This window comes from Triticum aestivum, chromosome 1A (genome assembly GCF_018294505.1).
Source record: "Triticum aestivum cultivar Chinese Spring chromosome 1A, IWGSC CS RefSeq v2.1, whole genome shotgun sequence".
Classification (NCBI taxonomy): Eukaryota; Viridiplantae; Streptophyta; class Magnoliopsida; order Poales; family Poaceae; genus Triticum; species Triticum aestivum.
Window position 1 is genome coordinate 9,938,034 of NC_057794.1, and position 52,440 is coordinate 9,990,473.

General features: G+C 45.8%; 2 protein-coding genes across 7 annotated transcripts; both read right to left on the bottom strand.

Moving 5' to 3' along the window:
- Positions 1-13,824: 13,824 nt before the first annotated feature.
- LOC123182326 (putative disease resistance RPP13-like protein 3) lies at positions 13,825-24,178 on the bottom strand. The gene is made up of 3 exons (XM_044595183.1): positions 23,956-24,178; positions 15,715-15,829; positions 13,825-15,244 (listed from the first exon to the last, which is right to left on the bottom strand). The coding sequence occupies exons 1-3, from the start codon at positions 24,176-24,178 to the stop codon at positions 14,662-14,664; spliced, it is 921 nt and encodes a 306-aa protein (XP_044451118.1). The 3' UTR covers positions 13,825-14,661.
- Positions 24,179-25,866: 1,688 nt separating this feature from the next.
- On the bottom strand, positions 25,867-33,325 carry LOC123185447 (disease resistance protein RPM1). 6 transcript variants are annotated; one of them, XR_006493401.1, is made up of 6 exons: positions 32,834-33,247; positions 29,612-32,705; positions 28,975-29,283; positions 26,977-28,265; positions 26,420-26,864; positions 25,868-26,352 (listed from the first exon to the last, which is right to left on the bottom strand). XR_006493401.1 is itself a non-coding variant. In XM_044597332.1 (3 exons), exon 2 carries the CDS (start codon positions 32,425-32,427, stop codon positions 29,629-29,631), a length of 2,799 nt encoding a protein of 932 aa, XP_044453267.1. In that variant the 5' UTR covers positions 32,428-32,705; positions 33,158-33,325; the 3' UTR covers positions 28,695-29,283; positions 29,612-29,628. The 6 variants fall into 6 exon arrangements, 2 of the variants coding, with proteins under 2 accessions (XP_044453267.1, XP_044453258.1); XR_006493402.1 differs by having other exon boundaries at positions 26,420-26,533; positions 26,702-28,265; XR_006493399.1 differs by having other exon boundaries at positions 25,867-26,352; positions 26,420-28,265.
- Between the last annotated feature and the right edge of the window lie 19,115 nt (positions 33,326-52,440).

Genomic DNA, 52,440 nt, shown 5'->3' on the forward strand with positions numbered 1-52,440 from the left:
CATCTTTTTTTTTCTGAGAAAAGAAGAAGGCAGAGCATTCCTGTGAGACGTTGTTCACTAGAGCTTAAGTTTTCTTTTCATGTTGCACTGGGAGAAGCTCTTTTTCTTCTTTCTGTTCTGTTATCACACGATAGGGAACCCGGTCAAAACATGCCCAAGGCCTGGGTGTCATTTCTCAAGTACATGAGTCTTCCTTCTATTAGATCATTGCAAAGACAGTGCAGCAGCAGGCCATAGACGAGCAGACCAAGGAGCAGCACAAGAGAGGGCAAGAAAAAAGTTGTGCATTGAGCAACATAAGCAAATAGATATCTAGGGCCCTAACCAAGTCGGTGCGACCACCAGTCGATATACGACAGCTTATCAGATTAATTGGCATGTGTCCACTTTCTGCATCTTCACTCATTCAGTATGTGACTAAGGCCCCGTTCGGAAGTTCTCCGCAAGCCAGCTTCCTAAAATCACTCTGAGAAGCTAGCCGAACGGATCTGCTTCAAGAAGCAGGCTCCCCGGAGACCAGGAATACGCTGTGTGATTTTTTCGGAATCGAGGAGCAGGGCCATCCCAGCTTCGCGAAACAGAGTAGAAGTTGATCAAATTTACATGGGAATGCCCTTCCGAAGTGAGGCTCGCGTACCGTTTCGATCGCTACAACCGGCCCTCGACACATCGAAGCAAGGAGTTGGTCGAAATTACTCCCTCCGTTCCTAAATATTTGTCTTTCTAGACATGCCACTGCCCTTCCGAAGTGAATCTCAGGTACCGTTTCAATTGCTCGAAAGTGCTTCCCCAGCCGAACTGGGCCAATATGACCTGGCCCAAAGCCTAGCCGAACAGGCCTTAGCCTGATTTCCTGGGCTACCAGTCCATGCGTACGTGAGGAGCGAATCATGTTCAACCGAACGAATCGCTGCTCCACCGAGAAGCTGGAAGCCAGCGAGAAGCTGGGAAGCCAGCTATTTTGAGAAGCTAGCAGAGATCCGAACGGGGCCTAAGTGTTCACAATTTTGGTAATATTTGCCGTGTTCTGCAATCGCGCACCATGCTAATTCGACCATCTTGAGAGCACTTGGAGAACAAACTGATTTTACAAGTGAACACTTGAAAAAAAAATGATGAGCATTTTTAATATAGACAATAAAAATTAAGTAATATGACCACTTTTAGAAATGAACGAGAACTGTTTAGCATTTTTTGCTAAAAATCTCCAATCTGTATCTGCACACTTGTTCACGCAGATTAAACAATGGTTTCCACAACCAATGAAATTTTGCATAATATATTTAAAATGTGAATCAATTTAGAAAAAATTACTGACATTAAAAAAATGTTCTTACCATGCAACAATAAGTGGTCACAATTTTAAAAAGTGTTCCTTACAGTTTTGAACAAAAAAGTGTTCATCAAATGTTGAGAACATAAAACACAGATTTATAAAAGCATCATGATATTTTAAATATATTATCCATTTAACAATAAGTTTTCACAATGTAAAAATTAGTCATGACAATTTTAAAAAGTGTTCATGAAATGTAAAGAACATTTCGCACGGTTTTGAAAAAAATGTCCAGGAAGCATTGGATAGCGCGATGCAGAGGGAGGAACTGAAGGGGGTGTTCTTTCTTACGTCTTTCTGAAACTGGACCTTGAGCCATTCAGGGAGCTTATTCTGAGCTTAAATGGAGACATCTAAATCAGTAAATTAAATGGAGACCTTGGCTGCTAATCCATTTAGCAGGGTTTGTCACCATTATTTGAAGCGCACTTGATTATTCTGAAAAGATTTCCTGACCTGATCGTTATCAAAATCATTAATTTAAGGATCAATAAAAATACAAGTTGATGGGTGATTATCATAATTGAACGCCGAACAACGGCGAACCACGTCGAATATGGGCCTATTGTCGCACATATGGGCCCTTTATTCGCCGACATGGGCCAGAAAAGTGGGCAAATATCGGCGCCTGGGGGCGGCGACTAGGCGCGAAACCGCCCCCAGCGCTGATTGCATCACCGGCTCGCCCCCATAGGCCGATTTTTATGCGTCCTGGGGGGGCGAATGGCTGGAGATGCTCTTAGCTTCAGTGGACAAACTCATAATAAATTTGCATCAGCCATTACTAGCTACCAATTGCTAATTTAATTCTACTAACCTAAAATATATGCACAAACGACAAAACAGCAAATGCTAACCTTGGAGCAGAGAGGATCACCTAATCCGTTTCGATAGTCCTTTCCGCGTCAGTCGAACTGCATCATTCCTTATGTGGCTAATCTTCATTATATCTTCACTGCATTCATCTGAATCTCTCTTCAGCCAGAGCTTCTCTATCAGCTCTTCTGATGTGTCTTCCAGATATAATTTCTCAAGGGCTGCAAGGTGTTCGATACCATCAGGAAGAAACTTTAGCTTGGGACAGTATGTGAACACTAGCTCAGCGAGGTGTTGCATCGCGCCCTCCTCTATTCTCACTTGGTTGCGCTCTGTCGCGCTCCATATGTGTAGACATAGAACCCGAAGTTTTGGAAACGAGCCTACGCAAAAATCCAACCTCTTCCCTTCAAAAGCCTTCGCTAGCTCAAGAGAGCATAGACCAAGTAACATGCATAGACAGGAAAAGGTTCCCTCATCAATATTGCAGGACGCCAGGGCCAAGCGAGTAAGGCTATTAAGGTGTGACCAAGAAGAGAAAAGTTGAGGCAATATTATTGTCGGTGTCAAAACCGGCGGATCTCGGATTGGAGGTCTCGAACTGTGCATCTAAGGAGGATGGTAACAGGAGACAGGGGACACGATGTTTTACTCAGGTTCGTGCCTTCTTGATGGAGGTAAAACCCTACGTCCTGCTTGATTTATTGTTGATGATATGGGTAGTACAAGAGTTGATCTACCACGAGATCGGAGAGGCTAAACCCTAGAAGCTAGCCTATGGTATGATTGTATGTTGTCCTACGGACTAAAACCCTCCGGTTTATATAGACACCGGAGGGGGCTAGGGTTACACAAGGTCGGTTACAAAGGAGGAGATATACATATCCGTATTGCCTAGCTTGCCTTCCACGCCAAGTAGAGTCCTATCCGGACACGGGACGAAGTCTTCAATCTTGTATCTTCATAGTTCAACAGTCCGGCCAAAGGATATAGTCTGGCTGTCCGGAGACCCCCTAATCCAAGACTCCCTCAGTAGCCCCTGAATCAGACTTTACTGACAATGAGCCCGACGCGCAGTGTTGTCTTCGGCATTGCAAGGCGGGTTCCTCCTCCGGATACACCACAGAAGAGTTCGAATAAAAGGATAGTGTCCGACCCTGCAAAATAAGTTCCACATACCACCGTAGAGAGAATAATATTTCCACAAATCTAATCTGCTGAAACGTTTTGGCAACATGACATCATGCCATGGCACGGTGATTATTCAAACCGTTTTTTCTTTAACTAGCCCCGCACATAACGCGAGGCAGTTTCTTGACACGTCTTGTCAAAGCAGAGATCGTGTCCCCCTTATTACGGGATTCTCATCAATACGGTCGTGGGTAACCCAACCGCGCCTAGGACTCCTAGATTTTAGGCATGTCCCAAACGGCCAGGAGGAGGACACTTGATATTCACCCTCTTTATAAAGGGTCAAGGCTTTTACTTTTTTCCTCCCGTGCTCAATCGAATCCTTCCCCCACCTCGAGTTCTAACACCCAAAGCCCAGGTCAGGTGCTTCGGACCTTCAATAATGTTCGGATCCAGCCTCCAGGGCCGGTGGATGCCCTCCTCCGTCACGGAAGAGGATATCAAGAAATTGAGGGAGGCAAGATACTTGACCGCCGAAGTCTCGCATCGGCTGCCTGCCCGAGGGCAGGTCGTCCCTACCCCTGAACCCAATGAAGACGTCGTGTTTATCTCCCACTTCCTCTGGGGACTAGGCCTCACTATGGATCCCTTCGTAAGGGGTTTGATGTTCTATTACGGGCTTGATTTCCACGATCTAGCCCCGGATTCCTTTCTCCACATCTCGGCATTTATTATCGTATGTGAGGCCTTCCTCTGCATTACCCCTCACTTCGGCATGTGGCTCAAGACCCTTGAAGTGAAGCCGAAGACGGTTGAGGGGCAGCATGCAGCGTGCGGAGGGGCATTAATAAGCAAGATCGCTGGAGCTCCATGGCCAAAGGGTTCTTTTCCAGAGGTGTCAGGATTATGGCAACGGGAGTGGTTCTACGTCACCGCTCCCAGAAGTGCCAAGTGGGTAGCTTCCCCCGCCTTTCGCTCGGGCCCTCCACCACAAGTGATGTCATGGATCAGCAGGGGGCTGAGCTGGGGTCCAGCCAAGGATGTGCCCATACTACAGAGCCGCATCCGAGATCTCTTCGAGGGAGATTTTAGTTTGGTTATGGTAGTGCAAGTCATGCTGATTCGTCGAGTCCAGCCTTGCAAATGCCGGCCCCTCCGCTTGTGGGAATTCAACCCAGAAGGACCGCGCGCTATTCAGAATTTCCTTGGCCTGACGCACGAGGAGATGTACAAGTCGTTCTTCGGACCCCAAATTAAATAGAGTATCCGGACACCTCCAAGGGCGTGGGCCTGAGCAGCAACTGCACCACGGCCCAAGTATGTAATCCTCCAGCCGAACACACTGTCTTTCATTTATCATGACGTCATTCTGAAGAATCGCTTTTTGACCAGGACCGGATAGCAAAGGCGAAGATGATCCGGTGTTCGCCCCCCCTTCCGAAGGCTTGGACAATCCGGTGCTGGAAAAGATGCTCGAGCCAGCACCTTTCCCGGTGCCCTCAAAGGAAGATGAAGGGGGGAATAAAGAGGGCAAAAGCGGGCCCCCACCGCTACCTATTCCAACCGAGGGAACGAGCGCCTCCGTGAGGGAGGATAACCAAGGGAAGGAATCTGACATTCCCTCGCCACGGGGGAGGAAGAGGACTACCTTTGATGATCCGGAAACCAAGGTTTCCAAACGAGAGAAGAAAACTCCACCAGAGGGTCCCGCCTCGGAGGGTGCTCTTGCCGCACAAAGTCCGTGCGGGGATCGGCCCTCTAACGAGCTATAAGTAATCAAAAAGTACTTAATAGTGAAGATATGCTACCTTACTTCTGAGGAAGATAACTGAAGCATCTATCTTGCAGTTCAGATCTGAGCCCTTCTCAGCAGAGCTTAGTTCGGATCTTCTTCTGAAGATGATGGAGAGCGAAACGCCTCCCCCGGACTCCCTGGCTCAAGAAGCGGGCGACCTTGAAGTGTCATCATGGAGAGTTTCTCTGGATCCGGCAAGGCCAGAAAGTAATCCCATGGTCACCCGAAGCCCTCAGTATCCGGTTCTTGAAGAGAGCAATCAAAAGAGTCCGGCACCATCTGGTATGCGGTCGGATGTACTGAAGGGTCTGCTAGAGCGAGCGACTTTCTCAGAAGAGCACCGTACATTAATGTGTACGGTGATTGAAAGGATTTTGTCCGCCGAAAATGGGTTGCATGAAGCCTTTATGAGTCTACTGACGGGCTTTGAGGTACGTGAAATGATATACATTTGTGATGGTACCGTGCATTCTTAGGTGTGCCCTGTGTAGATAGTATCCTCTGTGACTCTGGTTGTCGTCAAAAATAGTGGAGAACAGAGGATCGTAGTCCTAGGTAATAACCAGATCGCCTTTATGTGCAGGTGTCTGAAGCTCCGGTGGCTAGCCGGACTGATGGGGTTGCCGAACTAAAGCGGCGACTGGATGCGGCGGATGCCGATATCGAGCTTGTTAACAAGTGGCTTGACGAGGCACAGGGTAGGTGATGTTTATAGTGAATGTCACATAGTAAGAGCAGCGTGATGTAGTATCTTTAATATGTTGTGACTGCGGATGGAGCTGCCACCGTGGAGGCCCTGCGGGCGGAGCTTGCCCGAGCCCAGGAGCAAGCAAGGAGTGGTAATGCGGCCGTTTTGAAGGCGGCCGAAGAGTTGAGAGCCGAGAAGGCTGCACATAGCGAGAGCAAAGAGAAAATGGCCAAAATGGTTGTGAAGTTAAAAGACACTGCCGACCGCTGCCCGTTTCTTGAAGAAGAAAGCCGGGCGAAAGCTACGGACCTCGAAAAGGCCACAATGGCGACCAAAGACACCCGCTCTGCAATGAGAGCAAAGAAGGAGGAACTGCGTGAAGCCGGGGATATTGTGGCTGGGAAGCCCTTTATGCTGCGGAGGAAGTTCGGCGATCCGCGGTATGCCCCTCTGGATCGGCTGTGGAGTTCGGCTGACGCATATCTGGACTTAGCGGCGAGCGCTGTCGATGCGGCCGAATACTTCCGAGATTAGACAGATCGTGAAGTGGACAAGCTGTTTTGGTCGCAATTTAATGTTCCAGAGCGTCCGCTTCCATTGACTGATCAGCTTGCCGAATGGGCCGAACTCAGTAGATTGTCTGGACCCGCCATGAGGTCTGTCGTGGATCATCTGTGACTGGAAAGGCCAAAGCCGAACAGCTATTTTTAGCTTGGTGCAGCAGTTCCTTGGTGCGGTGCCACGCATTAATGCGATGAAGAGCTCGGCGTGCATAGAAGGCTCGCGGATGGCCCTTGCCCGTGTCAAAACATACTGGGCGGAGATGGATGCCACCACTGTCGCGGCGCAGGGTTCGGCCATAGGCCGAGTGGCTGCGAGCACTATTTTGAAGAAGTTCTTGAGGGCGCTCGTTCGATAGAGGCCCAGTGCTCGAAGAATGTTATGTTCGAGTGAGATGTATTCCCATTGTACAAACAACATTTCATTGAATTTATCAAGGCTGTATTTATACTTTTGCCCGAAAGTATTGTGATGCCTCCTGTGCGGCCGTTTATGTATACATGTATATAACCTGAAAGATTGCAGTCGTTGGCTTCAGCCCCCACGCATATAGTGCGGAGGTGTTCGCAGAAGACGCGTATTCACACGTAATCCAACGTCTTGGTCCTATTAAGGAGGTGATAGCGTAGTGAACTAGGCAACCAGACTATGATGCTTTAACTCTTTCACTTAGCCATAGGAGTTTGACAGTGGGGCTACTATATAGCCCCTGGTGGCTCCGCACTCATCCGGATTCGGGGTGCGTACATGCCTGGCCGGGAAACGGCCCTTCGTTAAAACGGAGGAATCCTGAAGATTCCAATAAGTCATCAAGTGGTTGACCAGTCTCACGCTATATCATAACAGTCAGTTTTCGGCTTTCTCTACTAAGGTGCTCGTCCGGATGAACCAGGGCACAATCGCAGTAGTTCTCCTGGTGCCGCCTTAGCCGATAGAGCGGAAGATAAGGCAGCAAAACACAGGAGCCGGGCAAACCCAACATTTGACCAAAGACATGATTCGGAGCTGATGAATATAAGGCCAAACTCGCGACGCCGAACACTCCCTAAGGTATTCGGTCTTTATGGTGTAAACCGGGTCTAAACAGTACCCTTTGTAATAAGCCCCTGGTGTCCAGGTACGTGCATTATTCTGGCGTGGCCACATGCCAAGACGTCTGCATCCTTCTCGGTTGTACTGAGAATCCGAGAGATGTAAATCAACAAGAGACAGAAAAAAAGGTTTACGCAGGGTCTTAATCTACAAAGAATCCTTGGAATGGGTCCCTGCTGCACGTCTGCGCATGTGTCTCCATTGTGCCGTATCCTGGACGGGTGTAGCATGATGGTCATCTGAAAAAGAGAGGAACTTAATTGAAAAGTTGCCGTGCAAAAGTTAAGTTATACTAAATAAACAACATATAGTTGAAAATGAGTAAAGGTGAGCCTTATTGCCACTTTTGCGCGCGCGTTGAGCCTCTTGTCTTGTAATAGGGGTATAGCCATCAAACCTGTATTAATTACATATAGTTGAGTCAGACTCGTCTAGCCGTGTCCGTGGTCTTAACGACCTGTCAAATGCTTGAGTTGGTGAGGCCGTTTAGTGTGCGGCGGCCAAGGCGGCCGCACCGTCTTCGGCGCGCAAGGAGCGCTCAATATTTCCATTTACAGTAATGATGCCGCGTGGACCGGGCATCTTGAGCTTGAGGGAAGTGTAATGCGGTATTGCGTTAAAGCGAGCGAAAGCTTCGCGTCCGAGTAGTGCTTGATAGCCACTTTGGAACGGAGCAATGTGGAAAGTTAAATTTTCGCTGCGGAAGTTATCGGGGAAGCCGAATATAACCTCTAGTAGCAGGGAGCCCCTGCAGTGAGCCTCCGGGCCTGGCGTTACTCCTTTAAAGGTAGCATTACTGCGGCAAATTTTTGTTGGGTCTATCCCCATTTTGCGGACTGTGTCCTGATATATCAAATTTAAACTGCTGCCGCCATCCATCAGGACTTGGGTGAAGTGGTCTCCGTCAATTATTGGATCTAATACCAAGGCAGCCCATCCTGCACGCCGGATACTTGCCGAGTAATCCCGATGGTCTAAGGTGATCGGTTGGGACGACCAGTGGCAGAGCTCTGCGGTGATAGGCCCTGGGGCATGTTCCTCTAAAGGTGCAGCTTCGTTTCACCCTTTTATCATGTGTAACACGTTGACTCTTTTGACTTCTGGTGGGAATTTCTTCTGTTCCCCTGTGCTTTGCTTGCGAGGCTCGTCCTCGTCTTCACTTGGTGTATCCTACCCCTTGTGTTCGGCGTTGAGCTTGCTGGACTGTTTGAAGACCCAACATTCTTTATGGGTATGATTTGAAGGTTTATCCGGGGTGCTATGGATCTGACATATTTGGTCCAGAATTTTGTTTAGGCTGGACAATTCGTCTATGTTGCCTTTGGAGGGCAGCTTCTGCTGCCCTGGCCGAGAGCTTCTAAATCTGGTGTTTATAGCCGTGCTCTTTGGGTTGTCTTCTTTATTCCGGCGCTTATTCTTGCTGCATCGTGATTTCCTGTTTCCATCCCTGACTTCGGATGTACTTGGGTCGCTGGTGCTGCATCGGGCTAACCAGCTGTCCTCGCCTGCGCAAAAACGGGTCATGAGGCTTGTTAATGCTGCCATTGTTCTCGGCTTTTCTTGACCGAGGTGTCTGGCAAGCCATTCGTCTCGAACGCTATGCTTGAAGGCTGCTAAGGCTTCGGCGTCCGGACAGTCAACTATTTGGTTCTTTTTAGTGAGGAACATGTTCCAAAGTTTTCGGGCTGACTCACCGGGCTGTTGAGTTATATGACTTAAATCGTCTGCATCCGGTGGTCGGACATATGTCCCTTGAAAATTTGCCCGAAAGGCGTCTTCGAGCTCTTCCCAGCTTCTGATGGAATTTTCGGGGATGCTTTTAAGCCAGTGCCGAGCTGGCCCTTTGAGCTTGAGGGGTAAGTACTTGATGGCGTGGAGATCGTCTCCTCGAGCCATATGGATGTGGAGGATGTAGTCCTCAATCCAGACCCCAGGGTCTGTTGTTCCGCCGTACGCCTCTATGTTTACGGGTTTGAATCCCTCTGGAAATTCATGGTCCAGTACCTCGTCGGTTAAACATAGAGGGTGTGCGGCACCCCTGTATTTGGGCGTACCGTGGTGTTCAGATGTTTGTTGTGTTGCATTGTATGTTGGAGCGTGCCTGCGTGGTCCATAGATGGATCTGGTTGCGCCGTCCTTTTGATGCGAGCCCTTACGCGGATCGCGTACTGGTTTATGTACGACGTCGTTTGCCGCTTTATGTTGGCTATGAGGTCGTCTATCCGACCGGATGGCCGTTTCAGTTTTTAATTGTGGAGGATCTGAGGCCTCCTCATCAAATTCAGGTAGCAACTTTCGCTTCGGATAGCTCTTGGTGTGGCGATTACTATCGTACTTCGCTGCAGTGTTGAGTACTTCACTCCATTTGATTTTGAGTGTGTCTTGTGCAGCCTTGAGCCTTTGCTTCTATTTTTTCAGACTCCTCGCCCTGGAAACAAGCCTTTGGTGGGCATTATGTTGCTCCTGGCGCCTGTCCGGTGTGATGTCGTCCGGACTGTTATCTTCGACGGAGTCAGGTTGTTCGGTTTGATTCCCCGTGTTGCCCTGGGCGGGCGATGGTGCACCCTGCTCTATTGCTGGGTCTAGATGATTGTTATTTTTGCCGAGGCGGGATTTGGAGCGGCGTTTACGCCGCCGCGTTGACTGCTTTTCGAGGGAACAACCCTTTGTTGCGTCCTTCCGTTCCTCGCCGTTGTTTTCTTTGGGTGTGTCCACCATGTATACGTCGTGTGACGAAGTGGGTGTCCAGTGCCCTGTGGGCAGTGGTTCCTCTTCGTCTCCCGCATCATCGTCCATACCGTCGATGTCTTCGGAGTCGAAGTTGAGCATGTCGGTTAAGTCATCGACAGTGGCTACTAAGTGGGTGATGGGTGGGCAACGAATTTCTTTGTCATCCGCATCCCAATCCTGTCGGACGTAGTTCGGCCAGGACTCTCCTGACAAGGAGAGAGACCTTAATGAGTTCAGTATGCCGCCAAAGGGCGAGTGTTGAAAAATATCCACGGAGGTAAACTCCATGATCGGCGCCCAATCAGATTCGACAGGAACGGGCGCAGGCGGTTCGGAGTCCGTGGCCGGAAAAGGATCTGGCAGTTTAGCAACACAGCTTTCGTGAAGGGTAAGGTCGATATTCGGCTTGATCGCCGCAGAAGATACGGCCTCCGTGGCGGGGTCTATCCACCCGTCCATGGATGGTGCAACTGGCTCCGAATTGAGGGTTAGAGCGGCGACCGGTGCAATTTCTCGAACACTGTCCGATGGTAGAGCTAAATCGTACTCATCGTGACCGCATGGTGCACAAGGCAGGGGCTTGAATCCGTTGAAGATCAAGTCTCCGCGGATATCGGCCGTGTAGTTTAAGCTTCCAAACCTGACCTGGTGGCCAGGGGAGTAACTTTCGATCTGCTCCAGATGGCCAAGAGAGTTGGCCCGCAGTGCGAAGCCGCCGAACACAAGGATCTGTCCAGGGTGAAAGTCTCGCCCTGGACTACATCGCTATCGATGATCGTAGGAGCCATCAAGCCTAACGGCGATGACACAGAGGAACTCTCAATGAAAGCACCAATGTCGGTGTCAAAACCGGCGGATCTCGGGTAGGGGGTCCCGAACTGTGCGTCTAAGGCAGATGGTAACAGGAGGCAGGGGACACGATGTTTTACCCAGGTTCGGGCCCTCTTGATGGAGGTAAAACCTTACATCCTGCTTGATTTATTCTTGATGATATGGGTAGTACAAGAGTTGATCTACCACGAGATCGGAGAGGCTAAACCCTATAAGCTAGCCTATGGTATGATTGTATGTTATCCTACGGACTAAAACCCTCCGGTTTATATAGACACCGAAGGGGGCTAGGGTTACACAAGGTCGGTTACAAAGGAGGAAATATACATATCCGTATTGCCTAGCTTGCCTTCCACGCCAAGTAGAGTCCTATCCGGACATGGGACGAAGTCTTCAATCTTGTATCTTCATAGTCCAACAGTCCGTCCAAAGGATATAGTCCGGCTGTCCGGAGACCCTCTAATCCAGGACTCCCTCATATGTTTTTTGTAGCTGCCCTGCGAAACCAAGCCAAGAAAGGGTTGGAGGTAAATATAGTCCTTCCAGCTGCAGCACCTCCTTCTCAGTTGCAGCATGGATTTCTAGATGAACAAGATGGCTCATTCCATTGACAGCATTGCTCAAGTCTACTGAGTGTTTACTCCAAACGTTGCACACATCAAATGTTCTTAGCTCTATCAAAGCTCCAACATCATGCAGAAACTCTGGAGTCGCGACAATGGACTGAAGAGCCCGCAATCCTGCCAAGCGTTGTATACCAAGGGGCGTCTTGACCCCACGTATACTTCCAAGTTCTGATCTGCTGGTAGGAAATGCGTACAGGTATCTCAATTTTTTAAGTTCTACAACACGGTTTGGCAAATACGTCAGCTTAGAATGTGCAGCATCCAAGACTTCCAAATTTCGTAACCTCCCCACTATTTCTTGCAGGATTTCAAGATCGGTATATCTAAGGCCCAGATAACGCAGATTAAACAAGTCAAATACCTCATTAAGCAGAATTTTGACACGAGTACCTTGCAGATCCAACATTGACAACAGATTTGAAGACATTAGGATAGGTTTCAACAAATCAATATCGATATACCTCTCAAATACATGGAGAGCACGGAGCTGTGTTGCACCAGATCTGCTCAGTTTTTCAAGATTTCTCCCCTGGACCAATATTTGACGTGCACCCTCTATAGAGAATGTCCCAGTAGAAGAGCCATCATAAACCTTACCAAAGCATTCCTCCTTGGCTTTGTTGAGGGCAAGAAGGCGTATGACATCATGCATCCGACAGTGTTTCAGCCATCCAGAATAATTCCTTTTTTCTACCTGTAGTAGGCTTCGGTTCACAAGCTCAGCCAAGTATCCTTCTGCCACTTCCTCCAATGTTCTGTTTCCTTCCTTTTCCCTAATAAATCCCGCGGCAATCCACTACCTCATTGTCTTCCTCTGTAATACATAATATTCTGGGGATAGTGCACAATGTAAGAAACAATGCTTCAAATCATAGGGAAGGTCCTCCAAACTAACCTTCAGAATCATATGAGCATCAGGGATCACATCTTTCATCAACTGTGAACCCATATACACACTCAGGAGTTGGGGCTTTGCAGGAGAGTAGGCGTCCAATGCATGCAATAGCAATAGGCAAGCCTTGACACTTTGTTAGGAACTTACAAGCAGTTAAAATCATATAACTTCGATTGTAGTTGCAAACTTACAATATGTAATTATGGCTGATGTAACTCATGTAACTGAACATTAGTCTCCGATTTGGCTAGCGTACCATCTTAATATACTGCATTTTAGTGTTATTAGTATTATCTCAAATATATGGTAGATAATCTACCTACAATATTGATACTTTACCTCTCCAACTCCTAAATAAGTTTTGTTGATTATGTTGTCAATCTTGTGTGCCTTCTTCTCACTCCAATTCTGGATTAGTGGCCTTAATCTTAACCTTGATACATTCGAGATTTTGGATTTCAATTGGTACACCATGAACTTCTCATAGTACCACGTCTGTTTGACAACAAAAGCGGTTTAACAACTTTTCCATAATGTATGGATCGTAACTGATCCACCAATTATAAATTTGTTGATGCTAGACATAATATGTTAAAGCGTGAGCTGTCCAAGATTTGTGGCCTTTATTGTTTAAACGTTTCTAACAATCCCAAGGTATTTGTTATCGACATATTGCTATGTTAGGTACTTGCCTATTGTATGGAAGACAAATGGTCTGACAAAAATTAAGAGTGGTGTCATCCTTCATCTTGTCTAGCAATCCTTTCAAATTTATTTTTGTGTCATTGAGATCTTTCAGTTCCTTCCACAACTCCATAGTATAACTCAAATTTGAAGGGACGTGCTACCTCCCCATGCTGGGCAGGCATGTTATATGCTCTACATCTTGTACTCCTTTCATCTATATAGAGCCTAATGCGTTTTTCAAGACCACCTTTTACTATTGATAAGATTAATAGTACATGAGATGCATAATATGAAAATTATATCATTGGAAGCTCCTTTCCCATACGAATTTGACGGTATGCTTTGTGTAACTTGCATGTCATATATTATTGCTCTAAAATTTGGTCAGAGTTAGTCTCGAAAAACGCATTAGGCCCTATATAGATGGAAGGAGGGAGTAGAGTGATCCTACAGGGTCTCCCACTAATGATAAAGGCACCATGCTCTAGATCATATGAATAAGTGATGGCCTGACACAGTAGATGTCTCATTTTCATGTTAGGTGTCTTGAGAAGTTCACCCAGTCCTATCAAGATGATGTACATCTGTTGTTGCATATTTAATTCGTTTATGAACTTCTCATATTGCAGTAAAGAAGCAACCTGAGTTCCCTGAATGTGCAAATATTGTTATTATATTCGGTTGGGTATATGTTTAACCACTGATAGAAACAACTACACTAATCTATACCAATATAGAAACATCCAAAGAGGCATCCCGATCCATTGGTTTAGATCATCCTAATTGTGAGCACCTGAACATGTGTATCGCTCAATAAAAAAGGCAATAGTAATCCAATAAAATTAATGCACTGATTTACTTCTCATCATTATTATCAAGGAAAAATGATTATGATATACGATAATTTTTTTACCAGAAACCTTTAGGGAAACTCCATACGCATGTCATATTCATTTATAAAAGATCAGGGTAGTCTGTTACAATTGCAAATAAGAGAGTTGCACAATGTAAGAAACAATGCTTCAAATCATATGGAAGGTCCTCCAAACTAACCTTCAGAATCATATGAGCATCAGGGATCACATCTTTTATCAACTGTGAATCCAAACCCATATACACACTCTCCCATTCGGCAAGAGTTGGGGCTTTGTAGGAGAGTAGGCGTCCAATGCATGCAATAGCAATAGGCAAGCCTTGACACTTTCTTATGAAGTTCCAAGCCAATTCTTGCAATTCCAACGGGCACTCATTGACATTATCATTCCAAATGGCCCCTTTGCAAAACAACACCCAGGAGTGATGTGGTTGTAACCGTTCCAAGTGAATTGCAGACTCCCTAGTTGCCAACAGTGACACATCATGGTTCCTTGATGTGATAACAAATCGTCCGGTACAGTTAGATGTTGGGAAGACATTTCTTATCTCCCACCAAACACGTGCAGCCCAAACATCATCTAGGACCAAGATGTACTTTTAACCTTGAAGGTAGTTGTGGATGGACTCTGCTAGGCCTCTCATCTCAATTTTAGCAACGTCGACTGCAATGCCGAACTCGGCCACAATCTTCTTCAGCAGGTCCTCAATACGGTAACTCTCCGACACGGTTACCCAGGCCGTGGCATCAAAATCCAATTTCACGACACTGTACACATGAGCAACCAGAGTGGTTTTACCAACGCCAGGCATCCCCCACACTGTGATGATTTTGCTGCTGCACTGCTCCAGACCATCACCACCGCTGGTCAGCCACCGTATCAATATCTCCTTGTTTTCATTGATCCCCACAAGGTCCTCATCCCTGGTGAAGTGCAGAGCTTGACCTTTACTCATCAATCTGGCAGCAGAAGCAGGTCTGCTGATGATGGTGTAATCCTTCTTCCTCCGCTTGGCATCCTGAAGCTTGGTTTCGATTTCTTGGAGCATGGCCGTGAGGCAGTGCCAGGTCTTGATATCATTGAGCCTCTTCTTCATCTGGACAGCAAACCCTCCGTGCTTGCAGTCCTCCAGCTTGTAGGTGAACTCATCGACGACGTCCTCGACCTGGAAGGCAAGGCCCCTGTTAAATTGTGATCCAAATTCTAGTACCGTATTGGACTAGACATAGTACATACGGTGTGGGCCTTTTGCATTGATACCGACGCGTACGAGTACAACTCGTTTACTTGTCCTACAAGGACTCCTATGTGTTGCCCCTCATATATACCTCATGTAGTCGCACCTCAGACGGCCTGTCGTCTCGTGCTTGTAATACTCCTCCTCATAGTGATTGCGCCTTCATGCGTCCTTTGTTTTCTCCCGCAAGGGTTTCCACATAAAAATCAGTGTCTCTCGTGTCTTGTTTATTCTCGTTATTATCTAAAAAGTGGTATCAGAGCTAAGGTTTCAGATACGAGATTTGAGACGAGAGAATTAGGGTTACGGCGTCCTGTGTGCCGCCGCCGACGCGACCCGGCGAACCGAATCCAAATCGATAAAGGAAGCCGAGTTCGACTAGATTTCCACAAGTTGCCGCTGCTGCGTATATACGCTTGGAGCCCCGAGTACGCAGCATCCACATCAGCTGGCCATTCCATCAAGTTCCGCTGCTCCACGTACAGCGTCGCCGAGTAGTAGCTGCTGCTGTTTCGTTCAAGTCCCGAGGCTGCTGATGTTGCTTCGCATCACGTCAAGCATTGATCGGCTCGTACTACTTCAACTAGTACTAGTAATTGATTCGCACGTCATCAACCGAAGCAAAAGCTAGTAGTACTACTGCTCGCCGGCCAGAAGCAAAGCAGTAGTTTAATTCACATCTGATCCACTACGTGATTTGACTACTAGTACTATTCGTCACGTCAAGCTACAGATCAAGCTTTTGGTCTTCGATTACCCGAGCTACCGGGTGCTACTGTTCCTAGTTTTTGCTCCGCGTAATTTAAATTCTGTCAAGAATTTTTCTATCGACTTGTACTACTTTGTGCACACAGATTTATCTACTCATGGCATCCATGAAGTACGATTTTCCGCTGCTGGATCATGACACAAGGTTTACCCTATGGCAAGTCAACATGCGGGTGTTATTGGAACATGCCGACTATGATGTAGCACTGGATAGTTCTGGGAAGAACCAAATTGAGGACTGGACTGCTGAGGAGAAAAGAATTGATTGTAAGGCTTTGTCACAAATTCAACTCCATTTGCATAATAATATTTTGCAGGAAGTTTTGAGGGAGAAAACTGCCGCCGCTCTATGGTTAAAGCTGGAAGGTATTTGCATGACTAAAGATCTCACCAGCAAGATGCATCTGAAGCAAAAATTATTCCTGCACAGGTTACCCGAGGAAGGTAATGTTTTGAATCATATTTCAGAATTTAAAGAGATCATATCTGATCTAGCTGCAATGGAGGTTAAGTATGAAGAGGAAGATACTGTTCTAATGTTACTTTGTTCACTGCCAAGTTCTTATATCAATTTTCGAGACACCATATTATACAGTTGTGATACTCTCACACTTAATGAAGTTTATGAAGCTTTGAACTCTAACGAGAAGATGAAATTAATGGTGCCTCATGATGGTTCGAGTTCATCCCAAGCCGAGGGATTATCTGTTCGTGGCAGGACAAAGGAAAAGAACTCCAATAATGGAAACAGAGGCAAAAGTAAGAACGGCTACAGGGGCCGGTCGCAATCCAGAGACAAGAAGTATTGCAGGTATTGTAAGAGAGACAGGGATGACATCTCAGAGTGTTTTAAGTTGCAGAACAAGGAAAAGAGAAAAGGTAACAAACAAGGTGAAAATTCTGCTAACTTTGCTCATGATGATAGTTCCGATCATGCTCTTGTCGTTATTGCTGGATGTGCTGAGACCAATGATGAGTGGGTACTTGATACTGCATGCACTTTTCATATGTGTCCACATAGAGATTGGTTTATTACTTTTGATTCCACTACTTCTGCTGGTTCCGTTTTGGGTTTTGATAATTCACCATGCAAGATTGAAGGCATAGGTTCTATTCGAATCAAGATGTTTGATGGCATGATCAGAACTTTGACAGATGTTCGGTATATTCCGAAGATGAAGAGAAATCTTATTTCTATGAGTGCCCTTGATGCAAAGGGATACAAGTATTCAGGTGGAGATAGTGTTTTGAAAGTCACCAAAGGTTCCCTTATTGTGATGAAAGGTGATTTGAGTTCGACCAATGGTCTTTATTACCTTCGAGGTTCGACCGTTTCAGGTAACGCTACTCCAGTTGTTTCAAAGAATTCTGATTGTGATGCTGCTAACCTTTGGCATATGCGTCTTGGACATATGAGTGAACTTGGTTTAGCAGAGTTAAATAAGAGAGGTCTTCTTGTTGGATATGAACCTGGTAAATTGAAATTTTGTGAGCATTGTATCTTCGGCAAACACAAGAGGGTGAAGTTCAACACTTCGACTCATACAACTAAAGGTATTCTTGATTATGTGCATTCTGAGTTATGGGGACCATCTCGCAAGAAGTCACTACACTACTAGGAAAAGGGCTATAGATGATATGGACACTAATGGCGCACCAGACATGTGGTGCGCCACTGCTATATAGCAATGGCGCACCAGATATGGGTGCGCCATTAGTGGCCATATTACTAATGGCGCACTTAGTGTGTGGTGCGCCATTAGTAGTTTTGTCCTGGCCCCACACCCCTCCCCAGACTTACCAATGGCGCACCAGGGGGAAAGTGCGCCATTACTAGTTTTAACTAGTAATGGCGCACCAGTAAGAGATGCGCCATTGCTATCTATACGTATGGCACACCCCCTACCGGTGCGCCATTGCTATCACCCCTTATCCCCTCCCTCTAGTCACGTTCTCTCCCCTCCCCTTCCTCCTGACACAGCCACCCGCCTCTCCTCCGGCTCTGACCCAACGCCGCCGTCGATCTCCTCTTCCGCATCACCTCTCCGGCGGCCTCCTCTCCCCATCCACGCCGTGCCGGCGACCTCCCTATCCTCTCCTCTGTCTGCCTGGTCGGGCCGAGACCCTAGCCCGATGCCATGGCGACCATGGCAGCAGGAGGAGCCCGGTCATGGCGGCCTCCTCTCCCTGCAGCGCTGCCGCACCTCACCTTCTCTTCTCTTCTCTCCTCTTCTCTCCCAGTAGAGGAGAGGAGGGGAGGGAAGGGAAGGCCTTCTCCGGCGAGCTTCCAGGGAGGTGAGGAGCGCCCAGATCCAGATCCACGGCGCATCGTCCCGTCATCGACCTGAGCCGCGACCATCCATCCAGGGCCGACAAAAGCCAGGACGGAGATGCCAGAAACCCTAGCCTAGCCTAGCCATGGAGGTACGACGCCTCAACCTCCGGGCGACAGACGACGGCTGCAGGCCATCTCCGGTGACGGATCTCCGACCCCGACCATGGTGCGTGTGGCTGCAGGCCATCTTCTTCATCTCCCCTCCCGTCCCCTCATTGGTTCCTTTTATGTGCAGGGCAGGCTGCTCCGGATGACCTGCTGCTGCTGCTGCAGGGGCACAATGCATGGCTGCTCCCTCCTCCTCTGCCTACTGCAAGTGGACATGGTGAGCACATCTTATCTAGCTTGCCAATTTGATTGATTGCAATTCTTCTTTCTGGTGGTGTTGATTGACATTGTGCAGTTCAGTTCAGTTTCAATCTGAATGCACCTCTCGGTCTCTTCCTCCTCTCTTGTGCTTTTGCATCTCCATGCCCAGATTCGGGCTTAATTAATTCCATTGCCTGCTGTTTATGGACGGATTGTTAGGTTAGATTGCTCACTATATCCATCTCATCATGTCTCCTGAATGAATAAATGAATGAATGAATGAGCACTTTAATTGATGCTTGCTGGTTGGATGGATGGATGGATGGATGTCGTACATGCCATCCTTTTGGGTTAATTTGTCCGTCAAATTGATCCATTGGCCCGCTTGGTTCAATTTATCTGATGCCACAAGTGGCGTCATTTTTATTCTGTATGGACTGCCATTATAATGTACGTACATGTTCACTGAACATTCAGTCTTTACTTGTGTGTAAGACCGGACTTTCTTCCGTTGTCAACGCAACTCGACGCATGACCAGTGCCTTGGTCGCGTGCTCCGGTGTGGTGCAGCCGAGCTGGGCCAACGACCATGCCGTGTACGAGGGCAAACTCCCCTCCTACAAGACGGCTCCTAACTCGGGTAAGCAGCAGCACCCCCATGGTCGTTTTAGTTTTCAGAGAGCCCTTTTTTGTGTGTCAGCTGATGATGCCTTCATTCTCTTGTCCATTGAGGATCCTCAACAGGCAAGAACAAGTTCCACCGCCGGTCTGAAACTCGTCCCAACTGGGCAAGGGATTCTCTCACTACCTTCTGATTAAGTGAGTAGTCAACATCTTCAGGGCCCTTTACTCTGCTTTCTTTCTACTTCAAGCAAGGAGATGATTTATATGCATCTAAACAAGTAGTTGTCGCTGCACTGCTATAACAATCAATGTACATGCATAGCTCTAAGCTCTAGCCTAGTGCGCTACACTGCCTCTGTCTGGCCTGATGAGGTCTTGGTCTAGTATGATGCGTGTGTGGACAGTGTTGGTCACTTACTAGCTATGGTTCTTTTACTGCTGGACAGTGTTATTTCAATTTGTACCCCATCTAAGCCGCTCACTGTTTTCGTTACCTAATTGCTACTGGATGCAGAAAAATGTGTAAGCTTTATATGCCAAAAGGTTATGCATTTACTCATGAAGCATGTCTTGCAAATGGAAGATTTTGGTGTCCATGATTAGTGACGATCCTCAAGTAGGATGAATCTTTAGTTTTGATGTGTCTCAGATTTACTTTTGTTAAGTTGTGATGATATAGTGCTTAATCTGAGCATGTTCCACATAATGCAATGGACTGTTCCAAGGGCTGGGCGCTGCTGCAAGGCCCATCTTTATCTTTGCTCTTGCGCATGATGGATGGTCAAGGACTAGTTAAGTAGGTCATTTTGCGACCAAATGAATGGTCTTCCAGTTTGGTATCTCTAAATGATGATTACATATTAGCACGTTCTTCAGTTTGGGATATACATTTATGTGTAATAGTGAATTATGTCTTGGAAGGCATGTTACTTATTTCCTGTTGATTCATTGGACATCGCATGACAATCTCTAAGAAGGTTGTCCATTTACTGATCAATCATTTCTTGCACGATTTTGTTGTCGATGATTAGTGTTGAACCTCATATGTCCTCTGCAATTCATTTCCATTATAATCTTACTCATACAATATTCACACCATGTAATTCTGGAAAAGACAGTATTGACATGTTATAAAAAATGACAATATTGACATGTTATAAATAGTTTGTTTGTATTTCTGTTTATTTTGTTACATTTTGCAGGGATAAAGTGAAGAAAAAGAAGAAAAGATTACTAGAAGATTAGTTTTAGGATTTTCTTTTATTTCCTTGCAATTTTCCTTTTATTGGATACTTGTAAAGACATTGTAATATTCTTACAATAATAAAAAATATGATTCTATTTCATTTTTTGTTTTTAAATTATTTTCCTTATAGGTTGTTTTCTGTAAAATTGGATTTTTTTTTGTTTTCCAAATACATTACTAGTGGAGCATTTAAGCCCTTATTAGTGGCGCACCTTCCTTTATTACTAGTGGCGCACCTATAAGGTTATTGGTGGCGCACCTAGAGGGAATATCAGTGGAGCACCGAATGGTATACTAATGGCGCACTGCTAGGTGCGCCATTAGTATACCAGATACTAATGGCGCACCAGTGGTGCGCCATTAGTAAAAATTACTAATGGCGTGCTAGTAATGGCGCATCACTGATGCGCCATTAATGGCCATATTAGGTGCGCCATTAGTAGGGGTTTTTCTAGTAGTGCTAGGTGGTGCTAGTTACATGCTGACTATTATTGATGATTATTCGAGAAAAGTTTGGCCTTATTTCTTGAAGCATAAATATGAAGCATTCTTAACATTTAAGGAGTGGAAGATTATGATTGAGAGACAAACTGAAAAGAAGGTAAATATACTTCGCACTGATAATGGTATGGAATTCTATTCTAAGAAATTTAAGAATTATTGCAAGTCTGAAGGCATTGTCAGACATTACACCGTTCCTTATACTCCTCAACAAAACGGTGTTGCTGAGCGTATGAAGAGGACCATTATTTTCAGAGCCCGTTGCATGTTGTCCAATTCAGGTTTGCATATGCATTTTTGGGCTGAGGCCGCTTCCACTGCTTGTTATCTCATTAACCGTTCACCATCTATTGCTCTTAATAAGAAAACTCCAATTGAGGTATGGTCTAGTTCACCTGCTGATTATTCACAGTTGAGAGTTTTTGGTTGCACTGCTTATGCTCATGTTGATAATGGAAAATTGGAGCCTAGGGCTGTTAAGTGCATCTTTCTTGGTTATAAGTCTGGTGTTAAAGGTTTTAAATTATGGAATCCTGAAACCCAGAAGGTTGTTATTAGCAGAAATGTTATCTTTAATGAATCGGCTATGTTACATGATGTTTCATCTACTAATGTTCCTGTTGAGAGTGAACAACAGCCTCCTATTCAGCAGCCTACTGTTCAGGTGGAGCATGTTATTGATTCAGGTGATACATCTCGTAATGAAATTGTTGATGCACATGAACCCGTCGTTAATGATGATAATGTCACTCCCACTCCAAATCAGCCTATTGTTCCACCCAGTTGGAATCTTGCACGTGACAGAGTTAGGCGGGGTACTATAAAACCTGACAGGTTAATTGAAGAGTGCAATATTGTTTCTTTTGCTTTATCTGTTGCAGAAGAAATTGAAGGTAATGCTGAGCCTTCTTCATATTCTGAGGCTATTATTTATAGTGATAGTAATAAGTGGATGACCGCTATGCATGATGAGATGGAATCACTTGAAAAGAATGGCACTTGGGATTTAGTAAAATTGCCTAGAGAGAAGAAACCTATTCGTTGCAAGTGGGTTTTCAAGAGGAAAGAAGGTGTTTCTCCTAATGATGAGACAAGATATAAAGCAAGGTTAGTTGCTAAAGGTTACAGTCAGATTCCAGGTATTGACTATAACGAAGTCTTTTATCCTGTTGTGAAGCATAGCTCTATTCGCACTTTACTCAGTATTGTTGCCATGCATGATCTTGAGCTTGAACAATTGGATGTTAAAATTGCATTTTTATATGGAGAATTCGAAGAGGATATTTATATGGAACAACCTGAAGGTTTTGTTATTTCTGGAAAAGAAAAGCTTGTCTATAAGTTAAAGAAATCTCTTTATGGATTGAAGCAATCCCCGAGATATTGGTACAAGAGATTTGACACATTTATGCTCTCTCAAGGTTTCAAAAGGTCTAATTATGATAGTTGTGTTTATTTGAAAACTGTCAAAGGTTCAACTATTTATTTGCTCCTTTATGTTGATGATATGCTAATTGCTGCAAAGAGTATGTCAGATATTGATGAACTAAAGAAGCAATTGAGTAATGAATTTGAGATGAAGGATTTGGGTGCAACAAAGAAAATACTTGGCGTGGAAATATCCAGAGATAGACCATCTGGAAAAGTGTATCTCAGTCAGAAGGGTTATATTGATAAAGTTCTTCGTCGTTTTAATATGCATAATGCCAAGCCGGTGAGTACTCCGTTAGCTGCACACTTCAAATTATCATCAGTTTTATGTCCTAAGTCAGATGCAGATATTGAGTACATGTCTAGAGTTCCTTATTTGAGTGCAGTTGGTTCACTTATGTATGTCATGGTTTGTTCTCGTCCGGATTTATCATATGCATTGAGTGTTGTCAGTAGATACATGACTAATCCTAAAAAAGAGCATTGGAGAGCAGTTCAGTGGATTTTCGGATACCTGCGTGGTACTTCTAATGCTTATTTACAATTTGGGAAAAGTAGAGATGGACTTGTTGGTTTTGTTGATTCTGATTTTGCTGGTGATTTGAATAAGAAAAGATCACTCATAGGTTATGTTTTCACCATTGGTGGTTGTGCTCTGAGTTGGAGAGCAACTTTGCAGTCTATTGTGGCTTGTTTCACTACTGATGCCGAGTATATGGCTATTTCTAAGGCATGCAAAGAAGTTATTTGGTTGAGAGGTTTGTACACTGAGCTTTGTGGAGACTCATCTTGCCCTACTGTATTTAGTGACAGTCAAAGTGTTATATATCTTACAAAGAATCCAATGTATCATGAGAGGACAAAGCACATTGATATCAGATTTCATTATATTCGAGATGTTGTTGTTGAAGGCGATTTGAAGGTATGCAAGATAAGTACTCATGATAATCCAGCTGATATGATGACAAAGCCAGTTCCGACCAATAAGTTTGAGCTTTGCTCAGGCTTAGTTGGTATTTCTCACTAGTCCTATGGACTTTGACGCACAAGGTGTTTAAGCTGATTTGAATGGAGTTATTCACTTTCTTCGACTACTGGAGGGAATTTGGCTCAAGGTGGAGATTGTTAAATTGTGATCCAAATTCTAGTACCGTATTGGACTAGACGTAGTACATACGGTGTGGGCCTTTTGCGTTGGTATCGACGCGTACGAGTACAACTCGTTTACTTGTCCTACAATGACTCCTATGTGTTGCCCCTCATATATACCCCATGTAGTCGCACCTCAGACGGCATGTCGTCTCGGGCTTGTAATACTCCTCCTCATAGTGATTGCGCCTTCGTGCGTCCGTGGTTTTCTCCCGCAAGAGTTTCCACGTAAAAATCTATGTCTCTCGTGTCTCGTTTATTCTCGTTATTATCTAACAGCCCCTGATCTTGCCGATGAAGATGGCGGTGGTCTTGTCAGTATCCTTGAACCGCTCCGCCTCCTGTAGGTAGGCCTGCATGCTCTCCAGCTCTGCCTTGGACTCGCGGATCTTGCCGAAGAGGCTCCTGAGGGCGGTGGCTTCCTTGCCAAGCAGCGACCCGCCGAAGATCGCCGCCTCTTTGGCCAGCGCGGCCCCGAGTGTGACTACCAGCTGCCCGACAACAGCCTCTGCCATAGTTGTTGAGGCTTCGAGCTCAGATGTAGAGGATTTTTGCTACTGTATCGAAGAAGAGGACGAATGATTTGGTAAGGTTGGCTACAAAATGGGTGATCTAATATATTCTAAAGCAAATTCTGCCGAGAACTTTAGACGCAAGTGGAAGTAATATTGGACGATAACTTTGATGTTCTTAGCTAAAATTATATCTTTTGCTTAACCAGAAGCAGGCCCGACGCCCGCGTCGTCCTCCCCCTGGGGCGACTCGGGCGGCTAGAAACCTAGCCGCCGCCGCCGCAAATTTCCTCCTCCCCTTCCTCCGCCGCCGCCGGAAGACGCCGCCGGGCTAAGCCCAGGGGCCGACGGCGGTGGCGGGGGATCTCCTCTCTCGCGCGTCTCTGGGGTGGGGAGGACCCCAAGGCGTGTGGTGGCGCGACCGATCTGAGATCTGCAGCGCGGCGGATGGCGGCAGGCGGCGGGAGGCCGGCCCGTCCTCGGACGGCGACGGCTTGGCGCGGCGGAGGCCAGGGCTGCTGCGCTGCGGATGGCCCTTTGGGCGGCGGCGGCGGCTGCGTCAACGGCGGCCGGCTTGGCTGCGCGGCGTGCATGCTGCCTTCAGATCGGACAACGGCGGCGTGGAGAGCCTGGTGGTCTCGTCGGCGGCACCTCCGATCAGATCTGTTCTGACCAGTGCAGCCGGCGGCGGTGGTCATCTCTTTCGTCAGAGGTGGTCAGCCTGAGGCTGGGTGTTCGGATCTCGGGATCTGTCATCTGGCACCAGCTGCGAGTTGGGGTGACGTAGTTGCCGGTGAAAACCGAGCCGACGGCGGGCGATGGCGGCGTTCCACGTCGTTACCTTGATGAAGGCATCGTCATGTGACTACCGTCGACCCACTCGTATTGCTCCGGGGGAAACCCTAGGATCTGGTGTTCCAGACCGGACGATGGCGGCACCGCGGTGTCGTTTTTCTCTTGGGAGCGTCGTTTTGTGGAGCAGTGCTGGAAGTCCGAGGCAGGAGGTGGAGCGGCTTCGTCTTGCACGGAGCTTCGGTGGAGATGTCAAGTCATGCCTGACCGACAGGTGCTACGCTTGGTCATGCCTGGTCGGCAGGTGCTACGCACGACAAATCCTCCAAGGGCTTCAAGTTGTGTCGGCTGGTGGTACGTGGCAGCATGGTGCTGAGGTGTACCAGTGACGACCGCGACGTGTACGGCTGTTTGCGCGCAGGGAGGAGGTGCTGTTGGGCGCCGTGGTGGCGTCGACGATAGCTAGACCGAGCAAGGTTGATGCATCAGTACAGTTCTGAAGATGGAGCAGTGGCAGTTGGCGGCGGCGGCCTCTGAGAGCACGTCGGACCAGTATGTGCCCCAGACCCGGCAAGTGGCTAGCTTGGGGGATCAGGTCTTAGATGTTAGGCTTGGCTGCGATGTCTATTTGGTATTAGGCCCAGGCTATTTGTGCCCCTTCATCAACTGGATAGGTGTAGCGACAGTTTGTTGCTTAGACGGCGGCTTTAGTCTTACTGTTGTATGACTTTGTAAGGTATTGTGAAAATGATTAATAAAGTGGCTGTATGCATCGTCCAGATGCAGAGGCCGGGGGTCATCCTCCTTTTAAAAAAAAAGCTAAAATTATATTATTGGACATAATAAATGGAAGAAACAAAAAGAGGGGAAGTGTACAATATATACGGACGACATAATACTTATTTTCTTCAGAACATCCAAATGGACATATTGTTGGACGAGAATTCCAATGTTGTCAAATTATAGGATGACTCACACAAGACCCGTTTCTTGTCCCCGCTTCCAAATTTTGTAGTTGCTGACTTGCTGTCTACCTCAAACTTTTGGAATGCATCTTGGTAAATCCAAGATTCATATTATGTAGGAGTATATGACAGTCATACTAGCAAGAGGGGCACAGGTAAAATTATCTTGGTTTGAACTCCAAAAAAGATCCTAAACCAAAGTCATCAAAAAACACTTCCAAACTCTTCTGTTTTCCAAATCCCTCCCAAGATATACAGCACCAATCGACACATCTAGTACTAACTGTTAACTCCTGGAAGCACACGGCCACAGCCGTATCAAAGAACCTAGCAAGGATTCAGTAGGAACAGTTGAGAAACGAAACGAATCGCCGAACCTCGGGAGGATTTGGAGATGCTTTCCTTTCATCCTCGCTGCCCCTGGAAAAGATCCGAACTGTTAGATAGAGGTGGTTTTAACTTAGAGACATCTGCATATAATCTCAACCTCCTATCCTCATCTTCCTCCCCCACAAGTTTCTCTCTCTCTCTCTCGGCATCGACAAGGGTGGAGCTCTTCATCCTCATCCTCTTCAAGCAGGACAGAACCACCATGGCCGGGCTGCAGAGCAGGCAAATCACATTAGTAGTAGGATTACTTGGTCCAATACCTTAAGAAGATTTATTTCATTTTCTACATGACTTCCAGAGAAGGTAAATAGTTTGTGCTGTGTGCCTCTGTGCCTAATCAAAGAACGCAGCGCCCATGTTCCCATGATCACCCACTTACGGCGTGTAGTGGTGCAGTTAGAAACAGTAGTGGTGCTCGGCACCTGAGGTTCTCTCCTGAATAAATACGGCTCAGCAAGATCAATGCAAATGTGTGTTGTGTCCCACTCTTCTTCAGGAATGTTGATGTTAAAAATTCTCATCACGCAGAAAAACAACTGCACCTGCATAATAGCAACCCCCGCCCAAATCAAGAGGGAAGTGTACGTTCCACCAGCATCCATACGAACCGCAACCATCCATGGGCGCCAAATGGCGACTCGTTCATTAAATTACCTGGTATCTGATGCGCCTGCGTTGCAGCTCCGAGGCGAGTCTCTGAAAAGTGCAGAAAAAATGGCACTTCTAGCAGCACCATTTACAATTGGGCGGCAACTGGCAAGGCAGCCAATAAGATCAGCAACAGGTACTAGGTCCAAATGGCAGCTCGTCCATCAAGTTAGTCATGTATACGTCCTTGCGCCGTGGAGAAAATTTATTCCGAGCTTAAATGGCGATAAGGACAGACGTTTCTTAATGAGCACATAAGAGTGAACTATGTTTGTGAACTATGTTTATCTGCATAAATTTGTGAACTATGTTTGTACCGCATAAATTTTCATCTGCGGAGTACCTGTCACCTCATCTGGTAGCCCAAAATTATATTTGTGAACTATGTTTTAAACAAGGAAATTATCTGTGATGTAACTAATACTATATCAATCTATGGAACATTGAATTCCAGAATTTTGCAAATAGCGTTACAAACCTGATGGGGATGAGCACCTTATGGAGATGGCTCAAGGCGTAGGGATCTAAGGAGAAAGATGAGATCAGGATGAGAATCTTTAGACGAGAGAAAAATTAAGTGATTTTTCTGAAGTTTCCCATATTTCAATACTAAAGGATTAATGATGCTAATAGGGCTGGTACTTTTGATTGTAAATTTCTAGGTTGGCCAGTAAAATGAACATGTCACTATGTCAGTCTCATATGCCAAAATAATAATACCAATCTTTTTTAAAAAATTCGGCAGCAACACTACAATCTTGCAAACAAAAATTGACTATCCTCTTTCATATGTGGGGGTGGGGCCATCACTATATGAGCCGCCACAGGGAGGGGGGACGAGGAGCTGGAGAGGCTTAAAAGAAAAGAAAAAATACTAATCCATTAGAGACGAATAAAAACTGACAGCAGTAATTCATCACATACTTCACTACACTGTGATCCTTCTGATGTTAATACATAGGAGTCCAGCAGTGAAGTAACTAAACTTTATAGACCAGCGAACTTCAGTCAGAGAGAGAAGAAAGTAACTAAACTAATTTATTTTCTAATAAAACTGTTTAGTAGGTAATGGTGCCGACTACAGAGTTGGTACTTAGATGACAATTCCTTTTCTAATAAAACTGAAACAATGTCAAGATGTGCACCTTTGGTTCAAAGGCAATGTTGGATGACTGGGACTGAACCTTTTTCTCCACAAATGCATTTGAGAAACCGGGCAGGGAAGGTGGCCTCACCGTGGGGAGCTGGTAGAGTTGAAGATGTTTAAGTGGTATCTTCTTGATAAATCGATGTCACTGCATATCAATATCAAGGCCAAGGCTTCAATGACACTGTATTTTGCTTCAGGATGACACTGCACTCATGCCAATAAGAGATTAAAATGCAACGCCTCATCAACTGATTACAGTCCTAACCCAATCGACAGTTCTGAACTACTGTAATGCATCACTTGATTGGTCTTGAATCAATCGATCGTGACGAAGGAAGTGAGAAAGCAGCACACATTATCGCTTCTTCATGAGCGGCAGAAACTGAAAACGCAACGCCCCTACTGAACTTCATTCAGTGGCACATCATGGTGAATGAAGGTAATGAGCATACTGTCAAGGGGTGGCCAATACAGCACTCTGAAAACATACTGACACTCAAACAACCGAGTGAACTTCACTCGTGGTGCCTGCCACCACAGCAGAAATATTTATTTAGGATAGACAACACTCAGAGAACAACAACACTAATTGCTTACCATTAACTCAATTCAGGTACAACCTCAGAAGACCCGAGAATACTCAAATATTCAGACTCTTGAGCCAGTAAATAAAACTGAATCCTCAAATTCAACTCACTCAAGGTACGGGGATGTGATCCACCACAACACTCACAAGGTTGAATATGGTCTTTACAATTTACAGCAATATCGTTTCCACATTGAGTTGCATGCAGCACAAAGTCCACCAAACAAAAGGAAGGAAGTGTAGTTAGGCAACAGAAACCACCACTAACCGTTGAGTGGAATACTCATCTCACGCAGCCTAATGTAGAAGAACATCACACCGACAACGTTGCAGAGCAAGAACGGATGGTCATTGTTCTTCCTTGCAGCTAAGAAACCTTTGCGTCCATCTGTCATGTGGCGTCATTGATATGGAGTAATACTTGTAATAAGGAATGGCCCAGGATTTCATTGAGCAACAAGCGCAACACCTCGTGGCCTGCCCAGCTTGAATTCTTCTCACCCCATCAGAGCCTTAATACGCAAAATGTGCACCAATATGGGAGGAGCAAAATGTGCTTGATATTGCAGCATAGAATCTGATAATTGTCATAAATTGTGTCAGTCAGTCCGTCAGAGTGGATGGGTCTTTTTAAACGGAAGAGCATGCACAGGTATGTAAGCATACATCCATTTTCTTTGTCAGACTTTAAACGAAAGAGATATTACACATGATCAGTCCTTCCAGTTACAGGCTATGTAGTTGAAAAAGATACACATGAACATGGAGAAGGGAATCACAATAAGTAGCATTAGGAGGCAAATTGAGTAACCAATTCACATCAGTCATTACTAGCCACCAATTGCTAATTTCATTCTGCCAACATATAATATATATGCATGAAAAATGAAACAGCGAACCCTGACCTTGGGAATTGTGACAATCACCTAATTCTTTCCTCAAATCCTTTATGGCTCAGTGCAACTGTAACATTCCTTATGTGGCTAATCTTCATTACATCTTCACCGTATTCATCTGAATCTCTCATCTGCCCGAGCTTCTTTATCAGCTCTTCTGACGTGTCTTTCAGAATTAATTTCTCAAGGGCTGCAAGGTGTTCAATGCCATCTGGAAGAAACTTTAGCTCAGGACAGTCTGTGAACCATACCTCAGCAAGGATTTTTAGCGCACTCTCTTCTATTCTAACTTGGTTGAGTTGTGCTGCGCCCCATATATGTAGAAATCGAAGTTTTGGAAATGACCCTGCGCAAAATTCCAACCTCGTCCCTTCAAAAGCCTTCATTACCTCAAGAAAGTGTAGACCACGTAACATACGCAGACAGGAAAAGGTTTGCTCATCAATATTGGAGAATGCCAGGTGCAATCGAGTAAGGCTATCAAGGTGTGACCAAGAAGAGAAAAGCTGAGGTATCGATGTTTTTTCTAGCTGCCCTGCTAAACCAAGCGAAGAAAGGGTTGGAGGTAAATATAGACCTTCAAACTGCAGCAGCTCATTCTCAGTTGCAGCAACAATTTCGAGATGAACAAGATGGCTCATTTTGGTGATAGTGTTACTCAAGCAAGCAGAGTTTTCACTTCTCACGTTGCAGACACCGAATGTTCTTAGCTCTGTCAGAGCTGCAACTTCAAGCAGAAACTCTGGAGTGGCTTGGACAGACTGAAGAGCCTGCAGTCCTGCCAACTGTTGTATGCCATTAGGCACCTTGACTCCACCTAGATTTCCAATTTCAAATTCCTCAGATGCAACCACAGACCACGCATACAGGTATCTCAGCTTCTTAAGTTTTACAACACTGTTTGGCAAATACGTCAACTTAGATTTGGAAGCATCCAAGACTTCCAGGTTTTGCAACCTCCCTACTGCTTCAGGCAGGCTTTCCATCCCAGTATCTCTAAGACCCAAATAACGCAGATTAAACAAGTTGAATACCTCACTGGGCAGCATTTTGATACAGGTACCTTGAAGATCCAACATCGTCAGCAGTTTCGAAGATGTTAGGATAGTCTTCAGCAAATCGACCTCGATATACCTCTCAAATACATAGAGTGCACGGAGATGTGTTGTGCCAGATCGGCTCAGTTGTTCAAGATTTCCCCCATGGACCGATACGCGACGTGCACCCTCTACAGAGAATGCTCTAGTAGCAGAGCCATTATAAATTTTACCGAAGCATTCCTCCTTGGCTTTGTTGAGGGCAAGAAGGCGTATGACATCATGCATCCTGCAGTATTTCAGTCGTCCGGCATAATTCCTTTCTACTACCTGTAAAAGGCTTCGGTTCACAAGCTCAGCCAAGTATCCCTCCGCCACTTCCTCCAATGTTTTGCTCTCATCTTTTTCCCTGATAAACCCCGCAGCGATCCAGAGCCTCATTGTCTTCCTCCTCTTTAATACATAATCTTCTGGAGACAATGCACAGTGTAGGAAACAATTCTTCAAATCATATGGAAGGTCCTCCAAGCTGAACTTTAGGATCATATGAGCATCGGGGATCACATCTTTCGCCAATTGTGAATCCAAACCACTGTACACATCCTCCCATTCAGCAGAAGTTGGGGGTTTCAAGGAGAGTAGGCGGCCAATGCAAGCAATAGCAATAGGCAAGCCTTGACACTTTGTTATGAACTTACGAGCCAATTCCTGCAGCTCCACCGGGCACTCTTTGTCATCAGTATTCCAAAAGGCTCCATTACAAAATAACAGCCAGGAGTGATGTTCTTGTAGCGGTTCCAAGTGAATTGCAGACTCCCTAGTTGCCAACAGTGACACCTCATGCTTTCTTGATGTGATAACAAATCGGCTGGTAAAGTTAGACGTTGGGAAGACATTCCTTATCTCCAACCACACGCGTGCAGCCCAAACATCATCCAAGACCATAATGAACTTTTTACCTTGAAGGTAATCATGGATGGACTCTGCTAGGTCTCTCATCTCAATGTCGGCGACGTCGACTGTGATGCCGAACTGGGCGGCAATCTTCTTCAGCAGATCCTCAATATGGTAACTCTCCGACACAGTTACCCACGCCGCCGCGTCGAAATCCACTTTTACAGTGTTGTACACATGAGCAACCAGAGTGGTTTTACCAACACCAGGCATCCCCCACACCGTGGTGACTTTGCAGTTGTTCTGCTCCAGACCATGACCACTACCACCGCTGACGGTCAGCCACCGTATCAACTTCTCTTTGTTCTCCTCGATTCCCACAAGGTCCTCATCCCTGGTGAAGTGCAGAGCTTGACCTCGGCTTGTCGATCTGGCAGCAAAAGCAGATCCGCCGGTTCCTGCAACGACTGCGTAATCCTGCTTCCTCCTCTTGGCATCTTTTAGCTTGACATCGATTTCTTGGAGCTTGGCTGCTAGGCGGCGCCAGGTCTTGATATGCTTGAGCCTCTTCTTCATCTTGCCCGCAAACCCTCCATGCCTGCAGTCCTCCAGCTTGTAGGTGAACTCGTCAATGACATCCTCGATCTGGAAGGCTAGGCCCCTGACCTCGCCGACGAAGATGGCTGTGGTCTTGTCAGTGTCCTTGAACCGCTCCGCCTCCTGCAGGTAGGCCTGCATGCTCTCCAGCTCCGCCTTGGAGTCGCGGATCTTGCCGAAGAGGCCCCTGATGGCGGCGGCTTCCTTGCTGAGCAGTGCCCCGCCAAAGATAGCTGTCTCTTTCGCCAGCGCCGCACCGAGGGAGACCACCAGCTGCCCAACAACAGCCTCTGCCATGGTAGTTGATGTTTAATTTTCCAAATGATGGTTGCTTGCTGAGAGCAACTCCAACCAAGTCACCAAATCTCACTCACTGGGTACTCATTCGAGCACCAGCATCCACAGACCGCCCCCTTTTATTTCTATGTGCAGTCAAACCCATTTAGCAGATGTCACACACCTACATTTTTATCAAATTGATTCCATATAGACATCAAACCTCTGTCTGTATGTCTCTCCCCAAACACAAAATAGGCCGATGCCTCAATCATTTTTGGCTGTGATGAAGAAAGAAGCTGCAGAATCAGTAGAAACAAACAAGAGCATCAGGGACGATAGCATGAGCATCGAAACAAGTAGATCAGCAGCATCCTCTTAAGCAGCAGCAGACAAATCTGAAACCACACTCTCTGCTCTCCCACACCTCACGCAGCACCTAACAGGAGCGGGCCGCCTTCCCTCGTCTCTCTCGGCGGCCGGGCTTGCAGCCTCCCCATCTCCCAGACAGGGGCAGGCAGAGCACGGCGGCGGCGGCGGCGGCGGCGCGCGCGGGGATGTTAACAGCTGCTACTGGCCCCCCGCTCTTACTCTCGCTCCCCGTCCGCATCCACGCCAGGGTGGGTGGTGGCGCAGATCCGGGACGACGCGGCGGGGTGTCCGGGCGCCCGCCGGACCGGCGTCGACGCAGAGCAGGACGGCGCGGCGGCGCGAGCGAGCGAGCGAGGAAGAAGGGGAGAAGAGAACCAACCTGTAGAGTAGAGTAGAGTAGAGTAGAGTAGAGTAGAGCCAGATTCGATTCGATTTGCTACTCCTCTTCGGTCTTCCCCTCATTCTGCAGCGTTATTTTCTATGTTGCCCCTATATTGTGGTTTCATTTGCCCTAGTACAAAATTGTAAATATCAAAATCATTGGAGGATTGTGACAATTTCTTTGAAGAAAACGGACTTATTATTTCTATCAAGCGCCTGTTGGTTCAAAGAGAGGAGGACCCGTTATCGACGTTTAATTTGATCAGCGTCCCAACACTTGTTACCATCCCACATCATGCATCAAACGTCCACGGACCGGTTTGGACGTCCAAAACCCCATAAACCAGAAGCAAAACGGTATGAGGCTTGCGGGTCTCTGTCACATAGGTGCTCATCTGAGCGGCCATCCGAAATCGTCGTCGCATGTTCCGCTCCAGAAGCCTCGTCACACATTCACTTCCGCTTAGAATGAACGTGACAGGACGACCGCCTACCTGCATTCGTGTCGATCGGATCGATGTGACCGAACGGCTGACAGGAGCCGCTTCAATGTGAACGCGTCGATCGAGGAGCCTACTCCAGCCGATGCGTCCGCATTGAAGCGGCCTCGGTCCGCCTACCCTGGTTATTTAAGCAGGTCGGTCATCGCGCCGACAAACCCTACCACATCTCCTCGAGAAAATATTTATGCATTTTTAACAAAATTACCGGAGCAACGCGCGGGGCATCGTCTAGTTTTTATTATTATATATAGACCTTTTTTCTGTTCCATTTTCTTTTCTTATATATATTTTGTTTAAATAAATATTAAACATTATTGACATGTAATTTAATCTTTTTTGTAAATACATGAAGTGGTTTTCAAAGACATGAACACTTCTTAAAATTACAAGAACATCCTTTCTAAATAGGTCAACATTTTTTAATATATGAACACTTTTTAAAAAGTTGCTGATTTCATAAAAAGGTGCGAACCCTTTGCAAATCAGACTAAAATTTTAATATACATGAACATTTTTAATGCTTTATTTAAGAAGTTAAGCATTACTTAAAAGCAAACATTTTCCTATGTGTGTAAATATTTTGTTTAAAACATGAATATTTCTAATTCTTTTTATTGTAGGTTTGATTACAATATATATACTTTTAAGCAAATCTCCAAAAAAGGGGGGAAAAGACGTACCTATTTGAATGGGCGGTGGCTTATCAGCGAGGCGATTACAAGGGCTGGGGGTGACGAGGACATGGCGGCCAACGCGGGCCGCGGGTGGAGGGACACGGCGGCTCGACCGGTGTTTGCTTACGGGTCGTCGAGGTGGATGACCGCTGCAGTGACGAGGGCAGACAGCAACGGTGTTTGATACGTTGATTTTATAAGCTATATATATACAGAAGAAAAGCTTTCAGTGAAACTTGAACTCAACACCAACGTTTAAATCTGTAGTACTAGTGAACTAGCTACTTACTACTTCCGACTCCGATTTTCTGCCACAAACACTCACATCACATAAGTGAAACAGTCTTCATAAATGAGACACCACACCACAGCTTGATCCATAAATGATGGCTTCTGAAGCTGGCTATGCCTCTATCAGTACCGCTAAGACTGCTCACAGTGGGGAGTAACATAGAGTAGTAACTTGCTGATGTTACTACTCTATGTTACTACCTTCATAGTGGGTAGTAACTTATGAGTAGTATCATGAAAGAGTTATTTATTAGGCTATAGACTCATTATGTCTTGAAATGTGTGATGTTATAGTAACTAGCCAAGTTACCGCAAATCTCTCTCTCCTCATTAATTAGCTGCCACATAAGCAATTTTGTATTGAAATGTGTGATGTTACTAGTCAAGTTACTCCCACTGTGACTAGTCTAACAAAAATTGGCAGAACATGTATACGAAAGATACTATAACCCAGTCAGTCACGGGAGGAAGAAGTTACAATGGCATATTTTTACTTAAGCAGGCCCCGTAATCATTGGGCCACAAACGCTGGGCTCTGTATTTCTCGTAGTTACCTTAAAACACTGCATTGAGATTCAGATTCTACCAGGAACACCAGCTTATTGGAATTATTACAGCAGAGATCTTCTGATGAAACCGCTGCTGCGGCTAGTATAGAGCATTCATTCTCTTCCCCTTTATCAAAATTTAAAACTCAACACGGAGAAAGGGTATTCACAAGCTAACATATGCACAGAAATATCACCACTGGAAAGAGCAGTGTCGGCAGTACACTAGTAGAAAACGGCCCATTTGTCCCGGTTGGTAAGGGCCTTTTGTCCCGGTTCCTGAACCGGGACTAAAGGGTCGTTACTAATGCCCTGGCCCTTTAGTCCCGGTTCAGTCCAGAACCGGGACAGATGGGCCTCCACGTGGTTTGTGCGCCGAGCCCAGGCAGGAGGGCCTTTGGTCCCGGTTGGTGGCACCAACCGGGACCAATAGGCATCCACGCGTCAGCATTTTTGTGGTTGGGGTTTTTTTTTTTGTTTTTTTTTTTTTGAAAAGGGGTTGGGGTTTTGGGGGGTTAATTTAGGTGTTTTATATATTGTGTTAGCTAGCTAATTAATAGAGAGAAGTGTCCTCTCTTATGTCCGTGCTTGGTCAACGCTACGTACTATACATACGTATAGAGAGGACTAGACACGCTAGCTAGCTAGTAAGCAAACGAAGGAAACAGAAGATCGTCATGAACATAGATGCATACAGAGAGAAGTGATATCGACCACCTCTCCTTCTTCGAGAGATTGGTCGAACAACAAGTTCTCGTATATCTATCCGACACTACCGGCTACATATATACAATAATTATCTCTTACAAATATAATCTCCTAACATACGGACGCATGGTCCACATAGTATTCTCCGTCTTCAGCGATCACGTGGTAAGAAAGAATGCCGCCAATTCCTCTTGAATTGCTCGCATGCGATTTGGTGCTAGGAGTTCATCTCGCATCCGGAACATCTAATTTGAAGAAGGGGGTCAATATATATATATATATATATATATATATATATATATATATATATATATATATAAACGAATGAAACTCAACACAAATGATGGTAATAAAATAAAATTGTGAATATTATTATTTACGCACTTCATATTGTTTGTCAGAGTAGCCCCGCTCACAGGTCGTGTGACGGATGGACTCGCAAACGTAGTATCCACAGAAATCATTCCCTTGTTCCTGCCACAACCACTTTACAAGAAATAGAGGTCAATCAAACTGATAAGCAAGAATGCCAAATGGTATTGATGAAACTAGCGCTTGAATCACTAGGAGATGCGCGGAACATGCTACTATAGTAGTTACTTTCGGGTGTCTAAATTCCAGCTTCTTCGGCAGTCCTGAAGCTTTTTTGGTGAATTTTCTCCAAACCCTGCGAGACAAAGAAAACAATTACTTGATATCAGAAATGAACAAAGTTGCTGATATGGTGTATAATGATCGATTTAGCTTACTTCTCGAGCATTTGAGTCATGTCCGCATACTCTTGGGGATCTTTTCGTTTCGAGTCTAAGACACTTACTACTCCCTGCTCAAGCTTAATCTCTAGGAGAATATAGTGGAACCTGCACACGCATGCATAACTCATCAATTACATTGCTATAACCTGGACTAATATATAAGGGAAACCGAATATGCACAAAACAGTAACACTCACTTGAAGTTGTAAGGAAAGAGTATTATATCTTTGTTTTCATTTATTACCAACGATCGTAGCAAGTTCGCCTCGGTATCTTCGACATGAAATTTAACCTCAGTTGCATCTATGAGATTTGTGTTAATGAACCCAATATCACCGACTTGTCTTTTCTTCAATTCGACAATCTTCAATCTGCATAATATAGTGAGGATAATTATAAATACATGCAATGAAAGAGCTGACCTATATAGAGAGACTTAATGACAGAAGTAGTACTACTTACAGACAGTAGGAGGTGACCGTTGCTTTATCGAGGGCCAATTGATTGAAAAACTGAAAGAACTCCTCAAATGGAACATGCAATAGTTCAATTTCAATGAGTTCATGCTCCTTTTTAACTCTCAGATATAAAGTATTCCTCCCCCCAGACTCTCTGCAGGTTTTCATGTACCAATCATGCAATCTTCGCATCATCGTTGATAGAGATCTTTTATCTTTGACGAGAGGCTTCCCGTACTCGTATCTGTCTATCTGCACCTCCAAAAAATCATAATTTACATCGTCGGGCAGGTAATCTCCAAGATTGCTATAACCGGGCACCATCCTCGGATCATTAGCGACGATGTCGCTAGGCACCTTGAGCGGGGGGCACGATTGCTTCGCTTGTTCGCCGAGCTGGGCAATTTGTTTCCCAGCTCGTCGTTCTTTCATCCTTTGATCACTGACAGTACTTCCCGACCGCTCCGCTTCGGCAAATGTCTTTCCAATAATGCGCTCATAGTTGCCTTTCGGCGGAGACTTGGGTGGTTTTGTCAGGGCAGCCAGAGTGTGTTTCGCTTTCACTGGATCTACCTTCTCCTCCGGAGGTGGATGTCTCTGTGCTTTCAACCCTTGAAACCAGTTCTTCACTTCGGTTCGCGCGATCTTTGCGTTCTCCTCCGGGGTCATCTCATATGGTAACTTCTCTGGAGTCTTCAGAGAAGGACCGGATCTGTATTTCCTCCCGCCTCTGACTGTACTGCTAGACGCCGGCAGAGCAGACAGAGCGGCTATCTTCTTACGAGGCGGAGGAGAAGGACTACGACGCATCGGAGCAGCCGGAGCGGCGGCGGGTCTCTTCCGCCCTTGCTAACAAGGCGGAGAAGGAGGAGGCTGGCTGCTCGGGCGCGCCGGCGCAGGCGGAGAAGGAGGCGGAGTGCCACCACGCGCCGAAGAAGGAGCCGGTCGAGTGCCCTGATCGTCACTCGCCGGAGGAGGAGGCGGTGGAGGAGGCGGAGTGCCCTGACTCACCGCAGGAGGAGGAGGAGGCGGAGGCGTCCAGTTCGGAAGGTTGATGAGCTCCTTCCGCCATAGGCATGGAGTCTTCAGAGAAGAACCCAGCCGAGTCTCCCCTTCACCGGTAGGGTGGTCAAGCTGGATGTCCTCAAATCTCTCTGTTATTTCATCCACCATCACCCTAGCATATCCTTCTGGAATCGGCCGGCAGTGAAAAGTTGCGCCGGGTTCAGTAGGAAAAACAGAGCCAACAGCCGCCTTGACCTTCAAATTCATCCATTGCGTCATAAGGTGGCAATTTTGAGACTCCGTGATAGCATCCACGGGATAGCTGGCAGGAGCCGTCAAGACATGCTCCAGCTGAAGCAGCTCGGTGGAAGCCACGTTGCTTCTCCGCTGAGATGGCGGGGTAGCTTCGGGGGAAGCTTCGGCAGTTCGTTTACTGTGATTTGCTTCTCGTTCCTCTATCGCTTGTACCCTTGCGTGCAGCGCCTGCAGTTCAGTCTGCTGCACTTTCTTCCTCCTCTCCTGGCATTTGTAACCGCATGCGTCCGGAAACCCAACCTTCCACAGAATGGAGTCTGGCGTGCCTCGTGTCCGTCCAGGGTGCTCAGGATTCCCAAGGGCCATTGTGAGCTCGTCGTTCTCTCTGTCTGGAACGAACGTCCCTTGCTACGCTGCATCGATATAGTGCTGAAGCCTCTTGACTGGTATTTCCATTTGCTCATCCGTCCAAATGCACTCCCCTGATACAGGGTCCAAGGTTCCGCCAGCCCCGTAGAACCAAGTCCGGCAACTGTCTGGCCAGTTCATTGTTTCTGGTTCGATCCCTTTATCAACCAGATCATTCTCAGCCTTGGCCCACTTAGGCCGGGCTATGAGGTAGCCACCTGACCCCGTGTGATGGTGATGCTTCTTCTTCACAGCATTTTGCTTGTTTGTCGCCGACATCTTCTTACTCTTTTCCGATGTCTTGTGGGCCACAAATGCGGGCCAGTCATCTCTGATCTTCTCATATTTGCCCTTGAATTCTGGTGTCTCTTTTTTGTCGACAAACCTATTCAGGTCTTTCTTCCACCTCCTGAATAGGTCTGCCATCTTCTTAAGAGCAAAAGACTTGATTAATTGCTCTTTAACTGGATTCTCTAGATCATCCTCTGGCGGTAGGGTGAAATTTGACTTCAGCTCAGTCCAAAGATCATTTTTCTACATATCATTGACATAAGACACCTCAGGGTCTTCTTTAGCCGGCTTTAACCATTGCTGGATGCTGATCGGGATCTTGTCCCTAACCAGAAGCCCGCACTGAGCAACAAATGCGTTCTTTGTCCGGATGGGTTCAATCGGTTGGCCATCGGGCGCGATTGCTATGATCTCAAACCTTTCATCCGAGCTCAACTTTTTCTTCGGGCCTCATCTCTTTACCGAAGTTGTGCTCGATCCGGAGGGCTAGAAAAAAGAACAAAGATGAGAGTTAATTAATATGTGTACATACCAAAACAATGAATGCATCAATTAGCTAGTCAGCACAGGCTTAACTAATATATATACCTGGCCGGACTCGGTTCGGTCACCGGAGCCGTCATCACAGTCTCCTTCTTGCACCGGCATTGGGTCACTGGAGCCATCATAATCATAGCCAGCTGCTTCTTCACCCTCTCCTTCCAGACCATCGGTGTCGTTGAGAAACAACGAGCAGACGGCATCACTTCCTTATGCGATTATGTCCCCCAACAGCGCTTCTTGTGCTTCGTCACGGGGGGTATCCATAGTTTCTACAAATATTTACAACATGGCAATTATTATTCAAACTTGACAGATGGATATATTAGTGGCAAATGTAGAACTAGCTAGCTAATCACAGTAAGGAATCATATTAATTAGTGGCCTCGACGCTGCTTCTCTAGGGTTTCGGGTGGCCTCGACAACGCTTCAAGGGTTTGGGGTGGCCTCGAGAACGCTTCAAGGAGGGGGTAATATCGACAACAACGAGATACATACATGGGAAAATAATGTTATCAGGGAGTGTTGGAAATATGCCCTAGAGGCAATAATAAATTGATTATTATTATAGTTCCTTGTTCATGATAATCGTTTATTATCCATGCTAGAATTGTATTGATAGGAAACTCAGATACATGTGTGGATACATAGACAACACCATGTCCCTAGTAAGCCTCTAGTTGACTAGCTCGTTGATCAATAGATGGTTACAGTTTCCTGACCATGGACATTGGATGTCATTGATAACGGGATCACATCATTAGGAGAATGATGTGATGGACAAGACCCAATCCTAAGCCTAGCACAAGATCATGTAGTTTGTATGCTAAAGCTTTTCTAATGTCAAGTATCATTTCCTTAGACCATGAGATTATGCAACTCTCGGATACTGCAGGAGTGCTTTGGGTGTGCCAAACGTCACAACGTAACTGGGTGGCTATAAAGGTACACTACAGGTATCTCCAAAAGTATCTGTTGGGTTGGCACGAATCAAGATTGGGATTTGTCACTCCGTGTAAACGGAGAGGTATCTCTGGGCCCACTCGATAGGACATCATCATAATGTGCACAATGTGACCAAGGAGTTGATCACGGGATGATGTGTTACGGAACGAGTAAAAGAGACTTGCTGGTAATGAGATTGAACAAGGTATCGGGATACCGACGATCGAATCTCGGGCAAGTACAGTACCGCTAGACAAAGGGAATTGAATACGGGATTGATCGAATCCTCGACATCGTGGTTCATCCGATGAGATCATCGTGGAACATGTGGGAACCAACATGGGTATCCAGATCCCTCTGTTGGTTATTGACCGGAGAACGTCTCGGTCATGTGTGCATGGTTCCCGAACCCGTAGGGTCTACACACTTAAGGTTCGATGACGCTAGGGTTATAAAGGAAGTTTGTATGTGGTTACCGAATGTTGTTCGGAGTCCCGGATGAGATCCCGGACGTCACGAGGAGTTCCGAAATGGTCCGGAGGTAAAGATTTATATATGGGAAGTCCTGTTTTGGTCACCGGAAAAGTTTCGGGTTTTATCGGTAACGTACCGGGACCACCGGGAGGGTCCCGAGGGTCCACCAAGTGGGGCCACAAGCCTCGGAGGGCTGCATGGGCCAAGTGTGGGAGGGGACCAGCCCCAGGTGGGCTGGTGTGCCCCCCCCCACCAAGGCCCAAGGCGCAAGGAAGAGGGGAAGGGGGCAAACCCTAGGGAAGATGGGCCCTAAGGCCCACCCTGGTGCGCTTCCCCCTCTCCCCTCCCCTTGGCCGCCCCTAGATGGGATCTAGGGGGCTACCGCCACCCCTAGGGAGGGAACCCTAGGTGGGGGCGCAGCCCCTCCCCTCCCCCTATATATAGTTGAGGTTTGGGCTGCCCAACACACAAGAGTTCCTCTCCTCTTGTTGGCGCAGCCCTACCTCTCTTTCTCCCCGTCTCTCGTAGTGCTTGGCGAAGCCCTGCTGGATCACCACGCTCCTCCACCACCACCACGCCGTTGTGCTGCTGCTAGATGGAGTCTTCCTCAACCTCTCCCTCTCTCCTTGCTGGATCAAGGCATGGGAGACGTCACCGGGCTGTACGTGTGTTGAACGCGGAGGTGCCGTCCGTTCGACACTAGGATCTCCGGTGATTTGGATCATGACGAGTACGACTCCATCAACCCCGTTCACTTGAACGCTTCTGCTTAGCGATCTACAAGGGTATGTAGATGCACTCTCCTTCCCTCGTTGCTGGTTTCTCCATAGATAGATCTTGGTGACACGTAGGAAAATTTTGAATTTCTGCTACGTTCCCCAACAGTGGCATCATGAGCTAGGTCTATTGCGTAGATACTATGCACGAGTAGAACACAAAGTAGTTGTGGGCGTTGATTTTGTTCAACATGCTTACCGTTACTAGTCCAATCTTGATTCGGCGGCATTGTGGGATGAAGCGGCCCGGACCGACCTTACACGTACTCTTACGTGAGGCTGGTTCCACCGACTGACATGCACTAGTTGCATAAGGTGGCTAGCGGGTGTCTGTCTCTCTCTCACTTTAGTCGGAACAGATTCGATGAAAAGGGTCCTTATGAAGGGTAAATAGCAATTGGCATATCACGTTGTGGTTTTGCGTAGGTAAGAAACGTTCTTGCTAGAAACCCATAGCAGCCACGTAAAACATGCAAACAACAATTAGAGGACGTCTAACTTGTTTTTGCAGGGTATGCTATGTGATGTGATATGGCCAAGAAGAATGTGATGAATGATATGTGATGTATGAGATTGATCATGTTCTTGTAATGGGAATCACGACTTGCATGTCGATGAGTATGACAACCGGCAGGAGCCATAGGAGTTTTCTTTATTTATTGTATGACCCGCGTGTCATTGAACAACGCCATGTAATTACTTTACTTTATTGCTAACCGGTAGCTATAGTAGTAGAAGTAATAAGTTGGCGAGACAACTTCATGGAGACACGATGATGGAGATCATGATGATGGAGATCATGGTGTCATGCCGGTGACGATGATGATCATGGAGCCCCGAAGATGGAGATCAAAAGGAGCAATATGATATTGGCCATATCATGTCACTATTTGATTGCATGTGATGTTTATCATGTTTATGCATCTTATTTGCTTAGAACAACGGTAGTAAATAAGATGATCCCTCATTAAAATTTCAAGAAAGTGTTCCCCCTAACTGTGCACCGTTGCGAAAGTTCGTCGTTTCGAAGCACCACGTGATGATCGGGTGTGATAGATTCTTACGTTCACATACAACGGGTGTAAGCCAGATTTACACACGAAAACACTTAGGTTGACTTGACGAGCCTAGCATATACAGACATGGCCTCGGAACACAAGAGACCGAAAGGTCGAGCATGAGTCGTATAGAAGATACGATCAACATGAAGATGTTCACCGATGTTGACTAGTCCGTCTCACGTGATGATCGGACACGGCCTAGTTGACTCGGATCATGTAATCACTAGGATGACTAGAGGGATGTCTATCTGAGTGGGAGTTCATAAGATGAACTTGTTTATCCTGAACATAGTCAAAAGGATTTTGCAAATTATGTCGTAGCTCGCGCTTTAGTTCTACTGTTTAGATATGTTCCTAGAGAAAAATTAGTTGAAAGTTGATAGTAGCAATTATGCGGACTAGGTCCGTAAACTGAGGATTGTCCTCATTGCTTCATAGAAGGCTTGTGTCCTTAATGCACCGCTCAGTGTGCTGAACCTCGAACGTTGTCTGTGGATGTTGCGAACATCTGACATACACATTTTGATAACTACGTGATAGTTCAGTTAAACGGTTTAGAGTTGAGGCACCGAAGGCGTTTTGAAACGTCGTGAAACATATGAGATGTTTCGAGGGCTGAAATTGAGATTTCAGGCTCGTGCCCACGTCAAGAGGTATAAGACCTCCGACGATTTTCTTAGCCTGCAAACTAAGGGAGAAAAGCTCAATTGTTGAGCTTGTGCTCAGATTGTCTGAGTACAATAATCATTTGAATCGAGTGGGAGTTGATCTTCCAAATGAGATAGTGATGTTTCTCCGAAGTCATTACCACCAACCTGCTAGAGCTTCGTGATGAACTATGATATATCAGGGACATATATGATGATCCTTGAGATATTCGCGATGTTTGACACCACAAAAGTAGAAATCAAGAAGGAGCATCAATTGTTGATGGTTGGTGAAACCACTAGTTTCAAGAAGGGCAAGGGCAAGAAGTGATACTTCATGAAACGGCAATTCAGCTGCTGCTCTAGTGAAGAAACCCAAGGTTGAACCCAAACTCGAGACTAAGTGCTTCTGTAATAAGAGGAACAGCCACTGGAGCAGAATTACCCTATATACTTGGTAGATGAGAAGGCTGGCAAGGTCGATAGAAGTATATTGAATATACATTGTGTTAATGTGTACTTTACTAGTACTCCTAGTAGCACCATGGTATTAGATACCGGTTCGGTTGCTAAGTGTTAGTAAACTCGAAATAAAAGACTGCGAAGTAAACGGAGACTAGCTAAAGGTGAGCTGGCGATATATGTTGGATGTTTTTCCCAAGCTTGATGTGATCAAGCATCGCACGCTCCCTCTACCATCGAGATTGATGTTTGCGTTGAGCATAGACATGATTGTATTATGTCTATCGCAATACGGTTATTCATTTAAGGAGAATAATGGTTACTCTATTTATTTGAATAATACCTTCAATGGTCTTGCACCTAAAATGAATGGTTTATTGAATCTCGATCGTAGTGATACACATGTTCATGCCAGAAGATATAAGATAGTAATGATAGTACCACCTACTTGTGGCACTGCCATGTAAGTCATATCGGTATAAAACGCATGAAGAAGCTCCATGTTGATGGATCTTTGGGCTCACTCGTTTTTGAAAAGTTTGAGACATGCGAACCATGTCTATTGGTGTATATGCATGAAGAAACTCCATGCAAATGGACCGTTTGGACTCACTCGATTTTGAATCACTTGAGACATGCAAATCATACCACATGGGCAAGATGACTGAAAGCCTCGTTTTCAATAAAATGGAACTAGAAAGCAACTTGTTGGAAGTAATACATTTTGATGTGTGCAGTCCAATGAGTGCTGAGGCATGTAGTGGATATCGTTATGTTCTTACTTCACAGATGATTTGAGTAGATACTGAGTATATTTACTTGATGAAACATAAGTCTGAATTATTGAAAGGTTCAAGTAATTTCAGAGTGAAGTTGAACATCGTCGTGACAAGAGGATAAAATGGCTATGATATGATCGTAGAGATGAATATCTGAATTACGAGTTTGGCACAGAATTAAGACATTGTGGAAATTGTTTCACAACTAATACAATCTGGAACACCACAGTGTGATGGTGTGTCCGAACATCATAACTGCACCCTATTGGATATGATGCATACCATGATGTCTCTTATCAAATTACCACGATAGTTTATGGGTTAGGCATTAGAGACAACCACATTCACTTTAAATAGGGCACCACGTAATTCCGATGAGATGACACCGTATGAACTATGGTTTAGAGAAACCTAAGCTGTCATTTCTTAAAAGTTTGGGGCTGCGACGCTTATGTGAAAAAGTTTCAGGCTGATAAGTTCGAACCCAAAGCGGATAAATGCATCTTCATAGGACACCCAAAACAGTTGGGTATACCTCCTGTCTCAGATCCGAAAGCAATAAGGGATTGTTTTTAGAATCGGGTCCTTTCTCGAGAAAAAGTTTCTCTCGAAAGAATTGAGTGGGAGGATGGTGGAGACTTGATGAGGTTATTGAACCGTCTCTTCAACTAGTGTGTGGCAGAGCACAGGGAGTTGTTCCTGTGGCACCTACACCAATTGAAGTGGAAGCTTATGATAGTGATCATGAAACTTCAGATCAAGTCACTACCAAACCTCGTGGGATGACAAGGATGCGTACTACTTCAGAGTGGTACGTAATCCTATCTTGGAAGTCATGTTGCTAGACAACAATGAACCTACGAGCTATGGAAAAGCGATGGTGGGACTGGATTCCAAAATGGCTCAAAGCCATATAATCCGAGAGAGGATCCATATATGAAAACAAAGTGTAGACTTTGGAAGAACTACTTGATGGTCGTAAGGCTGTTAGGTACATATGGATTTTAAAAAGAAGACGGACAATGATAGTAAGTATCACCATTAAGAAAGCTTGACTTGTCGTTAAGATGTTTTCCGACAAGTTCAAGGAGTTGACTACGATGAGACTTTCTCACTCGTAGCGATGCTAAGAGTCTGTTGGAATTATATTAGCGATTACTGCACTATTTATGAAATCTTGCAGATAGGATATCAAAACATTGTTTCCTTGATGTTTTTTTGAGGAAAGGTTGTATGTGATACAACCAGAAGGTTTTGTCAATCCTGAAAGATGCTAACAAGTATGCAAAGCTCCAGCAATCCTTCTAATTAAGGACTGGAGTAAGCATCTCGGAGTTGGAATGTATGCTTTGATGAGATGATCAAAGTTTTGGGTGTATACAAAGTTTATGAGAAACTTGTATTTCCAAAGAAGTGAGTTGGAGCACTATAGAATTTCTGATGAGTATATGTTGTTAACATATTGTTGATCGGAAATGATGTAGAATTTCTGGAAAGCATGCAGAGTTATTTGAAAGGTGTTTTTCAATGGAAAGCCTGGATTAAGCTACTTGAACATTGTGCATCAAGATCTATAAGGATAGATCAAAACGCTTAATGGTACTTTCAAATGAGCACATACCTTGACATGATCTTGAAGGTGTTCAAGATGGATCAGTCAAAGAACGAGTTCTTGCCTGAGTTGTAAGGTATGAAGTTAAGACTTAAAGCTCGACCACGGCAGAACAAAGAGGAAGGACGAAGGTCGTCCCCTATGCTTTTGTCATAGGCTCTCTACAGTATGCTATGCTGTGTGCCGCACCTGAAGTGTGCCTTGCCATGAGTCAGTCAAGGGGTACAAGAGTGAACCAAGAATGGATCACAGGACAGCGGTCAAAGTTATCCTTAGTAACTAGTGGACTAAGGAATTTTCTCGATTATGGAGGTGGTAAAAGAGTTCGTCGTAAAGGGTTACGCCGATGCAAACTTTGACACTAATCCAGATTATTCTGAGTAGTAGACTGGATTCGTATAGTAGAACAGTTATTTGGAATAGCTCCAAATAGAACATGGTAGCTGCATCTAGGAGATGACATAGAGATTTGTAAAGCACACACGGATCTGAAAGATTCAGACCCGTTGACTATAACATCTCTCACAAGCATAACATGATCAAACCTAGAACTCATCGAGTGTTAATCACATGGTAATGTGAACTAGATTATTGACTCTAGTAAACTCTTTGGGTGTTAGTCACATGGGGATGTGACCTTGAGTGTTTATCACATATCAATGTGAGCTGGATTATTGACTCTAGTGCAAGTGGGAGACTGTTGGAAATACGCCCTAGAGGCAATAATAAATTGATTATTATTATATTTCCTTGTTCATGATAATTGTTTATTATCCATGCTAGAATTGTATTGATAGGAAACTCAGATACATGTGTGGATACATAGACAACACCATGTCCCTAGTAAGCCTCTAGTTGACTAGCTCGTTGATCAATAGATGGTTACAGTTTCCTGACCATGGACATTGAATGTCATTGATAACGGGATCACATCATTAGGAGAATGATGTGATGGACAAGACCCAATCCTAAGCCTAGCACAAGATCATGTAGTTCATATGCTAAAGCTTTTCTAATGTCAAGTATCATTTCCTTAGACCATGAGATTGTGCAACTACCGGATACCGTAGGAGTGCTTTGGGTGTGCCAAACGTCACAACATAACTGGGTGCTATAAAGGTACACTATAGGTATCTCCGAAAGTATCTGTTGGGTTGGCACGAATCAAGATTGGGATTTGTCACTCCGTGTAAACGGAGAGGTATCTCTGGGCCCACTCGGTAGGACATCATCATAATGTGCACAATGTGACCAAGGAGTTGATCACGGGATGATGTGTTACGGAACGAGTAAAAGAGACTTGCCGGTAACGAGATTGAACAAGGTATCGGGATACCGATGATCGAATCTCGGGAAAGTACAATACCGCTAGACAAAGGGAATTGAATACGGGATTGATCGAATCCTCGACATCGTGGTTCATCCGATGAGATCATCGTGGAACATGTGGGAACCAACATGGGTATCCAGATCCAGCTGTTGGTTATTGACCGGAGAATGTCTCAGTCATGTCTGCATGGTTCTCGAACCCGTAGGGTCTACACACTTAAGGTTCGATGACGCTAGGGTTATAAAGGAAGTTTGTATGTGGTTACCGAATGTTGTTTGGAGTCCCGGATGAGATCCCGGACGTCACGAGGAGTTCCGGAATGGTCCGGAGGTAAAGATTTATATATGGGAAGTCCTGTTTTGGTCACCGGAAAAGTTTCGGGTTTTATCGGTAACGTACCGGGACCACCGGGAGGGTCCCGGGGGTCCACCAAGTGAGGCCACAAGCCCCGGAGGGCTGCATGGGCCAAGTGTGGGAGGGGACCAGCCCCAGGTGGGCTGGTGCGCCCCCCACCAAGGCCCAAGGCGCAAGGAAGAGGGGAAGGGGGCAAACCCTAGGGAAGATGGGCCCTAAGGCCCACCCTGGTGCGCCTCCCCCTCTCCCCTCCCCTTGGCCGCCCCTAGATGGGATCTAGGGGGCTGCCGCCACCCCTAGGGAGGGAACCTAGGTGGGGGCACAGCCCCTCCCCTCCCCCTATATATAGTTAAGGTTTGGGCTGCCCAACACACAAGAGTTCCTCTCCTCTTGTTGGCGCAGCCCTACCTCTCTTTCTCCTCGTCTCTCGTAGTGCTTGGCGAAGCCCTGCTGGATCACCACGCTCCTCCACCATCACCACGCCGTTGTGCTGCTGCTAGATGGAGTCTTCCTCAACCTCTCCCTCTCTCCTTGCTGGATCAAGGCATGGGAGACGTCACTAGGCTGTACGTGTGTTGAACGCGGAGGTGCCGTCCATTCGGCACTAGGATCTCCGGTGATTTGGATCACGACGAGTACGAATCCATCACCCCCGTTCACTTGAACGCTTCCGCTTAGCGATCTACAAGGGTATGTAGATGCACTCTCCTTCCCTCGTTGCTGGTTTCTCCATAGATAGATCTTGGTGACACATAGGAAAATTTTGAATTTCTGCTACGTTCCCCAACAGGGAGGGGGTATATCGACCCCCCCACGTGTTGAAGTTATCGGGGAGGGGGGTATATCGACCCCCCACGTGTTGAAGTTATCGGGGAGGGGGTATATCGACCCCCCCCACGTGTTGAAGTTATCGGGAGGGGGTATATCGACCCCCTCGTGTTGAAGTTATCGGGAGGGGGTATATCGACCCCTCCCCCCACGTGTTGAAGTTATCGGGAGTTTATATCGACACGACATACGTAAATGGGAAAATAATATTATCGGGAAGGGGTATATCGACCCCCCCCCTCGTGTTGAAGTTATCGGGAGGGGTATATCGACGACGACAGACCCGATAAAACATAAGAAAACGAAGAAGACATAAAAAGAGGAGAAGAAGAAAGGAATAGCTAGAGGAGAAGATCGAAGAAAAAAAAGAAGAAAAAAAAGAGGAGAAGAAGAGAAAATAGATATTCTATTTTCTCTTCTTCTCCTCTATTCCTTTCTTCTTCTCCTCTTCTTTTTCTTCTTTTTTCTTCTTCTTATTTATTTCTGCTCTTCTTTTTCTCGTCTTCTTCTTTCTTTCCTCTTCTTATTTTCTTCTTTCCTATCCTTCTTTTCCTTCCTTCTTAATATCACTTAGCAAATTTTGCAATGATAGGGAGGGGGTGCTCCCGCGGTCTAAAATCCATCTATGCACGATAGAAAATTCTGAAAAAATACATCTATGATCCGTCAACGTCCCCGCCTCTCTCATGAACAAAAAAAATCTGTGAATAAAAAAAACATCATGTTCTATGAACAAAAAAACATCATATTTCATCCACATCCGTGCATACATCATATATGTGTCTATGAAAAAAACATCATATTCTATAAAAAATCATTACATATATATATGAACAAAATCAATTATGATAACAAGCATATATATCATCATATATATATAAAACAAGCATATATATGAAAAAAAACAAGCATATATATGGAAAAAAAGCTAGGGAGGGCGCCGGCGGCCGGACCAAGGTGAGGAGGACCGCGGGGTCGGCGGCGAGGATGGTGACGGGGCAGTGGCCGCGCGCTCGGGGTAGGGGGCAACGACGACGAAGGACGAGGTAGGGCGACGGCGCGGCAACGACGAGGGCGGGCCGGGGCGGCGCGCGTCAGGGCAGGGGCGCGAAAGACGGCGAGGGAGGGCCGGGGCGGCGCGTCGGGGCAGGGGCGCGGGCGACGGCGACGAGGGCGGGCAGGGGCGGGCCGGGGCGGCGCGCGTCGGGGCAGGGGCGCGGGAGACCGCGAGGGCGTGGGTAACGACGGGCGACAGCGAGGGCGCGGGCGATGGCGACGACGGGCACGGGTGAGGCGACGACGACGGCGAGGGCGGCGGGCGGCGTCGGGGCAGCCTGGCGGCGTCGGCGTCGTCGGGGCGGCAACTGGGAGATGGGAGTGAAATTTTCCTAAGTGTGAACTTATATAGCAAAGTCTTTAGTCCCGATTCGTGGCATCAACCGGGACTAAAGGTGGGCATTAGTCCCGGTTGGTGCCACCAACCGGGACCAAAGGCCTTTTTCAGCAGCCCAAAGGACGGGAAGCGGCGGTCTTTGGTCCCGGTTTGTGGCACCAACCGGGACAAAAGGCGGGCATTGGTCCCGGTTGGTGCCACGAACCGGGACCAATGCCCCCCTTTAGTCCCGGTTGGTGCCACCAACCGGGACCAAAGGCCTTGTACTGCCCCGCGCCAAAACTTTAGTCCCACCTCGCTAGCTGAGAGAGCTTGAGAGTGGTTTATAAGCGCTGCTGCGCCTTCCCTCTCGAGCTCCTCTCAAATGCAGGCTTTCGGGCCTAACCCTGCGCTGTGTGCATGTGGGCCTACTGGGCCTCCTGCGGGCTTGAATCCTGGCCCATGGTAGGGTTTCTAGTCGTATTCAGGCCGTGGGGGCCCAGTAGGTGGCACTTTTTTGTTTTTTTCATTGTTGCTTTATTTATTTTATTTTGTTTCTACTTACAACGAAATACTTATTGTTGCTATTTTTTCTAGTTTTTTTGTTTTGTTTTCTGCATTATTTATTTTCTTTTATTTTTTGCTTTATTTTTTAATTCTTTTTGCTTTTAATTTTAGAAAAATTATAAACTTTCTGTTAGTGCCATTAGTTTTCAAATTTGAAAACACTTTTTTTGTTTTCTTTGTTGCTTTATTTATTTTATTTTGTTTCTACTTACAACAAAATACTTATTGTTGCTATTTTTATTTTTTCTAGTTTTTTTATTTTGTTTTCTGCATTATTTATTTTCTTTTGTTTTTTCTTTATTTTTTGATTCTTTTTTGCTTTTAGTTTTAGAAAAATTATAAACTTTCTGTTAGTGCCATTAGTTTTCAAATTTGAAAACACTTTTTTTTGTTTTTTTGTTTTCTTTGTTGCTTTATTTATTTTATTTTGTTTCTACTTACAACAAAATACTTATTGTTGTTATTTTTATTTTTTCCCAGTTTTTTTGTTTTGTTTTATGCATTATTTATTTTCTTTTGTTTTTTGCTTTATTTTTAATTATTTTTACTTTGAGGTCAGCAAAATTATAAACTTTCTGTTAGTGCCATTAGTTTTCAAATTTGAATAGTTAAATTTTGAATTCTTTGAAATTTGTGTGAATCACAAGTTTGTGATTAACTTTACTAAAAAAATGAACATCGATGCACCTATAGAGAAAATTCGACCTAAATCCATAATCAATTTCTATGAATTTCAGAGAAATTCACTATGAATTTAGGTCAAATTCCCTGTGTTGGGGCATCTATTTTCACTTTGAGAGGAGCTCAACAAGGCAGAGAGGGACGGGCTTATAAACCGGTGTGAGCGCCCTTCGGTTGGCGAGGTGGGACTAAACTCTGAGCGCAACGAGGACCAAACCTTTAGTCCCGGTTTGTGGCACAAACCAGGACTAATGGTCATGGGCCAGGGGCGAGGCGCATTGGTCCCGGTTCGTGCGTGGAACCGGGACCAAAAGGTCCAGACGAACCGGGACCAATGGCCCACGTGGCTGCCCTCTTGAAAGTGTTCTTGGTGAGAACATAATTGACAAGGAGCAAACCGGGATTAATGGTATTACGAGGGCCAAACCATAAGACATTAAAGCATTTCATCCTCTGAAAAAGTTGGCATAGCATGTGCATGTACAAAACGGACAATGGTATCATACTCGTCTGTTACAAAGTTGCCATGGTATCATCATAATAGTTGCGGGAGAAATTCTTCACTTTTTCTTCGCTTGTGTCATTTTCTTATTGCGCCATAACCATGGATAATCTTCATCGTTTATCAGGATGCTTGGGTCAGCCTTGACTTTGAAGGGAGAAATTTCATGAAACTTTTCATAATCTTTAGACATGTCTGTCTTGCCCTCCACTCCCAGGATGTCCCTTTTTCCTGAAAGAACTATGTGGCGCTTTGGCTCATCGTATGATGTATTCGCTTCCTTATCTTTTCTTTTTCTCGGTCTGGTAGACATGTCCTTCACATAGATAACCTGTGCCACATCATTGGCTAGGACGAACGGTTCGTCAGTGTACCCAATATTTTTCAGATCCACTGTTGTCATTCCGTACTGTGGGTCTACCTGTACCCCGCCTCCTGACAGATTGACTCATTTG

Coding starts and splice junctions, on each gene's coding strand:
- LOC123182326 (XM_044595183.1), bottom strand. CDS start 24,178: ATGGCAGAGGCTGTTGTCGGGCAGCTGGTAGTCACACTCGGGGCCGCG. Junction 15,830..23,955: donor GACCACCGCCATCTTCATCG/GCAAGATCAGGG, acceptor CAACATCAGCAG/CCTCGGGACTTGAACGAAAC. Junction 15,245..15,714: donor GCGTACTCGGGGCTCCAAGC/GTATATACGCAG, acceptor ACAATTTAACAG/GGGCCTTGCCTTCCAGGTCG.
- LOC123185447 (XM_044597332.1), bottom strand. CDS start 32,427: ATGGCAGAGGCTGTTGTTGGGCAGCTGGTGGTCTCCCTCGGTGCGGCG.